The 60,948-nt window shown below is 45.8% G+C and overlaps 1 protein-coding gene across 1 annotated transcript; it reads right to left on the minus strand.

The window, feature by feature from the left end:
- Positions 1–24,198: 24,198 nt before the first annotated feature.
- SLC6A12 (solute carrier family 6 member 12) lies at positions 24,199–60,349 on the minus strand. The gene is made up of 14 exons (XM_067536268.1): positions 60,202–60,349; positions 56,960–57,094; positions 56,174–56,314; positions 53,946–54,033; positions 51,363–51,495; positions 47,881–48,015; positions 45,289–45,392; positions 44,123–44,247; positions 43,497–43,609; positions 42,411–42,548; positions 41,053–41,155; positions 34,314–34,414; positions 32,808–32,978; positions 24,199–24,360 (listed from the first exon to the last, which is right to left on the minus strand). The coding sequence occupies exons 1-14, from the start codon at positions 60,347–60,349 to the stop codon at positions 24,199–24,201; spliced, it is 1,797 nt and encodes a 598-aa protein (XP_067392369.1).
- Between the last annotated feature and the right edge of the window lie 599 nt (positions 60,350–60,948).

The raw sequence follows: 60,948 nt of genomic DNA on the forward strand, positions 1-60,948 counted from the left end.
GAAACCTACCTCACAGAGCTTCTTACCCAAGGTCCTTACGGATGGCTGCGGCCCTCGGAGCAGCTCAAGGGGACACCTGGCCAGAGAAGTACATACTGAAAAGCCCCAGTGCCGACAGAAGAGCTTTGAGCCCCGCCTGCCCCACACGCCTTCCTCCCTGTGACTCGCCCCGCGCAGCTTCTCATTACCAATATTGACAAGTGGCTAATGAGCTTTGAGCTCACGTCCGATCAAATCAAGGCTCCACATGTCGGGGGGCTCGGGCTCCGCTGGAAAAGCACGTGTTCTTACGGCAGCAGCCTGGAGAGAAAAGGACTCAAGGGCACGGACAACGTGGGAGAGGGGTGGGGAGGGCGAGTGAGCCCGTGCCCAGGGCTCAACGTTATAACAAGCCAGGAGCCGGCAGGTCCTTGAAAAGAAGGGGGTGGGTGAACAGGACGCAAAGGGTTCCACAAAGACACTGGGGCAGGGGCAGTTCTGGCGGGCTGGCTGTACAAGAGGTGTGTGGGGGGGGAAAGGGGTCAATAATGAAGGCACTGTAGATAGTGCTAGTCCTAGGCACTTGCATGCCTGGCGGTTGGAGAGGTGACCTCCGGATGCCAGGGGCCCTCAGAGGATGTGGCGCTCAAGGTGGGTGTAGTTCTCTCAGTCTTGTGGAGGATATGACGCCCAGCACTGAGTGCACAGAAAGGCAGTTCCTTGCTCAGTAACCTTCCCCTGCTCTGGATTGCCACTCCTGTTTTGTGACAGCCATGTAAGCCCCGTGTAGACACATCTCAGGCTTCAAGACATAACCTGATCACTGCGGGGGTTGGGAAGGAGTGTGCGCCTATGTACAACATGACAGATAGCCAACTGTATTGCTGGCTGCGGTTTGGTTTTGTATTGGGGGAAGAGAAGAAGAGAATTGCTTTTCACACAAGTGTTACGTATTGGCGACTGCCAGGGGCAGGATTGCTGGATGTGAAGGACCACTTGTCCAATCTGATAGTGCAAATCCAGTGCTTCTCCCAGTGGCCATAGCCAGAAGGCCTTGTTTTGCCTTTTTCAGGACCCGAGACAATTGGTTTCTACTGGAAAGGCTGAGATGTCTCTGAAAGGAATTGTAAGGCAACTGACCGCAGTGTAAGTGCCTCCTATTAAGGATGGTATTTTTAGAGACACAGAAGCACTCAAGGGAGTTAACATATGGATTCTGCTCAAAAAGTGCCTGTAAAAATAACTCCTTCTTACTTAGCAGATCTGCTCCTTGTATGAATGCAGAGCTGTATGGGCTCAAATTAGTGATAAAAATACACGTAACAGCTCTTGTCCCGCAGTCGACACAGCCAAGAAAGAGTTATCTGAATTCAATTCTTTCTGGTGCATCATCAACAGAATGGTTTGCTTAGTACCAATCAGCTACACCTATGTAAACCGACTGGAGGCAAAGGGGCTGCAGGGGTGTTTGCTGAGGGCATACAGGGCCTTGGAGACACTTTATAACTGCTGATGGTACATGAGAAGGCAAGAACGTGTCTTCACACTAAGATGGCAGGTTGAGTTCGCATGGCTGACAGCAAGGGGGGGGACATACATTTTCCCAGGTGAGCGCAGCACCTCTGATCTGGAGTCACTGAGACACAAACATGGAGCCCAGGATGCCACTGTGTTCTTTTCAGAGCAGAACTGCACTCGAACACCCACCGCGACACAGCTGAGAGGAGAATGTCAGAGGCAATGTGAAACCCCCTTGGCTCCTCCTCCTTTAAAGTCATTGGCCAGGAAAGCTGTGCTGGCCCCTTTCCCCTGAACGATGTTTAATGATAATTTTTGCCCAAAAGGGCCCATCCATATGAATAAGTGTTTTATTAAATCATGTCACAGACGCAATGGGTAACAGGGAAGGGCCGAAGAGACAACAGGACATTCTTGGCCGCTGAGCAAAGGAGACAGATGCCAGTGCCAGAGCTGATATAAGGGGCTGGCCAGGCTGAAGATAGGGACCCCACTGCCTGCCTGTGCGGAGAATGGGAAAAGGGAAGAGCCCACAGATGTGCTGGGAAGGCCCTGCCTCTGCTAGCCAAATGCCAAACCTTCATGTGCAGCATTTGCTGTTCAGTCTGAGGCACTGGGCTGGCCCCCAAGGACATCCTGAGGGAAAGGCACTTGATCCGAGCGGAGGTCGGCACTGGGAGGGTGGACTCAGAGCTGTGCAGCCTGTCAGAGACTCACCGGCCCCACGACTGCACACCTTGTGCTCCTCCCGCTCTCTCACCACACACTCACAAATCAGGAGTTCTCTGGGGCTTCCCGCAGGGATCGGGCAGGTGAGTGTCATGCCTCGGCTCTCCAGGCTGGCCACCCTAAGGACGCCGCCTGGTTCTCTCCCCAGATGCTGATCATCTCCTTTCCCTGTCTGGGAGCAATATTGTGCCTCCTTTCCCAGCTCCTCTCCTACCACCAGAGTCACACGTAAGGCGAGAGGTGGAGCAGGTAGGGGAGCAAGCTGCTTCTGCTGACAGGCTTCTGCTAGTGGTCCCATCCCAGGGTCATTCAGGGGATTTGACTCCATCTCCCAACCAATAGAGCTGCAGAGAAAGCAGAGCATGCAGCAGCTGCTCCTGCTGAAGGGATGAGAAAGGAGCTTGAGAGGAACACCTGTCTTATGATAAAAATCAACCATTTGGGTAACAGGAAGAAACACACCGTGGATGTCCAGGCCACTGGATTCCAGGGCAACAAGGATTCTCCGCAACATGGTACCAAACTGGGTAAACTCTCCATCTTCCAAGCCAAAGGAAAGTGGGATCAAGAAGAGAAGAGGGCACGGGAGGAATGCTCTGTGCCTGGTTACGACTAGGACAGGGCCAATAATGCAGAATGCATTTGGGAACGTGCCTCAGAGTGAGACGTGAGAATTCACTTTGATAGATGGCATTTGGAACCCCTTGATTGGTTGCTCCCCGTAGACACTCATGACAGTGAATTTTCACTCACTGGAGCACTTGCCAAAAGTGTTGCAAACACTCACACAAACATGGATTTGCAACAGACTTGCTCAGCCAGCCACCTGCGAAGCTCTCTGTGCTTTGGAGAGCCATCCAACCAGGGAGCAATGACATACCGCATAACCTGGGTGACCAATCGCAGTGCAGCTAACAAGTTATGAATAATCGACATTTGATGCAGTAATAACAGTAAAATAGTTTGTGAGCAACTTAGTGGTTTGACACTTATTTGCATAAACAATTAGTTAAATAGTTTTAAAAGGCTAAAGAAAAGCATACAAATTTAAGCCTCGTTAGGGATAACTTGTGAACAATAGAAAGGGTCATGTGCATTGGATGAATTGGTTGCTGCTACTGTTGGCATGGCCAGTTCTAGGGCTGGTCTACACTGAAGACTTACATTGACATAGAAACACTTCTCAGGGGTGTGAAAAATCCACCCCCTGAGACCTTGTCTACACTAGAAAATTAGGTCAGCATAACTACTTTATTCAAGGGGTGTGAAAAATCCACACCCATGAGTGACATAGTTAAGCCGACCTAAGTCTCCAAGTAGACAGCGCTAGGTCAACTGAAAAATTCTTCCGTCAACCTAGCTACGGTCTTTCGAGGAGGCGCATTACCTATGCCAATGGAAGAATCCCTCCCGTTGGCATGGGCAGTGTCTACACTGAAGCACTACAGCGGTGCAGCTGCGCTGGTGTAGCGTTTTAAGTGCAGACGTACCCCTAGACAAGACATCCACAAACTTCAGAGGCTCTGGTACTAAGCAACACACACCTGGCAGCACATGTCCGAGATCAAAGATTTCCTGAGATTTTCAGTAGAGCAGAAGGTCTCAGACTGGGAGGCGGGTCTCCCCTGGGGGTGAGGCGCAGAGTGTATTCTGAGGGGGGCATAAGAAGCTTTAGGGGGAAAAAAAAAAACTTACTGTGCACATTTCACCACCGTGGTGAATAACTGGCCAAGCTGATCCCTTCAGACAGATTAGGTCCCTCAGTGGGTGCTGTGCACTGGACTCGAGATGGCGCTGTGCATTTGGACGGATTTCTGGTGAGCTTGCATAGCATTATACAAAGTCGTTGCCATCTGTACTTTAATCCCTTTGCTATGACACGGTGTGCACATTTAATTGCAAGCATCGATCACTAGGGCAGTTTTGCTTTTGCTCTTATTACAATGGATCGTGGGCTCTGTTTCAATCAATGCCTTGCTGCTTTTCATATTTACTGAGAGTTGCATGTTGGTTTTTCTTTCCTGGTATATGGAATTGTATGGCAGGGGAGGGGGTGTAAACTACTCCAGACACAAAGAAGGGGGGTGCGATCAAATAACTTTGAGAAGCCCTGCTTTATAGCCTTGCACAAATACAAAATTTGTATCTGCATCCGATCCCCGATCTGCAAACACTGTCCGCTGATACAAAGCGGATATCTGCAGATTGGTAGGGCTCTCGTTTTCAGCTCAACCCAGAGCCAACCTGGCTACATTTTTGTACCATGATTAGACCAGCTGGCCTTGATTATCAGCTCATCCCAAGCTCTGCTCAGCACAAGAACTGAGGTGGAGGCCCTGGGCGGGTTTATGCCACCTTTGTATTTCTCCTGTTCTAGGAGCCTGCCCAGCCATAAACATGAATTAGAGACGTCTCAGAGTATGCCTACACTACAAGCATTACAGCCGCACAGATGCTGTGGCATACACACTTGCTACAGCAATGGAAGGAGTATTTCCATAGCTTTAGTTCAATGGTTCCCAACCATTTCAAAGTGGCCCACGGCTCCCCTCCTGCTGGCTGTATAGGGAGCCACTGTGTAAGGATCCAGGCGGAGCGTGTTGCCATGGGGCTATAAGACCGGTGCAGGCTCCCTGCTGCAGCCAAGGGGATGGGACCCAGTGCGCCTCTCCCCCTGGCTGTAGCAGGGAGCACGGCAAAGCGCTTCGCCTGGTCCATAGGTGCTGGCGTCCCTGCTGAGCCAGAGGGAGGGGAGCACTGATCTCCCGTCCCCCTGGCTGCAGACGGGAGCCACTGCCTAGGGACCCAGGTGGAGCACACGGGGCTACAGGATGCATGTGGTTTCCCTGCTTCAGCCAGAGGGACGGGAGATCAGTGAGGAGGCAGCCTCCTCCCTGAACTCCTTCCATCTGGCTACAAGGGGGAGAAGGAGGGGTTCCGGCAGAGACTGGTGGCCCTTCGGGGTTGTAAATATGATATCTGTGGCCCTCCAGCCAAAAAAGTTGGGAACCACTGCTGTAGTTAGTCCACCCCCTCGAGAGGCAGTAGCTAGGTCAAGGGAAGAATTCTTCCTTTGACCTAGTGGCTCAGATCACCTTAAGTACATCTCTCAGGGGGGTGAGTTTTCCATACAGCTAGGGCAATGTAAGTTTTAGATGTTAACCAGGCCTCAGATACTTATGCCCCCTTGCATCTGCTCTCCTGTGCTGTGCAGTCCTTGGCAGTCGACAAGGATCTGGGCCTTAGTTCTATTAACACTTACAGCTTATTTTGTCCATAGATCTTAAAGCACTTCACAAAGGCGGGCAAGTATCATTAACAGCATTTTATAGATGAGAACATTTAGGCACAAAGGCAGTCTTTCCCAAAGTCACACAGTAAACTACTGTCAGGCTCTTAATCGCCACTGGACCCTGATACCGTCTTCTCTTTTCAGAGCCTATCAGAGACTGGGTTCCTTCCTATCTCTACCACAGGACAGCTCCTATAATCTTCAACCACGTACTTGGCCTCAGGGATAATACAGCGCATGGTCGAGTTGTGCCTTGCAGTCACTCACAAATTCCCCGTCACACTCCAAGGCCCCACACAGAGCTTCCAAACAAAGCCTGTCAATGAAAATCAGCAGCCAGCAATTTTATCTTCAGTCACCCACTACTCTTAGTACACAATTTATGCTACTTGCCCGTGCAGCTCCTCTGAGCCCTGGGGAACAATTCCCTTGGGAACTTATCTGTGCCAAAGAGTGGGAGTTCTTAATCACCTTCACACCACTGCCAGCAGCACAAACAGAGCAGAGCAAAGTGAGAGAGGTGGAAAGAAAAGACAGGCCAATAACAAAAGAGAGACAGAGAAAAAGAACAGGCGGGCGAGAAGAGTTTCCAACCTGGATCAAGGTTAAATGTGACCTGCAAAAGAAAAAAGAGATCGGGCTGATGCCCTTTGATTGCTCCTTTGTGATGTATAAAGAGAGTCTGCAAGGTTTTTGCTCAATTAAAGTTCTTTCCCTGCTAGTTTTTTATATCAGAAATTCAAGACTTGCCTACGCTATTTATCCTGAAGGACTCTAGGGATGACTGGAGAACCAGTAAGTTAATTACATCACAGACACTGTGCAAGTGAAACTTCATCAGCCAGAAGAAAGTCAAACTGTTTAAAACTCTGTGGTGGTGGTGGGGATGTTTGTTTTTTTAACACCAATTTGACTCATGTGCCTGAGAAGCACTTGGGAGAAGAGACATCTTTGCTAAAGATTCAATAGCTTTCCCCTTCAGGTAAACACTGAGAACATACGCAATCCACAGCCAAGACTCCTCCAGCAGAACTGAAGAAAATTAGACTTGATATTTCTGATATTTCTAGATGGGGGGAGGGAAGAGAAGAAAAAAAAAACTTTAAAAAAAAATCACTGACCTTTTCTATGTATCAAAAAGGGAGAGATTGACCCCTTTCCCGTTCTTTGCACAACCCTGTATTTCTTTTCTTTGAATGAACCCCCCGCCCCTTTCTCCCTTCCCCACATCTTTTGGCATGATACTTCTGGATATAATGTGAGTTCTTCTACCCTTACTCTTTCCTGTTGACAATATGGATGGGAAACTCGGAAAGGAGAAAAACAGACACTAGTATGTGATACGTGATGTAAAAGTAACAACTTGCAGCCTATGGATTCTATTAACTGTTGAGGGAGGAGGAAAACATTGACATCAGCAGGACTGAGACTGTTGCCTTTTGCTAATGGTCGCATAACCTGGCAGAGTTGCCTATGAAGATGACACTAAAGCAAGGGTGTCCCAACCTGTTAATAGGATGTAGTTAGTGACTGAGATGCTACTTGCCCAGTTCACCATAGGGCATCGTCAGATGCTTTGGTTTCATGCTGATCACGGAAGGACCCATGCTGCATTTCAAAAGCTGCGAAGCCAAATAACTGTCACCAGCAAAGTGTGAGATTTTATTATTAGTGCCTGCCCTTCGTGAGCTGCCAAAAAGCTTTGTGACTGTCACTTGGTTAATCCTAAGTAAGCGCTGGCAGCTACAGGCCACCCGAAGGTGAGAGTTCAGCTTCTGCCAGGGAGACTGTTCGTTAATGCAGCAGACACAAGAGCATGTGTGCGTCGGACACAGTGAGGTTTTAGCATCGCCGTGGAGAATACTGCACTTGAACATCCTATGACCTAGAGCACAGGGTGTCTGCACATGTTCAATGTAGCCTGTGTTTCCTGTTTACCTCCTGTATATTTTCTCTCCTCCCGCTCCCACCCTCCATCTGTCTCTAGTGCCTGTCACAGCTATGCATGACCCGGGACAGCGGAGTATTGGGTATCACTAATTGTGCTACCCTGATGGCTGCTATCTTGGCTGAATCACTGGGGATTGAATCGGGTGCCTCCAGAAGTAAAAGCACAAGCTGCTACAGTTTGAGCTAAAGAGCCATGGCCTCCGAATAGAGGCTATAAGAGACTCATATCCTCTGTGGAGGGGCACAGAGGGGGACTTGTAACACGCACACACTGGTGGGTTACATTACTCACAGACTGGAACCAATGTAGTTAAACCAGATTAGTTAATCCAGTACAACCTCCTGGTGTAGACACTCGTCTTCTGGTTTAAAAATGTTTCAGAGCTGAGCTACACTCAGTTTATAGCAATATAATTACATCAGTACAATTTCTAGTCTGGGTGCAGTTAAATCAATATAAAGAGTTCCTATCAGAGTGGCTTGTTGTCATGGTAAATGTATTTAAAGATATGAACATCTGTATATCAATATTAATTTTAACTAACCTTTTAAAAAGAAAAAAAAAAGTCTCCCTCTGAAAACACCCTGGTGTGAGAGGTTTTTGTTCAATAAAGATATCCCTAGAAATACGCAGAATCCCACTGCAGACTACGCTGTTTGTAATGTTTTAGTACAATGGAAGTTGCGATAAGTTCAGTGGGATACAATAGAGTGTGTACCAGCTGAACTGTATCACTTTTAATCCATGCAAAAACTATGTGTAAACCAGCCCTAAACTCAGTTTATCTTAAACCTGATCTTGATCAACCTAAATTAAACTGAAATTAGCCTGGGTTTAAACCAAAAGAAGAGTAACCAACACCCTTCTGCAGCAGTTTAACTATAGCGCTTTAAAATTACACCTTATGTTAAACCATTGTAACTGTCTGGTTAGATAAACCCTTATGCCTAGTCTACACTTAAAAGTTTTGGCATCACTGCTATGTCAGTATGGGGTGTGATTTTTTTTAACCAGTGTAGCTATGCTGGTAAAAGCCCTAGTGAACATGCTGTTATCCTGGTATAAGCACAGTTATATTGGCGTAGCTTACCATACCGGCAAAACCCTCCTAGAGTAGAGAAGGCCTGAGCGTGAGACACGTGAACTGGCTGTTGGAATCTAACCTCACGAGGACTTGGGCGTGGGAAAGAGGATGGGAGCGGGGAATAGAGGGGAAAAAAAGAATAGCAGATTTGGGGAGGAAACACGAGGAGGACAACGGAGATGCAAAGTGGAGAGATTTGAGCTATTACAGGAGGAATTATAAAATAAAATAATAATAAATAATAAGAACAACAACAACCCATCTCAGATGCCATGGTGATGACAGTGGAATCAGAATCTGAAGCAAAAAGAAGAGACAGAGACACAGCAGAAGAGAGAAAAAATGCAACACATCAGAAACAGTGATGCCTGTCAGTTACAGATCCGTCACACTGCCTCCTCCTGAGGGAAGAGTGACAAGGAAGATACAAAGCATTTGATGTAAAGAAGGAAAAAATAGTGGGGCATGACTTTAATTTTTAATTTTTTGAACCCTACATTTTGTTATTGGGTGGGCACTCTCCCACTGGAACACATTTCTGACTATTTTTACACTGAGTGGCTATGGCAAAAAATCTACTTCCCTGGAGAAATTATATCCTTGAAAGAGTGATACTACTACTGCTACTATTAATAATAATAAAATAATACTGCCTTGGAGACGTTGGTGTCTTCAGCTACAGGTTTCTTATGGGTGTGGCCTTCTGTGTGCAAGTTGTGAATGAGCAAGTGAGAAAAGAAGAAAACCAGAGCTACCCCAGAGCCTGGGAAAGGCAAAGACCTGAATCTGCTTTGGAATCTAAGTTGGATAGTGTCATGCAGGTGTAATTTACCAGTTTAGTGCTTGGACACTGCAGTGGTGGGATGGATGGATAGATTGGATAGATAATCTAATCTAGTCTGTGCATGAGAAAGAGAAAAATAAGATGTGTGTGTGAGAGAGAGAGAGATTGAGAGGGAGAGAATGTGTCCTGCCCAGGGTCCTGCCACTGTTTGTTCATGTGACATACTGGCAGGAAATGAGTTCTTGGTTTCAGTAATAGGGTTTCATCCCCGGTGGGGGAGTTGCTGCCGTCAATAGAATCGGACAGTTTGAAATTGCTTTACAGTTGTTCGATAGGCCGTACGTCAGCCCATTGGCAGGATTCTTGCCAGAATGACCTGAAAGTGCTGCTGACACTTCTGCCCAGGGTAAATGCAGCACACACACACACACACACACTCTCTCTCTCTCTCTCCACCAAACAGCGAGGGAGACTTCAGAAAGGTTTTCCAAGGTTATAAACCACCTCTATTTATAACTGTGAACCAGTCTCACATACTAGAAACCCAACAGTGATGTGTTTAGTCAACAGGATTCTGTCAGTACATGTACATCAGACTGGTGCAATTAAAAAATTGAAACTACAAAGGCATAATTCTCTCTCAGGCTATGTGACTCATAGACACACACACACACACACACCAGAGAATGAGAAAACTTACCACAGAGGGGGATAAACATAATTTAAGAGAGAGGCACAAAAATTTACCTGGGGAAAAGCAACAGACAATTCTGTTAGGGCTATGTCTACACTACCACTTTTGTTGATATAACTTATGTTGCTCAGGGGTGTGGAAAAAAACACTCCCTGAGCGACACAAGTTACACCGACAAAAGTGTCGGTGTGGACAATGTTATGTTGGTAGGAGAGCTTCTCCCGCCAAAATAGCTACCACTGCTCATGGAGGTGGTTTCATTATGCCGATGGGAGAGCTCTCTCCTGTCGGCATATAGCGGCTACAGGAGTGAACTTACAGTAATGCAGTTGCATCAGTACAGCTGTGCCGACTAGTGTACACATGGCCTTACAAACAATGCACATTGTTTATAGCACAGCATCCATGGCTAGAAGCTAGATGAATGCAAACTGGAATTAATGTGCACATTTTTAACAGTGAGGGCAATTAACCTTTGGAATGACTTACCCAGAGTCATAGTGGATTCTTCATCGCTGACCATTTTTAAAGCCAGTTTGAATGTGTTTCCAAAAGATATGCTCTCGTTCAAGCACAGGTATTGCACTTGAAGCAGGAATTAATTCAGGGAAGTCCTATGGCCTGTGTTATCCAGGAGATCTAACTTGATCCCGCCTGGCCTTAAAAATCTGTGACTAGAAGCCTCACTAGCAGACAGTGCTGAGGTGCTGTGCTGAATGAGCATCACTTAGCCACACTCCCTTCCTGGCCAGCATTACCCTCTTTTTTTGGCCTGCTCTGGACTTCTATGCCCCTGAATCCCTACTGAAAGGGAAGTTACAGGCAGAATGCCCAGACCCACACCCCTAAAGACTTTGTGCCAGATTTTTAAAGGCATTTAAGCACTGATGATGCTCATAGACACCTAATGGAGTTTTTAAAAGCACCTTAGATGCAGAATGGTGCACTCGGGGGCAGTCATGGTATGAATTAGATTTGCTTCCAGCAAATTCCTAACAGGGACAGTTAAAACAGCTCTCGAGTCCCTCCCATAATCTAGATTCATCCCAAAATGGGAATATTATTTTTCTGGTTTATTTTTTAAAATTTCATTGAGGTGACATTGTTGGGTTTTTTTTTTTTTTTTTCCAAACAAAGAGAAATCTGGAGGGGGAAGAACAGGGCTGGCTGAGAAATCATAGAGGATATTCTCAGGCATCTCTGTTGTTCTGTGTGGGTAGATCTGAGTTCAGTCATTTCACCCTGCCATCAGCACCCCTCTGTCTCAACTCAGTGACCAGCAACAGCTGAATGAGTCAGCAAAAAGGGAAAGGAATCCCTTCCCGTCCCCATGTTGCATAAATACAAATACCAACGTGAATACTGGTCCAAAGCACCTTCCGAATATTCTACCACCCACCTGGCACCCACACAAGGATTTCAGAGCCCCTTACAAAAACGAAACAAGAATCACACTCTCTCTCACACACCCTTACCTTTCCAGCTGTGGACATCACGGCTTCTTGGAACAAATCCAGCCCTCTTGGATGCTAGTGTTTATGAGGAAGGACAATCCTCTACCGCTCAGCTGAGTACCAACCCAAACACCTTCCGTGGTTTCACTTGACGAGCAGCTGTGTCACTTTGGGCTGTGGTTGGGTCACATCTTGCAAGCTGAGCAGGTGCGACTCTCATGAGTGCTCCAAAAGGAAATGGTGCTGGTAGGAGGTCCTGTTCCCTCAGAGACAATACTACACACCTTTGTCCAGCAGAGTGCCTGAAGCACTATCTTTTGAATGAGAGAGCAGAACAGAAAACTTTTTTCAAGAGTGTGGGTATTAAGCCTCAGTGTCCTGGCCTGATTCCAGTTAGAAAATTAGATTCCTTCTCCCGGGATTCGTCTTGCAAGATCAGCAGGAAACAATGTGCCTCCCTTCATTATCTAAACCCGAGTGCCGTGGGGCTCCATGTTAGTGAACAGCTGCTGTGTCCCACCTGAGCGGGGCTGGGGCTCTTTATGTGAAAGGCGACTTACAAATGAATGGCAGCCATTCTTATTGGTAATGAAGAGTGGGATTTATATGGAACATTTAGCAGCCTTGACTTCTGATCCTACACAGGTGCAAACAGCCCCACCTCCAAAAAACTAGCTGCAAGTTCTTTGCAGAATATATTATATTCATTGTCCCCAAGAGGTAGTGAATGTGGCACATGTTCACCGGTTTAAGGGAGACCAAAGAACTTGGAAGATGCTAATACAGGGACTGTTAGGACAGGAGCAACAAAAGTGCATAGAAAAACACACAGATAGAGAGAGACTGAAAAGATTGGAACTACTCAGGCTACACTTGTCTACTCAGTTTACACTTAAAACGCGACAGCAGCACTGCTGTAGCACTTCAGTTTGGACACTTACCACAGCAATGGGAGGGGTTCTTCTGTTGCTGTAATTAATCCACCTCCCTGAGAGGCAGTAGCTAGGTCGACAGAAGTATTCTTCCATGGACCTAACGCTGTCTACACCTGGAGATAGGTCCGCTTAACTACACTGCTCAGGAGTGTGGATTTTTCACACCCTGAGAGGCAGAGCTTTGCTGATGTAACTTTTCAGTGTAGACACAAGACAAACATGAAGGGGTATGATGGCAAATAAATAGGACTGGTCAACACTTAGAATTTATACTGGCATAGCTCTGGTGAGGTGTGTAGAAAAAACACTCACCCTAGCAAAATAGCCAGTGCAAACACCGCTATGCTGACAGAAGAGTACTTCTGTCAGCATAGCTAAGGACATTCAGAGAAGATGGCCTTCTACACTGACAGAACTCCTCCTTCTGTCACATACATGAGGGGCCCATGCTGGCAAAGGTTCTGTAGCATAGACATAGCCAAACACTGAAGCTATAGAGAAGGTAAACTGGGAACTCCTGCTTAACCACTCATAAACAGGAACAAGGGGATATTCAACAGCAAATTAAAACCGATAAAAAGAAAACACTTTACATAATACTGTACAGTACAGTTAAAAAAATAAAGGGTAAGTTTAAAAAAAGATCTGACAAGGTAAGGAAACTGTTTCTGTGCTTGTTTCATTTAAATTAAGATAGTTAAAAGCAGCATTTTTCTTCTACATTTCAAAGCTGTATTAAGTTAATGTTCAGTTGTAACCTTTTGAAAGAACAACCATAACGTTTTGTTCAGAGTTACGAACGTTTCACGGTTACGACCCTCCCCTCCCAAGGTGTTCAAAACTCTGAGGTTCTACTGTACATACAGCTAAAAATAAAGTCCATAGGTCAATTTCATAGTAGAGATGTTGAGTTGCAAAAGTTCCTTTCAGGTTAAATTCATAGGTTATAATCCAATCAGCAGTTCATGTGCAGAGTCTGTATAATTTCTTCCATGCGAAACAGCAGAGTAAACCAGACTGGAGCTGGGATCTTAGTCTTGTGACTCAGACCTCTCCTGTCAAGGCTTAAGCAGATATAAGATAACAGAATCAGGGCCTTAGAACCCTGTTATAGGCCTCTGGCCCATTATCGATAACCTCTTGACAGCAGGTATTTCCTTCAGTGGATGATAGGTAATTACTTGTGGCTTTGAAATAACACCTCCTATTTCCTATGCACACCAGTAACTAGCTGCACTAGCATAAGACATTTACCCATTTACAGATAGTTCAAAGAAAAACAAAAGACAGCAATATTACTACATTCAAGTTTCATCTAAATGTTAATATCGCCTTTTGATTACTGAACTAACAGAATATAGTGACAGACAGGAACTATTCAATTACATCGATAACCACTAACAAGATGATTGGTAAATGCATACATGCATGGCCATTATTTACATCCAATATCCTAATACAAGGCTAAACTTCAAAGCTCTGATCTATACAACAAGGCGTTGATAGCTATTTACAAGGAATGGCTCTAATTACCACTTGTATCTTCTTTTGATATGTTTCTAAAGCTTGGGTTTGGGTCATGCAGCCTGCTAGTGGCTTAACTCTTCTGGGCTCAATGTCACATCTGCAATGGTTGATGGGAAATCATTCAGGAGTTTGAAACTCCACAGTGGGAGCTGTTGGCATGCAAGCATGTAGATGGCACTAACCCACCTTGCCACAGAACCATCATCAAAAAAGCCACGTAAAAAGGCTGTTTTTCTATGGTTATGCAAGTGTTGGTGTATCACAGGGGAGACACTTCAATATCCACGTGAGCTGGTCAGGGAAGGTGCTTGATGCTCACATCATTAACAACACAAGGCTATTCAGAAAGTTGCTGGCAGGAATATTCCCAACAGCAATATTGACATGCCAACAGTGATTCTGGGGGAACCAGCCAAACCCCTTGCTCCCCTGCCTCATGAAGTCATACTTTGGTCCCCTCAACAGCACCGAGGGAAGATTCAACTACCAGCTCAGCATGTGCAGAATGACAGCTGGATGTGCTTTCGGTAGATTGAAGGGACACTGCCAGTGTTTAGTTACCAGGTTGGATCTTAGTGAGAAAAATAGCCCCATGGTTATAGCTGCCTGGTGTGTCCTACATAATAGCTGTAAGGAAAAGGGGGAAAAGCTGCTGCCAGTGGGAAGCTGGCGCTGCTGTCTGCTGACTTTGAACAGCCAGGCGCAAGGGCCATTACAAAAGCCCAACATGGAGTTATGCAGCTGAGGAAGGCTTTGAAAGAACACTTTAATGATCATTCACAATAGTTTTCTCTCTTGGAGTGTTCTCTGGGTCTGGAGCTAAGGGTGCTGTTAGGAACCATGTGGTGCTTGCTGTACTTTTATAAATATGGTTGGGTATTTACTGAACCTATGAATTATATGGTGTTTGCTGGACATTTACAAGTACTGTGTGCTTGTTTACAAGTACTCTTTGCTTCCTCAGAGGAAACTTTCACAGCACCTTCAAAAGGCTAGCCTTGGAATTAAATCCATAAAACTTTGCTAGACCCTTAAAACCATGAACTCAACAGGGACACCGGTTTTATGGCTCATTACAACAATTTGTAACAGGCCCCGCTGCCTGCTACCCCTTAATTGCCCACTTCAAACTCCTTACGCATAACAATCTAACCTTCAATTGCCTACTTCTTTTGAAGTGGCCTCCTACAACTTGCATTACCCCTTTTGCTTAACAATCTGGTCCAACTTGTATTCATCAGCTCAGGCATTCTTAATTTCCTTCCCCAGACCTGAAGAGCACTTCTTGATAGTTTGAATGCTTGTACTTTCCATCAACAGAAGGTGGTCCAATAAAAGCTATTACCTCACCTACCTTGTGTCACCAATATCTGTGTCTTGTTAACTTGTGGATGGGCCAGGCGCCATCCTTAAGTTTAAAGATTGAAAGGGAAAATGCATGTACAGACTTACCCGAATTCTCTTCCCCATCATCAGAGTCATTCATGTTTCTCTGGCAGGGTTGTTTAGGCTGTGATGGAGTCTTGAACAGGTCCTGGCTCACAGCCTGGAGTCCCCCGCTACATCACTTCACTCCTCCTCCTCCCTTTTCACAGCCCGGGTCTCTACCTCGGGCTCTTCCAAGGTATCCACAATGGCCTATGGGTTTCTGGTGGGGGCTCTGTCAATTATGGCATGCAGTTCATTAAAAAACCAGCAGATCTGCAGGGCACCACCAGATCTATTGTTAGCCTCCCTGGCCTTTTGGTATTCCTGGTGAAGTTCCTTTGTTTACACATGGCACCGTTGCTGATCCCTGTCATACCCTTTCATCCCCTGTGCAATCTGCTTGTAGATATCCATGGTTCTATGGCTGGTCCATAGCAGTGCTCGCACAGCCTCTTCTCCCTACAGGTCCAGGAGATCCAATATCTCTTATCTACTCCAGGCAGGATCATGTCTAGTGGGTGGAGCCAGCGTGATTGCCTGGGCCATTGCACACAACCAGGATGATCTGCTAGGTTTGTTCACTGAGGTGGGCAATCAGGAAAAAAGCATTTCAAAAAACACACAGGGGACTTTAAAGGGCTGGGGGGCAGTGGAGTTTAACACTGTGACAGGATGATCATTGTCACAGTGGGGCATTGTGGGGAGTTGCTGGAGGACTGTTAGGGGTGACACAGGTCAGACAGTGTCTACACAAGCACTGCATTGACCTCCACAGGTCAACCAGGGCTCCATGCTGTTATGGGAGGTGGTTTCACTGCATCACCATCATGGGACACTTACATCGACCAGAGACAAATTTGAGTATAGACATAAGTACAGATAGCAACTGACATCGACCCACCTAACTTTGTAACATAGACCAGGGCTGGGACACAGAAAGGAGAGGTAGCCTCAGAAGAGACCAGTGAGAGGGTAACTAGCACCTTCAAGAAAGCATAAGTGAGTTTGAATTTTTGGACGTTTCATCGTGAGAGCTAAAACCTTGTGTCTCCTACTAACCAAACGTGAGATTGCGATCATGACCAGTCTACTCCATAGCCCACTGAGCCACTGCAGCCAGTGGCGCTGAGTTTAGTGAGAGTTGTGGCACACTGCCATCTCACATACTGTAATACACCTTCTCTGTAGCATCTGGTGCTGGCCACTGCCTGCGACTGGCTACTGGGGTAGATGGACCATTGTTCCAATCCAGCTGGCAATTCCTATGTTCTTAAAAGTTGGTAGTCTCCCCCCACTGCCTCCATTGGATGTAACCCAGTGTCGTGGGGCTGCTATGTCCCAGCGTGGGCATCGGGTCACATACGTGGGGGAGGAGGGGAAAAGGTCGTGGGTCTCTGCCTACTCCGTCCAGTCCTCTTCTGGATCGGCAGCAGGGCAGCCCAAGTTGGCAAGGTGGCCCTGTAATCAGAGTCATGTGGCCGAACAGCCGAAGTCAGTAACGCAGCCTCCTCGTCGGGCAGCGTGGCCTAAAGGTTAGAGTCCATAGGGTGACCTCCTCCTTAGGGCAGCATTCCTAATGGCTAGAATCAACAACACGGGACCCTGGTGGGGCAGCATGGCTGAATGGGCAGCATCAGGGACGCGACCCCTTCGCCGGGGCAACATGGCCTAATGGCCAGAGTCAATAACATGGCCCCCTTGTCGGGGCAGCGTGGCTGAATGGGCCGAGTCAGTAACGCAACCCCTTCGTTGGGGCTGCGAGGCCTAACGGCCAGAGTCAATAACTCGCCACCTTTGTCGGAGCAGCGTGGCCTGATGGCCAGAGTCACTGGAGCAGCCCCCTGTGTCGGGGCAGCGCGGCCTAACAGCCCATTGGGGTAGTGGGGCGCCGCCTGTGGGGGTGCGGCACCCAGGGTAGGGAGGCTCAGGCCTGCCTTGCTCTGAGCCCCAGCCCAGGACCCTGTCGGTGTCCAGGTTGTTGGTCACCGCATCAGTGGGGCTCCACCCAAAACATGTTGACGGTGACTCTGTTACTCCCCCTCTTACACTCCTCAGGTCCCCTGGGCTACATCCTACCCTGTCATCGCCGGCGGCATTCCATAATCCTCCATGGTCTGTGGGGTCCCCCGTCCATTTGGCCCCCGAAGGCTCAGTCCCTCTTCGGGGCTTGCCTGGCAGCCTGGGCTCTGGTTGGGGCTTGTTGATGTCTGGCTCTGCCCTTGGTGTCAGCAGCAGTTGCTTGGAGAGACCCAGTGGAGTACTTACTCCCTGGTCAGGCATCTGCCCCAACTGAGCTGGGTGACTGGCTTTTATACCCCCCTTCCCGGCTGAGCATGCCCAGCAAAGGTGGGGGGCGTGGCATCTTCGGCCTGCAATGAGTCCTAAGCCCTTGCTATCCCAGTGAAGGGCTGATACGCCCCGTTACACCCAGCCTTATAGTGGAAACTGTGTTGTTTTGAAGACCCGCTGGGGTGGAAAGTAGAGTGACTGCATTTCACAGCACGCTTACAGTATGTCACGAGGGAGGTGACACCGGACAGCCCCTGGCTGGCTACACATGGAAACTGCATCCATTTTCTCTGTGGGAATTCCTTTCCTTTCTGCATGACTCTCCATGCTGAGGCTTGACAAACTAGAACAGACAACTCCAAAAATAAATGTCCTCCTTTGCCGAAAAAGGGTAAGGGATACAGAATGATGCTGGTGCTCCAAAGCAACTGAGGATTTAGGATATATTGGGTTATGTTTTTTAAAGAAGTGTTGCGAGAATTGGTTCCGCTGCCTCCTTCGCTGGGTAAATTCTGCTTCCTTGACACCTGCCACTATGGCAAATGAAACATAAAATAACAGCAAAATTCAGTAGGAAACCAGTAACAGAAGGTAGAAAAAGGTCACACCTCCTTCCAGCACCCAGGACTATGATCTTCAGGTTTCTTCATAGGCTGAGGACATCTCAGTGCTCTGTACTGAGGAGAGAAGTCTCATCTATAGGTTGTGTGTGCAAAGTGACTAATAAAAACCAAACTTAGAACTCAACCAATCAGGCATTTCACCAACTAGAGACTGACCTTAACCCCGCAGATTGTCACTCAGGGGTTTCAGTAACTACAGATATTGAGCCCAGGCCTCCTGGCTATATCCCGGTGCCTGACCAGCTAGGGACTGAACCCAGCTCCACACACATCTCCATCAAGTTCTATCAAGCAGGGCATCCAGCTGGGTCACTGACCAGGAGCTCCATTTGCTGGAGATTAAACCCTCCCACTCACCTCCCTGTTTGTGCAGAAAAGAACAGTTTCACTCAGTATTATGAAACATCTTTATTTTTAAGAGTATTGTTCAGTACAAAGTCTTACAAACTAGACACAAACCTATGAAAAACAAGTGAAGATACTGCACATGGGGGGCTTATTCTGGGCATACAAGTGCTGTAACCAGCTTTTAAGGAGGGATTTGCTGCCAACAAGCCCGCCCACCCGTGAAATGAATGCCCTTTCCCCAGCACTTCTGGAGTAACTCGATGGAAGTGAGGAGTAGTCAACCTCCTGGGCCGGGGGGAGGCGGGAGAGGGCGATCCCCACCAAGGAGTCTGCTTTGTCACTGGGTTCTTCTCTCCCCGTGCTCCCCTCTGACAGTAGAGCACATCATGCTGATGGGCCCAGAATGCCCTAAATTAAATCAGCAGAGGATGTGTCCAATGTACAGCTCAGTGCCCACCTCTCCCTCGGCTGCACATGCCAATGGAGCTTTGCCTTTTGCTGCAGAATGCCCTGCTAGGTGGGTCCTTAGACTCACAGGCTCCATCTTTACACTAGGAAGAGAGGGGTGTTAACTCAAGCTAGCTAACAAGTGATGACGATCGAACACAAGGTAAGAACCTTGTGAAGGTAAAGCAGTTTGCATTTTTCACATGAGTCAGCAGGTCTAGGTAAAGACGATAGTGGAGCCTAGTTTTTAAAATTTATCCTGCCAGCTCCTGGGAATACTCAGACTGCTTTGTCTGCACTAAGATTTTACCTGGAATTAGTTAATGCAAGTTAAGAACACACCTTTTTCTCATGGTGAAGACAAGATCCCAGATGTAACCTCATAAGAGCACTTAACAGATGAGTGCTCAAAGATGTTGGCTGGGGGAAGCTTTTCCAGTCCTATAAAAGTCCATCTCCTTTTCTGATTGAGTAACCCCTATCTACTAATGCAGGGGCAGAGCGGGGGCAAAGGGGGTTAACCTCCTTCCAGCACCTTTGCAAAGCAGATCTGGTCAAAAACTAAACAAAACATCTACAACACTTTTTAAAATGTCACAAACATTTTAGTTTAGAAGTTGAGTCTGTTGTTTGTGGGGTTTGTTTTTTAGAAGAACTGATTTTGTTTGTTTCTTGAAAATGTTGGTCAAATTTTTTTAAGCAAATATTTGGAGCTTTTTGCTTTTCACTTTTTCTCTTTAAATTCCCCTTTTCCCCTCTTTTCCTCCCGCTTTTCCCATTTTGCTATTGAAAAGGGGGAGAGAAGGGAAAAAGAGAGAGAAAAAAAGGGGGGGGGGGGTAAAAAAGGAACCAGCGGGGAAAAGGAAAAACTGAAAACTTTTTGGTTTTAATAAAAATAAATAAATTTTATTTAACCACAAAAGAGATCATTTTCATTATTTACATTTCTGGGGGGGAAAATAGCCTTTCTTGCCAAAAGCATTTTCTATCTGAAAAATTTTGACTAGCTCTACTATTATCTTTTATCTAGCTACAAGAAGCAGCAAAGAGCAACAAACCTATATCTTTCTCTGGCACCTTCTGCGCACTTCTTGCTCAGTCCTTAATGACTAGTGAAACTAACTGATCTCTCTCCTTTCCATAATATACTTCTAATGTATTTGCAGGCAGCTGTTATAGTGTATAGAAATAATTTCTTATCCCTTTAAATAGTTTGTGAGCCCTCCAGTGGTATTCACTATATTCTGTGTCGAGGAAGCTGTCTGAAACCAGTCAGCGCAACAGTGTGTACTTAGCTAGACCTGACATATTTGTGTATATTTAGTAAACACAGTTATCTGGGACCCAACTATGCCCATGTGGTTTCCTCATATTGTTTCATTCTGTAAAAAGCAAAAGACACAATATTTGTAGTGTCTCTTCTCAGTCTTTTCCCCAGACTCTTCTCTTAACTTTCCCCCATACATCTGTCCTTCCAAACTGTCTAGCATTCTATTGATCTCCTTCAAACTCATTCAAAAATTTCTGGGGGAAATCCTGACCCTGCTGAAGTCAATGGGAGTTTGGCCATTGATTTCAATGGGGCCTGGATGTCACCCTCTGACTTTTTAAAACAGAGCTGTCCCATCGTGAAGATGGTGCACCAAGACCTGCCTACTGGTGAGTAGAGGAGAATCATTTCCTCATGGGTAATATTTCTTTTAATACAACCCCACACTTATGCCAACAAGATTCAGATCAGAATCTGGCCCTTGGTTTCTGTGGAAAGATTGTCATTTATCAAGTGTTTACACTTACCATAGCATCTGAGCACCTCATAAGCATAAATTAATTTAATCCTCAGAACACACTGGGGAAGCTGTAAGTATTATTATCCCTAATATTTTACAAAATGAAGCACAGAGATTTTAAGTGACTTGCCCACGGACACAGAAAGAATCTGTGTCACAGCCTGGAAGTGAACTCCAATAGCCATTGTCACCCCAGTGCCTTAACTACAAGACCAACCTTCCTCTTCTGCCACTTGAATTATTGGAGAGAGAGTAAAATACAAGCTTCCCTCTCTAAAGCAGTACCACACTCTTTCGAGCAAGGATGCGACAAAAACAGCTGAAGCCTAAAACTTGGAATTAAAAAAGAAAAATTGGCTTAGGCATAATCCGTCTTGAGAACTAGCACTTGCACTCATCTTTGGCGGGGGAGCGGGGTGGGGTGGTAGTGGAAATAGCAATAGAACAGTTACAAGCAATTGAAAAGTCCACTTCTAAGCATGCTCATTGGGCATCTGCTCAAATTTTAGCAGTCTGATAAAGCTCTGCTGCCTCTGACATTACACATTTGCACAGTTGTCTAGGCTGGATGCAGTTGTTGTGCTGGCTGTTGCTAGGGTGGTCTGTATGAGGAACATTGTCTGAGGCAACGTTTGTCTTATTGAAGCACATACGACAACTCTCCTAGTAAAAGCCAAATCAGCATTAATATAAGGGAAGGAGAAAATAATCATCACGGGAAACAACTCGTTGAGCTCCTAATTTTAAGGCCTTTCCTCAACTTTTGCTGCATTCTGCACATTTTAAAAGTCTCTTTTTTTAAAAAACCAAAATGTTACATTGCAAAAGTACAGCCGTCACGATGAACCAGATGTGAGGCTGGTCTGCTAGCCATCCGGACGTGTCCAAAATGGTCTCCAAATAAGTGTCCATAGATCCCAACCGCTGTGAATGTTGACACTTTATTGGGGCCATTGAAACATTAATTACACCAGAAATCTTTCTTGCTTGCTTTTTTGACGAAAAGGAAACCAAATACAAAAACTTATGTTCATTCAGCAATAAGGCTGCACAGTTAAATTCACGAGACGTGCAAAAGACCAGGGCCCAACAGCAATATACATGCTACTGCTGTGGGCACAAGAGGCATGGATTTTCCGCTCACATTCATCAGTGGTAGTGTTTTACGCCCACTCAGAACAGGTGTCAATGACTACACAGGGTATGTCTACACTGTAGTGGGGAGTGAGCCTTGCAGCCTGAGTAGACAGACCTCACGCTGGGGGGACTCAAGACAGAGCACTCAAAATAGCAGTGTGGATGTTGCTGCACAAGCAGCGGCTATGGGCGGCAGGTATAAAAGGCTTGGGGAAGCTAAGCCTCCCCAGACAGCTGACAGTGCCGGAAGCTCCTGCTCAGCCTTCTCTGCCCCTGAGGCCCCACCCTCCCTCCACCTCTTCCCGCTCCTGCTTGGCCTCCTCCTCCCCACCCCCACTCCACAGAAGCAAGTGACTGGGGAGGGGAGGGAGGAAGGGAAGGAAGCATAGTGGGGGCAGGAAGAAGCAGAGCGAGAGTGGGGGGGGGATCTGAGAGGAGTGAGCAGTGCGGGGCCTAAGGTGGGGGTGGAGCATGGGCGGAGCCTCAGGGGAGAAGGCAGGGTTGGGCGGGGCTTCAGGGTGGAGCCAGCATCCCCCAAAAATTCAAGAGACACGCGCCTCTTATGGCGGAGGCTCAGGCTAGTCACCCAACCTTGGACAGGAAAGAAACAGGATCCAAGCATGGCTGCAGTGCAGCAACATCCACACTGCTATTTTTAGCACTCCAGCTTGAGCCGCCCTTGCACGAGGTCTCTCCCCTTGGGCTGGGAGGCTCACCCCCGGCTGCAGTGTAGACATGCCCACAGAGCGCAGTATAATGGAGAACCAGTCCCAATGTTTGTAGGGTTTGCTCTTCTTCTTGATATGGTTCGGTGTGTACTTTAGTTTAATAGGCTGCTATTATGTCACACAACCTATACCAATACACGTGCCATGGAACTGAGGCAATGTGGCTGAAGGACCCTTAGCCTTGGCTTTTCCTGTGATTTTAACTGTGCAACCTTGATGTACATCGATGTAGTTTTTGGCATTTCATTTTATAGCTGCTACATTTGAATTCACAGTCTCCATAGGCAAATGTCATGTGAAACTGTATCTAATGCCTTATTCAAGTTGAAATACCTCCAATCCATTGCATTCCCTTTGGGCTTTATCCTGTCAGAGGAAGAAATTAAGATACTTTGGCATTACCTTTTTCTGATGAACTTATCTTGCCTATTCATTGCCTTTTGAGTTGTCATCTTTTTGCTTGGAGGTGCTCAGGTGTTGAGCCTGACTGTATTTTGTGCAGGCATTTACAGCGGCACAACGTGGTGTAAAATGCTGCCGTTCTGATGTGGTATCACTTTGCCTGGGTGTAAATGACTCCACAATGTGCAGTGTAGCAGGGAACCAGGCCCACTGACGGCTTTATTAATTCTTCTAGCAAACTGCAGGCAATGCAATTAAACTTTCTCCTGTGTAATTCCCGGAACCCCTTTTGGCCCCTCTGTGCTATGTTCACTCTCAACCAGTATTCTGGGATCTCACCTGCACTCTGTGAGTTCCCCAAAAGAATCGCCAGCGTTCTGCTAGCCTTACTGTCTTTAGGATGAAGTTCACTGGCCCATGATGATTTGAATTAGCGCAAGTTACCCAGGTATCCTTCATCTGTATGTTAGGTATCCTGTCACTCATCCTCTGAGTGACAACTGAAGCCTAGTAGCTACTCAGCCCTGCAATCTCGTTAGTTGTGATTGGCTCTCTTTCCCTGGTATGTCGGTGACCTACCCATGCACTTTACATAAAAAGCGCAAGGCTGACAAAGGACTTATAAACCATTTAACTTGTTCCTTTCACTCACACCCCCTCATTTTTGCCTTTGCCTTTCTGATTTTACTTCTGCACTTCTCTACTCATTACGATTTCTTTTTTCCATTATTTTAGATTTTATTTTATATCTACTGTTCCTTTTTTCCGTGTCAGGGCTCTAAAGCGCCTCTGGTGAAGCCACACAGGTGCAGAAGAGGAGAGCTGTCCCAGGGGTGTCAAAAGAACTGCTGTCCCAAGTCTGTATAATAAACTGCAGGATAAACTTGGGGCGGGAAATGGATGTCCCAGAGTCACTAACTCAACACATAAGATGCAGCTGTGTAAGGTATTCAGGGGAGAAATGAAGAGTGCATTGTCCCAGATATGAAGAGAAGCCACCTGAAGTATGAGAGGAGGAATCCCTCCAGAATGCAAAGGAGAAATCCTTTCCTGTATGCTTTACAAGTGGGTTTCCTTCTCTGTGGTAATGAGCACTTCCTTGGCTGTTGGAGATGAGATCCTGTATTCCGGGTTGGGACTCTCCCATGGTTCAGACACGCTATCCCAGTGCTTCTTTGGCTGAGGCAAGTCCTCTGCTGGGGAAATGAGTTGCTTGAGCCTCTGCAGAGAGACAGGCAGACAGAGGCAGTCTCTGTTAATTAAACTGGTAAACAAACTGACACCCGATAGCAATCCACAGTAATTGCTGTGGGCAAAGGCATTTTAGAGAGCTAATCCTCTCCACTTTCCATTCCTCTCCTCTGTCTTCGCACATACACACACTCTCACTCTTCACTTTTCTGATCTTTAGCCAGTTCTCACCCATGATTATTGAACCTCCAGCCTTACAATGTTGTTATTTGTTTACATTTTGGGGCACATTGATCACAAGATACACTAGAGATGCATTTACGAGAGGAGGGGCGGGCCTTTTGTTTAAGGCACAGGAGTGGGAAGCAGTATACATGAGTTCTATTCATGGTTCTGTCTGACATCTCCAATGGCCTCAGACAAGCCCCTTATGGCCTAAGGGTATGTCCACACTGATGGCGCAAAGTCGCCGCCGCCAGATCGATCTTCCTGGATCAATTGACCGGTCAGTGAAGACCCACTCCATCGATCAGGAAGTCGACCTAGTTAAGCCACCTTCTCAAGTGGTGTAGCGCTGCGTTGACGGGAACTGCGTCGGCGCAGTGCAGTGAAGACACCGCGCAGAACAGAAGTATAACAGTCAACGGGAGTTACGCAAGCTACTCTGCGAAGCTTGCGTAACTCCCGTCGATTGCCACCGAATTTCCAGGTAAGTGTAGACCAGGCCTAATTTTTCTCTGGTGCGGCGTAGTCATGCCTTCCGCTGACTCCAATGAGATTTGTGACTCCTCTTAAATCATCTGATTCTGAAGGCTGATAATAAAGAAATGCTGATCAGTCACAAATCCAGTTCAAATCAATAGAAAATTAGCATCTTCAACTCTTTGTACAAGTGTTATCTACTGTAAAATAAGCAGTTACTAATACTGCTCTCTTTACAGGGGTCCTGGAAGGATCATTAATTAGAGGTTGTAACATGCTCTCAGATAATTGGATGGAAGATGCTAACATAATATTGTTATCCCACTGCATACACCTACCCATAGAGCCTCTCTGTAGAGGGATTTGCTTTTAAGTTATTGATCTCTGTCTCTCCATGTTTCTAGCGTTCTCACTCTCTATACCCTCCTGAGACCTGGGACTACCGCAAAGATGTGTTTCTCAGTGGTTTCCACAGACTCATTGAGCATCATAAGTAACATTTCTCCAGCAGACATTGATATTCATAGCTACATGCTTCTTTCTACTCAGGCTGTCTGGCTCATCTGATCACAGGCTTACAGACCGTATCACAAACAAGGCCGAGCAATTAACTCATTTATATAACTAATTTTGATGCTCTCTCTGTTTGTGAATTGCCTGCCAACAGATTGTGATTTTCTCTAATTTATTCAAAAATATTCATCAGATAATTTCTGGAATAGTTCTTGGATTGTAGCTCGTTTGTGATTCCATGTTTGGAATCTGAGCTGTTTTTACTGGATACATAAGGTAACAATCTTTGTGTTTCCTTCTTGGCCCAGTGGAACTCTAGGAGTCACATTGCTGGTGTGAATCGTCACAATTACCAATTAGAAATTTGCTCTCCATGAATATGCTGCAATATTCACTAGAAATACGCTGTTCCTTGAAGTATTCCTGCCAGTAAATTCATTTATTATAATATTCACAGAGAATGAATGAAAGAGGCTCACAAACCCGGTCAGAGAAACTCAGTCAAAAGCGGAACAAATATTCAGAGAGGGTTTTGTTTGGGGGTGGGAGGAGGAAAGCGGGAGGAAGAGGTTGGCAGGGTATGTCAACTTTAGTCACAGATCCCTTCCTGCATTTCCAAACTATGTCCTTGGAAGCTTCTTTATAAAGAGGCAGTTTAATTGTCCATGGAAGTTGTGTCTGCCATTATATAAAGTGTGAAGTAAACAAAAAATCCCTCATCTGTTCTTGGCGAAATCCATCACGCGAGCACACAGTTAATTAGCACTAATACATCATAATAAAATACTTGGCACCTAGAGGAACTTTTCGGCTGTAGATCTCAAAATGCTTTACAAAGATGGGTAAGTATCTCCATTTTACAGATGGGGAAGTTATAGCACAAAGGCCCCATCTACCTTTAACACCCATATAGACAGTTTAACACCTTTCAGGTGTGTAAGCTGGTTGTGCTGTAGACTAGGCAGCTGAAGTCTTGTCTGCACACAAAAGCTGTACCACTTTAATTATACCACTCTCGTTAATGCAGTAATAACTCCTCCAGTGTGGGGACAATTATAGTTTCCTCAGGGACTGTACCTTGATGTGGTGCAAACACTTGTGTGCTCCACAAGCTGAGAGTTATGCTGGCAGGTGTAGAACTCCTGGTAGGATCACTCAGTACAGAAAGGACAAAGGGTAGGAGCCAAACTAAAGGCAGTCCACTGGTCCTCGCAAAAATGCTGTCTGTTACTGAAACAACCCAGAGACAAGATGAATCTGGCTCAGATTTGTAAATAAAAATATCAACTGGGGAGAAACACGATGCGCTGGACGTAAGACAAGATAGTATTGATCAACCAGCAAATCCAGCTGATATTCTTATGCTGGCGGACCAAAGCTGAAAGGAATTTTTTAATCTGAAATGGGGTATCTTCACAGCTAAAGCTAAGACAAGAATTGGGTGCTGGACTGACAAGTGATCAGAGAAATGAAAGTCTTTGGCCTAAGCATACTTGGATTGAGTGAGATGAGATGGATTGGACCCATTTAATTATCCTTGGAAGGCATGACTGAAGAGAGGATAATAAACATGGGGAAGTCATAGGCTTAGCAACAAAGCTACTACAGCACTGAAGGAATGGGTACCTGCACATTCAAGAATACTGACCACTCGCTTTCTGATAAATCAAGCAGAAGTCACACTTGTTCAGTGTTATGCGCCTAACAAATGATTGCGACGAATAAGTCAAAGGTTGTCTCTGTGAAATATTGAAGCGCGTCCTTGGCAAGATCAATGAATATGTTATTGTTATCTCTGTGGGAGATCTAAATGCACAGGTTGGTGATGATAATACTGGATATGAACACATTATGGGCAGAGAGAGCATATCGGAACAGACTGACAATGGAAAATGTTTTTTGAATTCTGTGTCCTATGCAATCTGTGCATTTTCACACAAGGAAAAACAAACGGACATGGAGATGAAATGATAGCTTCACCAAGAAATAGCTTGATCACGTTGCCATTAGTAGATACTAGAGAAGATCACTATTGGACATTGGGCTGTATATGTATATGTAGATAGTGTCCGAAGTGACCACCATCTTCTTATTGTGATAATCAAAATAAAACTCGAGGAAGTAGCACCACCCAAGGCAGAGGGTATATATGATACCAGAAAGTTAGTAGATCCAACAGTGAAGGCACATGTCAAGCTGCAACTTAGCAATAGATTTGAAGAGTTGAAGACACAGATGGATGACATAGAAAAACAATGGTAGTTTTTCAAAGAAGCAAGGTAGGACTACCATGGGGGATGAGAAAATCTGAGAAAGAAAAATAGCTCCAACCAAATACATGGAAGCTTGTTGAAGAAAGGAAATAATTAAAGAAGAGAATTCAACAAGGATGAGCCAGCAGTAAAAGAACTATTCTGCAACAAGAATATGTGGACAGAAACAAGGAAGTTAAAAGATTAGCCAGAATAGATAAGAGAGAATGGATGGGAAATAAAGAAAGAGACTGAGGAGGCACAAAAGAGGGAGATTCTAGAAAGCTTTTTCTAGTATCTAAACAACTGACATCACAACTCTCTAACCTTCGTAGCATTGTGAAGCCTCAAGATGGTACGATTTCAACCACAGAGGAAGGACGGAGCCTGTTGGATGGAACATTTCCAGGTTGTGCTTAACCAGCCAGAACCATTAACATATGCTGAGAAATGTGAAGAAATAGTGGTCTTATCTATCTCACTAGAAGTAATTGCCTCTGAGGAAAGAACTAAGGCTATAAACCAGCTGAAGAGTGTTAAAGCACCAGGCTATGATAAAACAGATGCTGAAACATTAAAAGCTGGGAAGGAAGTGATGGTGAATTTTGTGTGCAGGCTGTACAGAATGGTCTGGGAAAAAGATATCCGTCAAAGTTTGGAGAAGAGGTGTTATCTGCAAAATCCTTAAAAAAGTAGAACAGCTTATTTGTGATATCTAGAGGGGTAACACTCCTCTCTGTACCTGGAAAAGCATTTTGTGTGATCAATATGAATAGGATAAAACTATTATTGATAAAATACTCGGGGAAGAACAGGCTGGATTTCAATCTGGTAGGTCATGTTCAGAACAGATTTTCACCTTGGCAAGACTCATTTTGAAAGGCTTACAATTCCAGAAGAAGATGGTTTTTAACCCCCTTGATTTTTCAAAAGCATTTGATAGAGTGCACAGAGAAGCCCTCTGGAAGATCTTGAGACACTCTGGAATTCCAGCAAAGATTGTTAATTTGATAAAAGCGTTGTATGGTGAGGCTGCATCAGGACAAAGAGTAGAATACCAAATGGTTTAAGATTGTTTCTGGCATAAGACAAAGTTGCATGTTTTCCCCACTTCTCTTCTGTATTGTCACAGACTTTGTGATGATACGACTGATGCCTATGGACAAGAATTCAGGTATTGTTTGGGCAAGAAATAGGCTGCAAGACTTAGATTTTGCAGATGATACCGTCATACTGGATACCAACTTGGATCTTTATGAACATAAAAGCAGAAGCAGGTGAAGTGGGACTTCATATCAGTACACACAAGACCAAAACATAGGAGACAGAACAGAATGTGTGATTGATGGAGAAGAATATGAAAGAGTTGATGACTTAAGCTATTCTTGGAAGTACATTATTTACTAATGACCATCTCACTAAAGAAGTGAAGGCAAGAATCGGCAAAGACAATGGATCACTTTCCCATTTGTCAAGCATCTGGAAGAGTAAGAAGATACATCTACACACTGAAATGAGATTGTACAATTCTATTCTGCTTCCAAATGCTTCAGAAACATGGTAGATGGTGGAACTACACAAGAGGAAGCTGAAAGCATTCCACCAGCATTGTTCAAAAAGAATCTTGGGAATTCATTGCAGAGATCATGTAACCAATGTGGAAGTGCTGCACCACATGGCTCAGCAGACTGCGGACTCAGTGATTCATTGATTCCAAGGCCAGAAGGGGCCAGTGTGGTCATCAAGTCTGATCTCCTGTATAACACAGGCCATAAAACTGCCTAGAACTTATTTAGAAAAATATTCAATATTGATTTAAAAAATAATCGGTGATGGAGAATCCACCATGACCCTTGTGATCACACAGAGATGGCTACAGTCATTTGACCAAACCATCAGGCTACCCCATGACAGAAGCACAAGCACTTTTCCTCCTGGGGGGAAAAGAAGGTATAGAGGACAATGAATGACTTATTGCAGGACGACTGAAAATGATGTTGCCATCGTGGAGACTACATATGATTGAGTTAAACATCTTGCTCTGATAGACAGAAGTGGGGAAAATGGGATGCCTTTTGTGCCACTAGGCACAGGAGATTCTAAAGCTAAAAGCTAAGCACAATTATACTAGTATAAAAGTTCTTATACCAGTCTAGCTGATTGCTGTCTGAGAAGGGGATTAAGGTATACCCAATAAAAGGCACCTTTATACCAATATAATTGCATCCACATTAGGGGTTGTATCAGTATAGCTACTGCAGTTAAAAACCAACTACCCTAACTGAAATAGCTATATGATACAAAATCTGGTGTAGACCAAGCCCAGATGTTAAGGGCCTTTCCAACTGCGGCAAGCTAGGCCAGGTGAAAAAAGCACCCTTTCCCCCATGCAGAGAGGCCAGTGAAGTCAGGTCATTTGCCTAAGAGAACAAAAGTAGTCAGGTCTCCTGATTCCCAGTGCTGTTTCCAATCCAGGAGGCTGCGTTTTTTGACTCTCTTCTCTGCCCTCCTGTCCTCCCCATTTGCTCAAGGCTCTTCTCCCCTCTCTCCTCCGAATGGGGCTTTACCTTGTAACTCATTAGGCACCTGAGGTGGGCACTAATCAGCACTAGCACACAGCCTGTCACTTCTAATTAAATTAGAGTAAATAAGAGCCTCATGGGCACAGATTCACCTTCCCTGAGGTGACAGGGCTGGGAAGGACATTGTGAGCCCAGTTTATTCTCTGATGCGATAGCACTGCAGGGTTCTCCTCTCCATTCATTCAAATCTCACTACATGAAATGCTCCCCCAGCTAAGGGAGAACCTTCCATCCTCCTCATTCTTTTCTGTTTCCATCAGCCTGAGCTGTCATTCAAACCGGGACAAACAGTGGGAGACGCTGTGCTTCCCAAGACCAACACAAGGAAATAACCCAGCGCATATGGACCTTGCTCATAGGCGTGTGTATGGGCACACCCTAATGCAGGGCTCGACAATCCCCTTTGTGATTCGCCCCGTGGTTCCATTCTGGGTGAGGATAGAGCTGCTGCCTAAAGCGAGTGGGTCGCGAGATATCCTCTGGCGGGTAATTCAAATGCAGCGGAATTGACACCCCTTGCTGTTGAGCCATGTTGTGTGGCTCCTAGATTTTTGGGCTGGCTCCTAGCTCAAAAACAAATTTGTTGAGCCCTGTTAAATGTTCGCCTTTAAAAAAAAAATTAAAAATAAAATTCCTTGGGTGCACACCCTAATGAAATGTGCTGCGCACGCCTATGCCCTTGCTCCTACTGCGTGGAATGGGGATGGGGCCATTTCCATGGCCCCATTGCTGCCCACACACCCCTGCCTGCCTTGCCCTTCCCTACAGAGCCTGCCTGACATGCCTGCAGTGCCTGCCTCCCTCTAAGGGCTTTGCATTAACAGCTTTGTGTAGACTGGGAGCAAGTGAGATGTCTACCCGTACTGACCCTGTAGAGATTGCTTTGGCCAAGGCAGGGTTATGTAATGTGTCTTGCGAAGGGATACCTGGGGCAGCCCCAGTCAGGGGAGACACTGGTAAGGAGTAAGGGGGAGACCAGAGGTAAAGAGCCAGTGTGGAGGTGCAATGGCCTCTGAACCTGGACGTGCACTTGGCACAACTCAGGAGGGAGTGGAAGGCAAAAGGCATCTCTATGCCTCCTTTACTTCTCCTGGTTCTGGGGCCTGCTGAGCCCCAGTGGAATTTAAGCCCAGAAGCCTCCAGCCTCTGGAGGATTGACAGGGTTTAGAGTTGCCCCAGTCAACCTCCCTTTCCCATGGACACTCTGCATCAGGGAGCGGACAGGGTAGAGGTAAGCTATGATAGCTCTGTGCCATGCTGGGAGAATCCTGAGAGATGTCCTCCTCTGAGCACCACCCTCTGAGTCCTACCATAGGAGGTGGGAGGCAATCCAGACCAATGTTTTGTGTATCGCCTATTGATCATGGACCCATAACTCCTTATTCGGGCAAAACATCCACTTGGAGTTTTACCTGAGTAAGGATTTCAGGATTTGGGCTCCTATAAACTGGCAGCTACCAAACGAAAGTTCCTTTGGCTCAAGAAGCCAGATCACATGACCTTCAGCTTCAAACCATCTCGCTGCTTCTCCATTTGTTCCAGCATCCAGTTCAAAACTTTCCTCTTTCTTTTTAAAAATCCTCCATAGACTTCTTCCAGCCAAGTGCACAATCCCAGTCTCCCTCTGCACCCCATCTCAATCCCTCCACGCATCTACACTGGCCTCTTTTCTGTCCTTACACAGTCTCATATGATAATGGTATGACAGCCTTCTCTGACACAGCTCCTTTTATTTTTATCATGTTGCAACACTCAGCTAGAGAATCAAAAGGCTGGAAGGAGACGGGATGCAGCGGAAAGAATTGACAGATACATTCACATGCCTAGAGAGGAGAGGTAGAGGATAGGAGACATTTCTATTTGGTCACCAGATTGATTCACTATATTTTTTTTGAAGCACAAACAGATGGGGCCCAGATTTTCCATTTCCTTGCACCTCATGTCATCATTTTACTCTGGTGCAAATTGCTCCCATCCTGATTTATACCCAATTTTACACAAGGTGCAAGGCCTCAGAGCCTCCTCTATTCCTATCCCTTTCAAAAATATTACATGCTGACTTGTTTGAATGACATTCATGATAGTGAAAGCTGCTGAACTGACAGCTCTACAGATCAAGGACAGCATGGGCAGCATTAGGTCTATCTTCATCCCTGCTGTCCCACTCATGTGTCTCAAATGTGATCCACAGGGACCAACTCTGGGAGCAAGAGGGTAATTTTGTCCCCACACCTCTATTCATCCATGGCCTCTCTTCAACAAGAGGTTCAATTAGGACCAGTCACAGAGATGGTTTCATACTAGCACTGGATTGAGACCATCTATTCATTTCACATATGCCAATGGGAAGCACTCACATAGTCTTCAATCACTGCTGATCTGGGCTGGATTTTAATCTGTGACCTAGAAGTTTTAGGCCTTCTCTTACCTGCTTTAGTGATCCCGGTGTTTTCAGCAAGATGACAATGGCGTAGATTGGAATACAGATCATGGAAGAGAGAGCCATCAACCAGCCCAAAGCGTAGCCCCAGGGAGGGTACACATAGGAGTTGTTGTATTTGAGGGGGGAGTACTTGATCAATGAAAACAGGAAGGTCGCCTGAGGAATGGAGAACATAAAAGTCAGAATGGCAGGTGGGCACTTGGTGAGTCAGAAACAAGTGGTGAGAGACGCTTCATGACAAGGGAAGTATAAGCAGTATAAGATTTGTGATGTCATAACCTAGTTATTTCCTTGTTCCTAAGTCTTTGGGAGTTGGAAATGCTGCGATGGGTACGTACACTGCTGTTACTTACCAGACTTAATTCAGTTTTGAAACATTTTTTGGTTTTGCAATTTTCCCTCCCCACATGCTGTTTTCCATTCACCAAGCCCTCCCTTCCCCTGTGAGATGTGAGCCTCAGTGCTCTTCCACCTCCTTTCCAGCACCTTTCCAGCCCCTTACCCCCCTCCACCTATATCCTCCTCCCCTCCGATATGGATGCTCTGTGTAAACCTTCACTAAATTCTCTCTCTCTCTCCAAGGTATGTAGAGGAGGAGGGTCCATATCTGTATGCTCTCTGTAGCCAGGGGCTGCAGCTTGGACACCTTCTCTGCTGACTCCTAGCTTAGCCATGTCTCTGACAGGACTAACTTTTGAGCTCTGAGACCAGCCCTGCGGCACCCAAGGTCCCCTCGGAAAATACTATTTGAGAGCTGATCTCCCAGCCCACACCCCGCCCTTTAGGGCACTCAAACCATTGAGCTCCCAGCAACTCATGCATGACCAAGCAGCAGCTCTGAAAACTCCCTGGTCATTTTCAACTCCCGTCGGAGCCCGCAGGTGGCGGTTCCAAAAGTTATTTGTGCCTATCCAAGCTGTTGAAGATTTTGGCCATAGAGCCTGACCTGATCCCACTGAGGTCAATGGCAAATAAATCCCATGCGTGATGTTCACGGGAGCAGGATTAGGCCCATAATTTCTGTTGAAATCAATGGGAACAGAACATGAGAAAAAATAGTTAATACCTTTCCTTAATTATAAACTATTTTCTCCAAACTTGGTGGGTTTATTTTCAAGGAGATTTGAGTTTATGGAAAGCAAGGGGGCAGTAACAAGATGCTTTTGAACTAGAGGAAGTCATAGAAATGTAGAGAGAAGTGAACGTTTCAGGACAAGGTAATTCTTTAATGGGCTGAAATTCAAAAATGATTTGATCAGATATATTTTCAGATACATTATCCTTTGCCTTCAGAATAAATGTGCCAATGTTCAGGCTAAATGAAATTTTCACACCAAAGACAGTGGAAATTGATTCCAACTTCAACTACAGAGAAGCTACTGCTCCCTTCATAGCAATTCTGTAAAACAACAGCATCCCCTAACAAATTCTCTTCTTCACTCATATTCCAGGATCCCTGTAATAACATGCCTCACCGTAGTGTGTACCTACCAGGCAAACACCGGGGGTGACAACTTGCCAGCACATCTTAATCAGAGGCCACGGCCGATAACCAATCATGTCCTCGATGTTGTCATAGAAACGATCCGCACCTTGACCACCATAGGAAGGGACAGAGAAAGCGAGAGGTAAGGGGGTGAGAATTATGGTTGTGTGTCTCACTTAGGCACCCATTCTTAACAATTTGTGCCTAAAAGCTCTCTAACCTAGCTGAACCTCCCCATCCCCCCTCAGAATAAGCCTGAGGATATACCCAAGCTTCGTAATGTGTTCAGAAGGTCAACAAGAGACCGTTCTGTTAGATTAAGTGTGTGGATATGGGCGGATGGGCCCTCTGAAGAACATCCTGCCCTAGAAAGCAGCAAGACGCAGCTGGCTTCAGCTTAAGTGTCCTAGCTGATATCTAAGGCTGGTCAAATATTTTCCATCAAAATGTTTTTGAAGGAAAATGGGGATTTGGACAAAACAAAATTTTCCATGACGTGTCCACTTTCCACAGAATATTTTGACCGTTTTTTGTTTAAAATCTGAAAATTTGGAATTCAAAACGTTTTGCTGAAATCCAAAAAAATTCAATTTGCAAATGTTGACATGATGCCCAATGGAAGTTGAAGTTGGATGGCTCATGCCCTCATTCTCTCTATGGCTGGGTTCCCCAGCTGGATTACAACTTTTGTGATGGACGAGACCCATGCAATTCCCATGATGCACTGCAGTGGCTCAGCAAAAACGGGGAGACTATGGTGTATTGAGGGAGATACAGTCTGGCCAGGGAGCCCAGACCATAAAGGAGAATGTGGACACGAGGCACCAGAAAACTCCCATGAAGCACTGAAGCAGCATTTCTGAATTTGGCCATAAATATTCAGTGTGGTGGGGCTTTTTTTTCCTCCTGAAAAGTTGAAATTTTCCATGGGGCGAGGAGCAATTTTTTGACCAACTCTACTGATATCGCTTGCCAGGCTCAAACAAGACCATGGAATAGTCTCTGTGACATTGCACAAGCTTTCCCCAGGAACACATTGTGACATTAAATACAGCATGGGCAAATTCATCCCTGGTGTAAATCTGCTAAAGTCAGTGGAGTATCAGGAATTTCATCATGGATTTTTTGATAGGATCAAGTGGAAGAAAAATCCTGGGAGACTGCGGATAGAGCTCTTTTTCAAAAGCAAATATACCAAACAATAGCAAGGGGAACACAGAAGACACCTCTGCATATTCTACTCATTATATTTAGTAGTATATTAATGTCTCCTTTTCCAAATGTATTCTGGCATCAGCACCATTTTCTGTCATTCCAGTGCATCCATCGCAAGCAGTGGATGATGTAGTGGATGACGACACAGTGGGACCTGACAAGAATGGATTCGCAGCATTGTTGAACAGGAGGTTTGCATGTTCTACTTTTCACAAGCAGACGACAAAGTAATCAGGCTTAAGAAGTCATCGGTTCAGCCAGTCACCATTGCTTTCTAGCTACGAAGAAGATGGAGGCAGCATGTGTTGCCCTTTCTCCCCAGTACAAATTTGGAAGGATTATATCCATTACTGGAGCGTATGCCCTAATGCTCTCTCCAGAGAGATCTTCACTGAAAAGAACAGAGGTGCCTGCTTTTATCCGGTGCCTCCTAAGAGTTGCCATAGTGGAGCAAAATAATGGGCCACCAATGCTAATATCACATCTGCAAGTGACCAGTGTTGGATGTTTTCAAAGAAATACAAAAACCCATTGAAGTTGCTTACGGAACCCGGCTGGCGGTCTGTTTATGCCATGACGCATCAGGATGCGGAGCCCTTATTTTTTAATCTACCCTATAAGAACTGCAGATACTGTTCAAGTTCAAATGTGTCTAATCCAGTTTTCTCTAGAATACCCAGCAATGGTTATCTTCGTAGGTTAATTATTCAGTGCATTAGAAAAAAAAGAATGTCCTTCAATCCATTTTCAATTTGTTGCTCTCAGTCTCCCCTTGTTCTTGTATTATGAGAAAAGATAAAAAGATGCAATCGATTGGTCTATTCATATGGTAACTACCATCCTTAGTTTGATTGCCCTTCAACCGCACAATCCATTTATATGATAGCATAATCATCATCGTTTGCAGTCCTACAGAATCTTTCATTTGAGGATCTCAAAGCACTTTACAGAAGTAGATATTATTGTCCTTATTCTACTAAGGAGGAAGCTGAGACACAGAGAGGCCAAGTAACTTGTCCAAGATCCACACAGGTAGGCAATAGGAAAGCCCAGAATGGAAACCCGCAGCCTAAATCCTAAACAGGTGCAAACTGGCATAACTCCAATTGAGGATCTGACCCAAGTTCTTCAGACTCTCAGTTCTCTGAGCAATCCACTGAACAACAGTACTGTCTGTTTTATTCTCTCTCTTTTCTTAATGCAGCCTTAATCACATCTTCAGCTACCGTGGTACATTGATCAGACATCTTCACTGAGCTCACCACAGTGAAGCCTAGATCTATTTTCTGAGAGGATGAAACTAACTCAGAATCCATCAGTGCATATGTGTATTTTAAATTATTTCTCCCAACATGCTTTACTTTTCACTTGTCTACACTGGATTTCATCTGCCATGGTGTTGGCTCATTTCAAAAGTAGCTCAAAAAGTCATTTCAGTTAAGGACGGGATAAAGGGGGGGAAAAGTAGAAGTGTGAGCTATTGGGCCTTGGGACTCTGCAGATTAAATTATAAGCAATCTGCACAGTAGGCAGGGACGTAGCTCTGTAATGCCACATGCAAATGTAGAACAAGAGTAGATCATTAATGGATGGGAAAGCTGTTAAAGTGGATGCTTGACTCAGATGACCAGTCCCTGTTATTCCAAAGCAGAAGGAAGTTCTGAGAAGAAGACTCCAGGATGGACAAGAAGTCACTGGGGAAGCTGAACAACAACACAAAGAGTAAGAGGCTTTTCTGTTTGAAAAGATCAGGTTGACACTTACAACATGCCATGGAACAGAAACATGGCTTCTCAGCAAGACGATGAAGAATGAAACAGAGGTGTGGAGCGGTGTGTGGTGCATGTGTGAGTGGGAAGAAATCAAGGGACAGATCACTGACCATGAAGATGCTATAGTCATGGACAAGAGTGAGCTGTCATGAGCAGCGGTGGGAGAACTGGAAACCAACACAAGGCAGAGGTCAAGAGAGCTCATTGGAGATGAACAAAGGGAAAGAAACTGGCAGTCTTCAATGCAACCCTTACATGGCAATATTTAGACCAGGAGAAAGTCCCCAGTACTTAAAAGGGAGACCTTCACCTTGCCTTCAATAGAGGGAGACTGATGAGAAGGCATGAAAGAGCATGAGTTTGCAAAGCACAACCCGAGAGAAGCTAAGACAGGACAATCTGACAAAGATGCAGCGGAGCCCTCTAAGCAACCCATCCATTGGATGGCAGGGAAAGCACAAGTACCTGTCCAGCAGGCTGAAGCTGCAGAAGGGAAAGGAAAGCAGAAGAGTAAGTTGTGCGGGCATGAGAGGAGCAGTCAAGGAGCATCAGCCAGGGAGTATGTTATGAAAGAGAGCAGGAGATGGCAAAGAGGAGTTACCCAGGAACCCAAGCTGAAGATGGGAGGAGGACAAAAAATGTTGAATTCATTATGATGTGTTAATTACATTACTGTAGCACCCAGTCAGGGTCAGGGCCCCACTCAGCTGGGTGTCACACAAACACACAGGAAGAGACAGAGTCCCCTGCCCTGCAAGTTTACAATCGTAATGACAGCAGAACTCCTGAAATACAGCACCCAGTGAGGTGGGAAGAACTCTCACGCCTCTTGATGGGCTCAATGCAGCTGAGAGTGGGCAACAGAGCTGCTCCCTTTAGTCCCCCAGTTCTAGACTGCACAAGCACCGGGGCTGTCCCTGGCATGAATTAGAGAAGCCCGGTGGATTTTCTACTATACACTGACTCCTAATGGTCCCAAACGGGTGTTATGACAGCCAGGGGTCACTGGGGCTATGCTCCCTTCCCCGGCCACATCTCCTGCACAGACTACAGGGAGAGGGGATGGCATAAGAGCCACTACAGGAACTGCCCTCTCCTGAGGCTCTCCTATGCAGGTGGAATCCCCCAGTGGCTGGCTACGCTGGCGCCGAAGGAGGCATGTAAAGTATCCCCAATGCAGCCACAATAGAGAAACAACGGCCTCTCTCTCTCTCCATATTCAGTCTGACAGAGCTGCCTCAACGGCCCGTTGGAAGGTTCTCTCCACAACCATAGGAGCTAGAAACTTCTTCCCCTTCCCACCCACCTCTCTGGAAGAGCGACTTAATTCCTGCAGAAACTGATTATGGGCTTATCTTCATTGCAAAGTTTAACTCAAGATATAACTCGAGGGTTGCCGCTAACTTGAGTCCCATCCACAGACAAAAACCCTTAACTCCACTGAGCTTTTAACTCAAGTGGGCTGGCCCGTCAGGGGGTACAGGCTAAAATTCAAGTGAGCCCAATTCATCAAGTGTTAGTATGACCACTCTGTAGTGGGAATACAGGCTAACTCCATTCCAGTGCCACTAGTTCTCAGCTGCCTTCCCACAATTCCTCCCATGTGCAGGACAGGACGAGAGGACAGACAAGTTCCCCTACAGTTCACTGGGAAAGAATTCAGCCTGGCTCAGCTTGCTGAAGTGCTAAGAATGATGGGATAGGTCCCCAGATGTCTTGGCACTACACACAAGCGAGTGCAGTGCCAGGATGGTTTCAGAAATTCAAGTGTTATATCATAACTTGGCCACTCTCACTGAGGCTAAGCTAACTCGAGAGGAGTACTCAGCACCTCTTAGAATCATATCTGACTAGGAGCACAGGATTTATCACACTAGATCAAAGCACCGGATCATTAAGTCCAGCATCTGATGGCCAGTGATAATGCTCCAGAAAAAGGGATAACCCATGCAGTCAGCCAGAGGAATAATTCTAGATGAGAGCAGTGGGGGAGATTCCTTGTTCTTTGTAAAACATTATATGCAGTAATGAGACCAGAGCTGTAATAGCTGGACACACATTACAGAAATTAGTGAAAGATTTTCATAAAGGGAGCTACTCTCTTCCCTCCCACTTACACTGCCAGGGCTGCATGGATCAATGCAGTGAGATCGATTAAGCAGACAGTGGAGACCTGCTCAATCGATCCCAGAAGTGCTCTCTGGTCAGCGCCATAAATTCATCCCCTCGAAAAAAGTAAGGCTGCGTTGACCAGAGGGTGTCTCCCATCAATGCAGTGCAGTGGAGACGCCACAGTACAGCAACATAAGCAAGTCGACGGGAGATACACAAGCTACAGTATGTAGCTTGTGTACCTCCTGTCGACGGCCACCAGCAGTGTAGATCAAGCCTAAGGGAATTACATCTTGCCCTACCTTCAATGGACATGGAGAACAATTGATCCCCGTCCTCTTTATAACATATTTGAAGACTTATCAGGTCCCCCATCACTCTTTTTTTCTCAAGGCTAAACATGCCCAGTTTTTTAAACATTTCCTCCCAGGCCTTGTCAGGACATGTTGTGATTCTAATGTCTTTACTCTAATTTGTACTTGCTGACTTCATTTTGGAGAGTGTTGAAATGGAGTCAGTAGGAAAAAATGGGGGAGCTAGTGGAAAAGATGACTAGCGCCAGTTGATGGGTTTTCCCCTGCCTATGGGTTAGTGCTCCAGCACTGATTCCCTTGCTTACGCTGCAAAGTATTACAGCAGTGGTGCTAACACATATACACCTTCCAAGCTTCCCCATTGCCAGCAATTATGATGCCACCCACTGCTAGGTACCTTCCTGCTGCCTGTCAACCAGGCGTCATTACAAGGATTTGAGATTGCCTGTGCAGAGCTTTATTCCGGTAAAAGGACCAGGCTTCATCAAACCCACTGGTGGCATTTGCCAAAGGGGAAGAACAAGGTTTTTGGATTCTTTTCCCAGCTGTGAAAGCCCAGCATAGAATAAGCAGATACATTTTCTCCTTTCTGTATTTGAAGTCTCACGCCACCATAACACATTGCAGGGAGCATTTTCCAAACAACAACAGTGTACACACAGGGATTAACTGTTCCAGAAGAGAGCTCACATACACTCCCCTGGCTGCATCAGCGTTGGGATTGAAACCATGAGGACTGTTTCAGATAACCAGGGCAGGAATGAGGTGAAGTGTTGCCCTAGGTAGCATTCAGGGTGGCAATGACTCCATGCTCTCATTTTTGCATTTGTATGACTGTCTCTCTCACACACACATGCACGCACACAGGGAGCAGGCAGTAGAAACTTGTGCTTTTGGGATCCAGCCCTGTGCCTATTGAAGTCATTGGCAGTTTTGCTATTGATTTCACTGGGAGTCAGATCAGACCTTTAATTTCATTTTGAAAAAACCACACCCCTGAGAGACAAGTTTTGCCAGCATAAGTGCTTGTTTAGACAGCATTATGTCAGTGGGAGACGCTCTCCCTCCGACGTAGCTACCGCTACTGTTTAGGTGGTTTTATTGTGTTGGTGGGAGAGCTCTCTCCTGTTGACAAAATGTGGCTATACAAGTACCAATACAACTGTGCTGCTGTAAGTTTTAAGAGTGGACTAGCCTAGTGCCTGGGGACTGAGGAATCCCATGGGTGAACAGATTAAATCAGAAGCATGAAGCTCTCCTGCTTTACCCTGGGGCTGACATGGCTACTCCCATCCCTCCCACAGCAGCCTGGGTCTTTGTTGTCCACTTACCATACACCCAGCCAACACAGATGACTTCAAAAATGGCCAGGAACAGCAGGCACGTGCCACTGGCAGCATAATAATCAAACAGCTGGAAGATGTACATTCCACCCTGTGACAGAAAGAGAAAGGGGAGACATGGAGGACTCAGCAAAAGGGAATGTGCAAGAGAAAATGACTCCGATGAATACAGAAACAGGTTGAGGGACAGGGGAACTGCACACAGACCAAAGGGGTATAGGAGAAAGGATTTCTCTCTAGGGCTGCCTGAACTAGGAGATTAACTATGCTAGGTACCATCATGCCCTAAAATGATTATCAGGCATGGTGCCATGATGATGTTTCATAATCATTTCATAGCATGATTTCAGTGTCCACAGAGAAGAGGGTGTTTTAAACACTGCCATAGACCATTCTCCCTGGCAAGTTTCTAGCCCGGTTTCTGAATGTGGCCTGGGGCTATGCTGAACTCTGTGTGCAAGCCATAAAGTTTAGATCCAGATATGAACTCCCCTGAAGTTCAGGATGTTTAGATGCCAGGTTTCTTGTTCAGGTCCATCTCTACATGTTACAAGGGTCCAAGCACAGTTCTGAGCCCTTGACTCTGTTGTGCAATGACAGTACAATGGCCTGAGCCTTTGTTCTACTCTCAGGAGAGCTATTTGTACAATCTGACTCACTCTCGGATTCTCACAGCTTTTCTTGACTAAAAATAGTCCTTCCAATGAAAGAAAAGTGCAACAGGTACATTCTAAAATTATTCAGCCTCTTGAATGGCTGCTGAAACAGAAGAAAAGCTCTCCTATTAATCCCACCAAACTCTGGGCCAACTTTTAGATTATCCTTCAGTGACGGACGGTGTGTAAAAGCCTCAGGGAAGTTAGACAGATCCTGAAGTCTGTCTCCAGAGTGAGGGGCACAGCTATCAGGGACTTCTTTCCTCTAACTTGGTCTAGGACCTGCTATCAACAGCCTTCCTGCCCCCAATCCTGTGTTCCACAGAGGACAGCCAGTCAACCGTGCCTTCCCTTGGAAGACCTCCACTATGACAAAGACTGGCAGCATTCATCTCATGTGTAGCTCATCTTTTTTTTTTACCTGAGAGCCATCAGGACTGGAGTTTGGATATAAAGTAACTTTCAGATGGACCTTTCCTGGTGCTAGATTATCTCTGAGACATATGACAGAGGAGGGCTCATCTATACAGTACTACAACATCTCAACTGGCCCTATATAAGAAAAAAGAATGACTGGTTATGATATGCACCAGCTAATAAACTAAACTAAAGAGAGAGAATGACAGTGTGAAATACAAACTGCTCCAAACAGTCAGTATCCTTTCCCCTACCATGTACTTTCCTTCTTACCTCAGTGACTAGCACCAGGCCAAGCAGGTAGCATATGACTGCAATCCCCAGGATCAGCAGCTCCCGGTGCCCTTTCTTCTGGAGCACTTCTGGGTACATGTCGACAATGGCCGTCACCAGGCTCTCAACACAGACGAACTGCAGAAAAATGCATGTCAAGAAACCACGGACCGAATGCCTCCCCTTCCCCACCCATCCTCTTTCCCACTTTCATTCTTCCACTCAGTCAGTCTCTCTCCTCTTTTTCATACATGAATCGCTTGCAAACAGGGAAGCGTAGCTGCATCTACAACCGCTGAGAACCAAATGAAGTGGAGTTACCACCGTGCAACAGCAGGAACGTAGCACTCAGGAGGGGCAGCTGGAGCCACATCTGGAACTGAGTGAGATTAGCACAAGCCTTGCACCGGGGGGTAGAGAGGATGTTGAGGTACAACAGAAATGGTACACGGAACAGGGAGACAACTGGGGAATTGCACCTCACCAGAAGGGGTGATCAAGAAACAAATCACGTGGCACAAAGAACCAGTGTGGTAGAACAGAAGTTACTACCAGGAAGCAGCTACTCTGGAGCCAGGAGACAACGAGGGTACTGCAGGTCACAAGGCACACGTGGAATCAAGAACTCTCACAGTACAATAGGAGATGCCATCCACCTACAGTTACAGCTGGGGACCATCACGATACAAAGGGAGCCCTAGTAAACTGAGAGGAGATTGACACAAACTGTGGGGCAAAGTGCCTGGCTCATGAGGGATGATTGCTAGCCCCTAATGGCAGGCATGGTGGGAAGGACAAAGAAACGCAGCTGATGATTGTCACGGGATTGTCAAGAGACGTATGCCAGAAGGTACAGGTGCTGTAGGTCACTGTTTAGGAATAACACCTAACACCAGCTGACTGCTGAGATGAACTGGCAAGCTCTAAGTACTATCATTTGGAAGCAATGTGGATGTGTGACGTGTTTCAGGTGGCTGTGTGGCACATAACCATTTCCCACCCATGAGTGATAACCTACACAAGGCTCTCAAACATGTGACAGACACCTGGGAGTTAGAGGGGGAAGAGAAGGGTTTTTCACTATACCTGGCTGTCCAGTCCCAGGAAGATCAACATCAGGAAGAAGAGGCAGGACCAGAGCTGAGACACAGGCATCATCGTTACAGCCTTTGGATACGCGATAAATGCTAGGCCAGGACCTGCCGATCAGATAGCCGAGTCAGAAAGGGATTTCCCCACCACCACCACCCAGCAACATAAGAACCAGTTTAATGTCCTGTTTAAAAAAACTCAGCCTGCTAAGACCTCACTCACTTCCCCAAAATGTACCATGCAACGATCACTGACACACAGGATAATGACTGCTGCTGACATGAGCAGAGCAGCTGGTTTTGGACAGACGAATCAGGGATTTCAAAACAACCGGGAATGCAGCTCTGGTTCTCAACAGTGGAACTAGGAACATCAGCACAGCAGAGAATGACACAGTGGTTCTGGACAACATAGACCAAAGCCTCTGGGTCCACAGAACAGGCAGAGCTTGTTCTGGGCAGCGGGACTGGGCTCGCTGGCAATTACAGAGGATGTAGGATTGATTCGAGGTACAGCACTGGTAACCTCATGGACTGGCTTCAGATTTAAAGGTGTCAATTCCTAAATAGTCCATGCTTTAAGTTTTGCTTTTGGCCCCGCCACAGTTAGAAAGCACCTACCGGACTCAGCCACTTCTGAAATGGGCACGCCCTGTTCTTGCGCCATGAAGCCCAGCACAGAGAAGATAGCAAAGCCAGCCACAAAGCTGGTGATGCTATTCAGGAAACATAGCATGAAGCAGTCCCTGTTGGGGCAGAACCAAAGGGAAACATAGAGATGGCATTGTTTTCTTCTGCAGAATTTACCACTTTTGGCGATTGCTTTTGTGCTCAGCTTCCTGAATGGGACAGGAATCCCTGCACTGGGTTACACTAACACTAGCTTTAGATTCTTCCAGAGGCCAGGAGCTCAAAACAGAACTCAGCACCCTACGGCTTTGACCCATGGCACTACAAAAGCTATATGATTACAGTTGGCAGAAAAAAGGACAGAGGGCCACAGTCATGCAGGATGTCCTGGTGAAGTCAATAGGGACTTGGCACAAGAGGCAACAGGAATCATCATGTGAGGGTAGAGCAATGGAACAAATACTGAGAGAAAAAGAATCCCTAAATAACAAGGGAGCTGATTCAAAGCCCCCTGAAACCAAAAGAGAGGCTCCCGTTGACTTCAGTGGACTGGGGATCAGGCCCGAGAGGGAAAGGGAACTAGAAGCAATACGTATGGGATGAAAAAGAACCAGTCACACCAGACAACCCTGTTGCTCTTTCTGATAGAATTAAAACACACAGAGGGTAAATGGAACGTAACTTGATTTTATTGAGGCATTTGATACTGTGGGCCAGCTTCTCCCCTTCTTTAGGCCACTGTGAATCTGGCGTAATTCCCCTGAAATCAGGCCCAGGGAACTGAACTGAATTTGGCCACATGCATCAATATCATGTAACATTTTACAGTGCCCATATCAGTTCAGCAATGGCACCCTCAGGAGCATCGTGCCCCCTTTCACCAAGGTTCAACACTGATCCAGAGGGAAGAGCGCCACCTACAGAGTCACCAGAGCCATTTCTTGTAGCACCCGGGTTTTCCTGGGTAGTCTCCTATCCAGTCTCTCAGCCCTGCTCAGCTTGTAAGAGCTGGCAAGAGCAGAAGACGAAATGGCATCACAGCCCCACACTTGATTTTGAGGCAGTGCAGGCCATAGCACCAGCTACATGCTGCTTGGCTGCCTACTTGGCTCTTCAGCTGGGTGTGAGAGGGGGAGGGACGCACAGGCTGCTCCTACCTGTAGCAGTTGTTATTGTACTTGTTGTAGCTGCCCAAAGCCGTCAGGCACCCCTGGCAGATAGCGTAAGAGAAGAAGATCTGCGTGCCCGCGTCCATCCACACCTGGAACAGAAAAGGACAGCGATTTCCAGGTACGGCAAAGGAAAGAAATGGTTACGTCCTGTCAGGGCACACATGCTTTGCGGCTGCATCCTGCCAGGCTTGGAGAAAGGAAGAATCCGTGCACAGTGCAACATGTCTCTGGGAAAACCAGGGTGATTGTCCAAGGCTGAGGGACTGGAGTGAAGATTGGGAAGATTTTCCTTCCAGACTCCAATGGCTTCTCTCAAATAGCCAAGGAGGAAAGGATTTGAGTGGGGAAAGGAGAGTGATTTTTCAGCCCCAGGGTCTTTGTTGCACAGGCTCCCTATCAGGGGGGAATATTCCAAGAGGGTTGTCATCATCCGTACCGTCATTCAGGGGGCTAGAACAATCCCAAACGCCATTCCTTTTTTCTAAGCTAAAGTGCCCGTAGAACGAAGAGGATGTGTGGTGCTGTGCTATGGTAGAAAGGCTGTATCAGCACAAGTTGGGGATCGCCTCACTGCGTGGGAGTGACAGAGCCACGAGTGTCTTACAGAGTCATCTCAAACAAGTGCCAATAAAACCTTTATATGACACCACACCACCTGGCATTCCCTACACGTGCGGGTGGAGGAAGATCCCGACAACAGGAGCAACCAGGAGATGCTGTGTTCATAGTATCTCATCACCACCAGGGTTTCATTAACTCAGTTTCTCCTGGCACCCGCCCAAAGCAGCTGAGAGTCTGTTGTTTATTTGTGCCCTCAGCCTCTGGCTCCTCCTCCACGTCCCTCTACTGAGAGCTCTTTCTCACACACAGTGCGATGCTAGTATACAGAGCCGTAAAAGACAGGCTGCAGCACTCAGCATCTTCCATAAGCCAGAGAAGGACCTCAGTAAAAAGTTAACAGCCAGGAGGGAAAAACCTGTCCAGTATCCTTGCTCTCCCCTCAACAGTGGCCAGCTGGTTTCCAAGTGGCTGCAAACAGGCAGGTCTTCAAATACACCCAGCCAAGCTCTGCCGTTTAAATTAACTGAGAATCCTGATGGATCCAGACCTACACATACACAGAGCAAACCCATACACGTTCATCCCATTACAATCAAGGTCCCACCTTTTCCACAGCAAGTGGGACCCAAATTCTTCAGCCAGGTATCTGGCTCCTGCAGCCCTCCCATGCGGCAGACCAGAAGTTCCATATCAACTTCCTTTCGATTAGCAAATGGAGGTTTTAAACAAATTAACTATGAATATGAATAAAACACTCAGTCCCTGTGTTATTTATTTTGATTTTAAAAATTCGGTTTATTTTAAGCTGTCTCAATGTTTTCAGCATGCCACAGATTTTTGTATGGACAACGCATCACTGCATCTGAAAGTCATTAGGAAACTGGAGGTTTTAGCAGCTGGGGAGGGAGCAGTTGGGCCTTTTGCCATCTGGGACGCAGTTTGAGACTGAGAAAAGCACATTAGTTGGATGCTTCTGCTAAAATAATCAGCAGTGAAATAATCATCATTTAAATACTCACCTTTAGGTCTCAGAATTAACATCCCATTGCGATGCATGGGCAGTTCACACGTCTCTGAACTATTGTTTCAGGCGGTCTGCAAACTCAGGGAACTAACACTAAATGCAAGTTACACACGTTCAAGGTTCTTCCCTCCCAAAGTGATAGGTGCTAGAAATGTAATATTTTTAAATTAAAGCAGACATTCTGGAACACAATTCTGCAAGAAGGTGCAGATTTCCCAGCAAATGCCAGAGATGCAGAATATCAGAGTAAAAACTGACTGTTCATAGTGTCTATAGTTACCTACACACCTACTGCAGTTTCTCTTATCCTAGGAAGCTGGCCTCCCTGAGGAAGCTCCAGCCTCTTGACACCCATAGGTTTAAAATACATTGACAAAAAGGCTATGTTTGTGCTGGGCTGAGATTCCTCCATCAGTCTTTTTAAAGAGGCCTCAATATTTTGTCAAGAGAAGCTCAATCCAGGCCAGAGAAAATGGAGAGTTTTTTTCCCCCTTTTGTTAATCATAATTTCATTTAAGACTCAACAAAACCATCTGTCACACACTAAATATTTAATAGATGCTTCTGCATTTGCCAAGCCCCTAAATGGAAATGACCTAAGACACCCATATGTTTAAAATACACTGATAAAAAGGCTATGTTTGTGCTGGGCTGAGATTCCCCCGTCAGCCCTTTTAAAGAGGCCTCAATATTTTGTCAGTCTCAAGGGCTTGTCTACACATACAGTGCTGCAGCAGCACACTGCACTGATGAAGCTGCACCGCGCTGTATGCCAGTGGGACAGAGCTCTCCCGTTGGCATTATAAAACCACCTCCGCGAGAGGCAGTAGCTGTCCACACCGGCGCGTATGTCGGTGTAACTCATGTCACTCGGGGGGGTGGCTTATTCCCACCCCTGAGCAACATAGGTTATGCTGACATAAATTGTAGTGTAGACATAGCCTTTGTTGGAGTCTCTCCACACCTCATGGTATCAAGCTGTAGTCACTCACCTGTGGGTCTGCAAGCCTGGAAATGTCTGGCTTCAGATAGAACATGATCCCCTCAAAAGCACCAGGCAGGGTGGCCCCTCGAATCAGCAAGACAAAAAGCATTAGGTAGGGAAATGTAGCAGTGAAGTAAACAACCTGAAAGCAGAGAGAAAGATTAAAAGGGGACATTGTCACCCTATAAATTATTCATCCAAAACAAATCCCCTAACTCTATTAACAATACTTGAGTCTTTAAATCCCCAAAGCCTCTGCTTTCACTGAATTCTAATTAAAGGTCATGAAAACATTTCTATTCACAGTCAAGATTTTCAAGCATGAGCAGTGAATTTGAGGGGAACAAAGGGGCAACCTGAGACACCTTACAGGGGCCTGAGTTTCAAAGAGTGACTGCTCTGCACACTAAAAAAAATCAGGCCCCTTGAAGGCATCTCATCTTGATTCTACAGGCCCCCAAAATCTTGATGCATTTTTGAAAATCTTGACCATGGTTTTTGTAAAATGCTCCTCTTCTCTCTTTTGTGTGGGAAGTGAAATGGACTGATTTAGGTAATTGTTGGAGCAGAATGAATCATTCATCATTAACTAACTATTTTAGCCCCTTTTTCTGCTGGTGGAATTTAATATCAGTGAGCAAGCTGCAATTTCCCTAAATGTATTCATTATTCAGATTCACTCAAATAATATCCTTTTGAATTTTTGGGTGCACTATGAATTCATAGCACATATTCTAACATCAAGCTGTATTATTTAGCTGTGATTGGTCAAATAAGCCAAGGGTCACTGTTTCTATTCAATGAGCATACAAGTACTGCTGGTACTGAAATTTGTCACTGAAATTCACTTTTTGCAAACATTTATGCTAGTAAACCAGATCATTCGAAGTTTGAGGAAAGTAAACACAAAAGAAGCACAAATGTGGCCAAAGTGAATTGGTTTTAAAAAATATTCAGCCTTTTCATATGAATTATTCTCCCAGTTCTAGTAACCATTAAGCTACTGGTACTGTGCCTTTAAATATTGTTTATTAAAAATGAACTTTCAGTCAAGAGCTGACTTCCTGTTAACTAAAAAGCTCTGCATATTACTTTTTACTCCACTGCAAATATTAAACCAAAGAATGTATATTTTAAGAGATTCTGTGAACTGTCTGCTTGTTCATAATATCCCAAAGCACAACTTTTTATGAGGGTAACAAACAGAGAGGAACAGTTAAATTATTTGACAGTATTTTGTGAGATTCATATGTTTTAAAGTCAGAAGGGACCATTATGATCATCTGACCTCATGCGTAACACAAGCTACAGAATTTCACACAGTCATTTCTGCTTTAAGCCCATAACTTCTGACTGAGCTAGAACATTTATCGTAGAAAAACATTTAGTCTTGATTTAAAGATTATGAGTGATGGAAAATCCACCACATTCCTAGGTAAAATTGCTCCAATGGTTAATTTCTCTCACTGTTAAACATTTGCACCTTATTTCTAGTCTGAATTGGTCTAGCTTCAGTTGCCAACCATGAGACCTTGTTATGACTTTGCTAGATTAAGGAACCCTCTACCACCAGAAACATTCTGCCCATGTAAGTACTTATGACTGATCAAGTCACCTTTCAACATTCTCTTTGTTAAGCTAAATAGATTGAACTTCTTTAGTATCTTACTGTAAGTAGCTATGGCTGGGAATTTTTTGACCAAAATATTTTTGCCCGTCAAGAAATGTGGATTTGTCTAAACCAAAACTTTTCATGGGAAAGGGTCAATTTCAACTCAAATATATATATATAAAGATTCAAAATGGCAAACATGACAAATTCCGGCTCTGCAGTTCAAAACGACTTTGGATTTAGAAAACTAAACTAATTGAAGTTAAAAAAAAAAATGTTGAAAACTTGTAATAGAAATGAAACATTTCAAAATTACTAAAAGTAAACATTTCAATTGACCCGAACTGAATCATTTTTTGGATTTTCTGTTTATGAAAAATGTTAATATTTTGATATTTTTGTCCTGATTCTGGATGGGAATTTTTTTTTTTAATCTTAAAAATTTCATAGGACAGGGAAACCATTTTCTGCCCAGCTTTAACTGTAAGGCAGATTTTCCAGGTCTCAGATCATTGTAACTCTTCTGAATCCTTTCCAATTTTTCAACATTGTTTTAAAGAATCTTTTTAAACCCACATGTTTATACTTCAGCATTTGATTGTTTTTTTAAGAGCAAAGGATGAGAGGAGAGTGGGAAGGAGACATAGATTTTAACTGAATCCTCTTTGTCTCCACACATATGCAAAGAGCAAGACAGAGCAACTCAGTAAATTTCCATTAAAGGCAAACAGTCTTGCAGGTTCCACTCATTCCCGCCTGAGAGCTGAGCCAAGGAGCATAGTGGTAAAAAGTTTATAAATATTGGGGAGGAAGACAGCCCCGTGGCCTCAGCAGCTCATTGACGCAGGACTAAAGAGATGTGTCTGTTGTGAAGGATGAATCTCAATACCTGCACTAAGAAAGGGTGAGGGAGATGAGAGCTCATGTACGGAGAGAGAGCAGATAGTGGGAAATGCCTTTGGAAGAAGGGTACTGAAGAAACTGGCCACTCATCCGTCAGTGATTGTCACACTTCCTCTGGAAATGTGCAAGGACCTGCCCTGAGTAGTTGGTAGTACTATAGTGACTTTCATATACACAGTGACTTACACTGAGTAGTGTAATCCAACCTCACCACTGCTCAGGGGGTTATACTCCAGCCCTGCACCATTAAAGCCCTGGTGGCTTCTCTAAACTGGCTCCCATGTGAAACATGTTATGCTCATCCAATCCAGGAATGGAAACAATATAACTTCATGTGATTTATGCAATCCCAGCCAGCCAGTCCAGCTCAAATGTGCAATATTGAGTGTGGAATGCTCACAGAATCACCCTGTTTATGAGCAATTCATTGAGTTAAAGAAAAAAAGACCAAAACCACCCAAACTGAGCAATTACAAATAATGAGGAAGTGGGAGGTAACCACAATGGATCTCCTAAATAGATTATTTCCAGTGGGTTATTCACTCAGCGCTGGTGTTTAATTATTATTGGTGATTGGAGATTTGCCAGTAAAAAATGTTGCTAGACCACATGGGGTTTGTGTATCGGCAACTGGATGATTGCATGTTACTGCTGCTGACGCAGCATCTTTTACAAGGTTTCCCCATTACAGTGAGCAACGCTGGCTTAGGACTTCCACATTTCTTCTAAGCTCTGTCCCTTGTCTCCCATCTCTGTTTGATCAGCTTTCTTTGCTCTTCTCTTTAGGGCCAAGTTCAGACCCAATGCAGTTGCACCCATCCATACCAGCCTGAGTTTGGCCCTATGTCCTGTGTGTTCCCTACCTCCTTTCTTCATCTCTCTCTGTATTATGGAGAAGGCAAAGAAGTTGGAGAGGAGCTACCAGGGCAGCTAGGAGGAGATTTAGGAACTAAGGGGACAGAGTTTGCTCTTACTTTGCCTGTGGACTTGACTCCTTTCCAGATGCAGAAGTAGCAGACGACCCAGGCGAGCAGAAGGCAGAGAGCCAGCTCCCAGCGCACGGTACCCAGATTGTTAATACCGTCTGTGAGTCCCAGGACTCTCCTTCTGCCAGAGCCAGTGGAGAGAGAAAGATTAACATCCCAAACTTGACTCTTCCAGCAGCCCCTAGGCCAGAATTCTCATACGCATCACATAGCATGGCTGCCCCGTCTCCCCCATCCCTCCCGCTTCCAGTCACCCTAGCTCTGACAGCTCTACTGTACCCTGGGTCACTGTAATGCTGCAGGACTCTCTGAGATCCCTACCGGCCTAGCCCCTGCCGTTCCACCTTGCCCTTTTGTCGGCCTGGGCTCTACAATCTCTCAAAGCCCTCGACCACATCAACAACTCCACTGCAGCCTCCGATCATTCTGGCCTTTACAGCACTCCCAGTCACACACCACGGCCATCCCCTTGGCTTCCTCACAGTCCACACTCAGTCAGAAGCCATCCCTGCAGCCCCAGTATCATCACTGGCTCCCAGTTACCCTGCTGGCAACTTTGTTTCCTCCAACCACCCCATATTCTATGGCTCCCTCCAGAAACACAACACAATTACCCTTGTGGTGACGGCCCTCATTCAACCTGATCCCTACAGGTTCCCCTCAACACCCAGTCTCCCTAAGGTTACGTCTACACTGTGAGCTGGAGGTGTGATTCCCTGTTCACAGAGACATATTTGCACTCACTCTCATCTGAGTTAGCGTGCTGATAATAGCAGTGTGGCCGTGGTAGCTTGTGTTAGCAGCCCCCAGTACATACCGATGGAGTTCAGGTGGGTTTGTACGCAGGGCAGCTAGCACACTGCTGCCTCTGCCTGTGCCACCATGGCTACACTACTATTGTTTGCATGCTACCTCAGATGAAAGCCAGCACCAGTATGTCTATGAGAGCTGGGATCACACCCCTCATTCATAGTATAGACACAGCCTAACAGGGACCACGTGAAAGCTGACCTGGTCTGGACAGTTCCCCTGCAGCCTCTACTACTCTAATACCTATGACAACTCTATGTCCCCCCCATAGGGTGAGCAGATGTCCTGATTTTATAGGGACAGTCCTGATATTCAGGGCTTTGTCTTATATAGGTGCCTATTACTCCCCACCCTGTCCCGATTTTTCACACTTGCTGTGTGGTCACCCTACCCCCCAAGCAAAAAAAACCCCCAAACTCTGATGGTTCCCTTGGAACTGGCAATGTTGTACTGATGAGTTTTTTGTAATTACTGACGGAAGGACCCAGGGACCAAGAGAAAGAGTCAGGAGTCCAGCCCTGAAGTCCCAGCTCTTCCCCTGACTCATCTTGTGGCGTTCTACAAGTCACTTCACCAAGGGGGAAACTGAGGCACAGAGGATGCTTTGCAAAGGAGACGAGTGTCCATTGTCCCACTCAGCCTGTCAGGGTATGTCTACACAGCAAAGAAAAACCCGCAGCTGGCCCGTGCCAGCCGAGTAAGGCCGAAGTCTGGGACCCTCCCACTTTGCAGGGTGCTAGAGCCCAGGCTCCAGCCCGAGCCCGGTAGTCTACACAGCAATGAAACAGCCCCGCAGCTTGAGCCTGAGTCGGCTGTCACAGGCCAGCCACAAGCGTCCAGCTGCTGTTCAGGCATACCCAGATCGGCTGAGTGGGGCAATGGATACTCATCACCTTTGCAAAGCACTTTGAAAGTTATAGATGAAAACGTGCTATTGTGACTGAGCCCCTGAGTCCCACTTGCTTCCTGGGACTTCCCTTGACTGAGCAGGGGCCAGGCTGTGAATGTGAGTCCTTAGAATTACAGTTCTCATATTGGTCACACCCCCTGTGGGCCAGTGCCAGATGATTCCCTGCAGTGCATTCCACAGCATTTCCCCTTTCGGTGTCTCTCGGGTGAGATGCCGGTTTGCCCTCCGGGTGTTTTCACGTAAAGAATCGCAGAAAAAGTTGTTTTCCTCTAACACTGAACAAGGAACTCCATTAGAATAAGGGGAAAGCTACTTTGTCTCTTCCTGCTTCATCATAGAACATCTTTGCAGAATCTCTTCCAACCCCCTCTACCTGACCTCCTGCGCTAGACAGATCCTCACACTTGGTGTGCGGACATGCATGCCCTCTGGGTGTCTGTCAGGGTGGCCCTGCCAACATGTATTCAGGCTCTGTGTCTGCAGAACCTGCAGGTGCTGAGTGCATCCGCCATGTCAGGAGTGCGGCCATGTGTGTGTACATGCACGTGCTCTCAGGAAGTGTCAGTGTCTGATCTCTGGGGGAGTGTGGTGCCTGGAGCAAGACAGAGTGTGTATAGGGGAGCCCTGTGCGTGGGCCCACATACCCTATGGATGTCTGTTGCACGGGCCCCGTCAGTACGCAAGTTTGCTGTAAGTGTGCTCACGTGCCCCATGATGTGCGATGTGCCATAGGTCTGGGTTCTGAGATGTGGCCAGTGCACATCTTTTTTGGCTTTATGGCGACTCCATTTGGAGTATTCACATTGCTGTGACCTTTTGAGGAAAGAGGCGTCTGAAATCGGGGTACCTACTCCCAGAACTCGATAACTGGGGAGGTGGTGTTCTCAGGCATTGTCCAGTTCTGCAAGTCAGAGTTATTCAGAAAGTCCACGCACTGATCTACAGAGAAGAAAACAAGTTGGTGAGCTAGGAGAATTATCATGCTTCTCAGCCTTTCAGCTCCCTCCCACTCATCCCTGCTCACGCCAGCTGCCCTCTAAAACTTCACTCTCTCTCCCCACCCAGAATCCCAGCTGGGGGAGGGGGAGGAGAGAAGTGGCAGCTCCTTACTGAATAGGAAGCACATGGCTGTAGAATGCAGGGTATTATGGGACAGCAACTATGGTTACCCAGACTGCCAAACCTCATACATGCACGTATGCTCCCTCCACACTGCCTCAGAACATGATTTATGTGGGACATTTCTAAAATTCAGGGGAAGCAGCGGAGCGCAGAAATAGCACCTCGTAATATATTCAGCAAACGATAAGGCAAACCACAGAAAAACAGAGGCACAGTCCCTCTCTGGGAAGTTCTCTCTTGACATTCAGTAACTCAGAGAGGAATTTCCCTGGCTTTCCTCACAAATAAAGCTCTGCTTGTGGAGCTGCGAGAATCAGATTCCTCCTTTGGGAAGGGCAGTGACTCCTGTCAGGGGTATGGCAAGGAAAGGGCTATGAGTGGACTGAACATGGAGAAGGGAAATTTCATAGATTCCATGACCAGAAGGGACCATTGAGATCATCTAGTCTGACCTTCCGTATAAAGCAGGCCATAGAACGTCCCCAAAATAATCACTAGAGCACATCTTTTAGAAAAACATCCAGCCTTGATTTAAGACATGTTTGGCATAAGTGAAACAGAGAAGGAATCACGCTCATGTCAAAGCTCTTTCCAGTTTTCTAGCACTCTGTTGGGAACAGAGCTGGCTTAACAAAGTAACAAAGGCTGGGGAGCCATTTGACTGGTCAGTGTTCTCCCTTGTTCCAGGGCCCATGGACACTGGATAAAACTGAGACCAGGTCTACACTGCAGATTTTTGCTGGCATAGTTATGTCGGTCAGCGACGGGAAGAGGTGTGATCCTTGACTGACATCGGCGTGCCAGCATAAGCACCTAGTTTATTCCAGCTGTTACATTCATGGCACACACACAGAGAAGTTAGATAAAAACAAATACTCTTGCTGGAAGGTTGCAACGTAACACTGCTTTATTACTTACATTCAGAACAATAACACACAAGAACCCAAAAACCAAAAAAGAGAAAACAAGCAGCTCCCTAAGGCAGAGAGACACAATTCACCCCACCTCGGTTTAAGTTAAACTTGGCTCTTTCCAGACTGACTGCTGCTCCCAAATGCTTCACTACAGAGCCCCCGCACCGCACCCCCAGTCTTAAAGTGATAAATTACAATTCCAATACAGTCCGCACTTTTGCCAAGGGGTTAGAGCGGGACTTGGAATAAGTTATACTGGAAAAAGCATGATTTTGCCAGGATAAACTGCAACCACCCTAGAAGTGCTTTGCCAGTATAGTATACTGGCATAGCTATACTGACAGTGCACTCCTAGCGTAGACCTGGCCCGAGTAAGCCAAGACTGACTGAACAGTTGACTGCCCATGTGACAGAGGCTGGCCCAGAAGCTTGAGTGTGTGAGGGGCAGTGAGTGGGTTGTGCTGTACCCTGTTACACTAGATAAGGGCAGCGCCCACTCCAGTGAAAAGCTCCTTCCATGACTTGGAGTGGGATGAGGACTCCAGACTAAAGCTGGTCTGAAAATGGGCTTTTCTTCCCCTGAAAAAATATTGAATTTCCAGTAAAAAATTGAAAACCAAAACATTTTGATTCAGAAATGCTGCCACGGTGCCTCATGCTCCCGTTATGAGCAGAGTTCTCTGGTCAGATTACCTAACCTATGATGCACTATGGTCTCTCTTCATGGTGGCAGGAGGCTGTTGCGTCCTGGCCATGGTGCATCATGGGAGAAGTAGTCTACTTGTGCAGCCCAGCCCATAGAGGAGAACGGGCACACAAGGAAACCATACAACACCCATGAGGCCCACAGCAGGATATCTGAATCAAAATATTTTAGTTTTCAGCTGAATATTTCATTGAAAATTCAAAATTTTCCATGTAAAGCAAACACTTATTGCAAAAAATGTTCAATCAAAAACTCAATTTTCGGTCAAAAAGTCATTTTGATGGAAAGTTTTCAAACCCAGATCCTCTTTCCAGGAGCAGACAAACTGAAGTTGTACCTGAATTCCAAGGATTATTACAGGTGGCCCAGGGTAACACAGCAGCAAAGGAGCTGAAGAGGTAGAAGATAGCCCAAGACAGGATGACGATGTAGTAGATATTCAGATAGGATTCGATGACTTGTGAGGCGTATCCAATTCCTCAGAGGGAAAGTGACAGAGGTTAGGAAATGGCCCCAGGCTAGCCCTAAATATATCAGACTGTAGCTAAAAATAGTGACATAGCCCATCCCACTAGAGATGGGAGCATGGCAAATTAATGAGTAGTTTGGTTCACCAGAGAATCCTGTAAGACTCAGGTTGGGGATTGGAGATCCAGGTGTGTTTCATCGTGGCAGAGAAATCAGAAATAAAAGGGTTTTCACTGCTAACTGCATCGCATGCCCAAAGAATGGTGTCAGAGCAAAAGCACAGGGTCAGGAGACAGCTTCCAATCCTGGTTCTGCCAATATCAGCAATTAAGCAAATGCCAATATGAGCAAATCACTTAATCTTTTTGTGCCTCGGTCTTCCCAGGTGTAAAATGGGGATCATAAAACTTTAGGATAGTTGTGAGGCCAATTCTCTGAGGTTTTAAAGTAGGGCTGTCTAGAAAACAAGAATTACATTTTACAAAAAAAGTCAAGGTTTTATCATTTGTTTTTGTTCCACCTCAGAACAAAAACTCCACCTTTTGAAATTGTTCACACCAAAAACCCATGAGACCCACCACCGCACCTTTCTTCCTCTCTCTGGTTTTGACCAGAAATTCCATCTTGGACCTGAGAAACCCATTCATTGACTCACCTTCGAAGATAGGGCAGATCTTCCTCCAGGCAGTGATCCCTCCCTGGCTGGTGTACTGTCCCAGTGCTGTCTCCAGGAAGAACACTGGGATCCCACAGGTGAAGAGGAAGATGAGATAGGGGATGAAGAAGGCACCTATGGAAAGAGTATGGGTGGCAAATGTGGGAATCTTTACTACTCAACATTATCATAACCACTCATTTCCAGTATATGAACCAGTGAGATGTACCAGCAAGGCTCAGCTAAACACCTTAAATTCTTATCTGAACTAAATGGACCTGTTGGGTCTGCAAAATTGTGCAGATATTACAAAAGAACAGCCTCTCGACTTTCTTCTTCTTGTCCTGGAAACACCACAAGCACCACCTTCCTCATGCTATTTCAGACTTCTGCGTCCTGGCCTGGCCTGAACCTGGAAGTGCAGAACGGCAAGAAGACAAAAAAAGGACACAGAAAATAAAAGTTGACTATGCTTTTCAACCCTCAAAACAGGTCGGAGCAAAGATTTGGGAATGTAAGAGGAAATCTTACTGTCTCCAAATTGGGGCTACGGCTACACTGACGGTGGCAAAGTTGGATCGACTGAAGTTGGATCGAGTGAAGACCCGCTCAGTCAATCCAGAAATCGACGTACTAAGACCACCTTCACATGTAGCATAGCGCTGCATCCGCAGTGCAGTGAAGATGGCGCGCAGAACAGAAGCAGAGAAGTCGACGGGAGTTACGCAAGTTTCTTGCATAGCTTGCGTAACTCCCGTCGATTGCCACCAAATCTCAGAGGTAAGTGTAGACAGGGACTCGGTCTTCCTTAACCAACAGTATCAGGATAGCTCTCTCCTCTCCAGTTGATTCTAAACTGTTGCCAAGATCTTGGTTTAGTCTCCAGCCTTTTCTTCTCCCATCTCATAATTTGCCTTTCCAAAAAGAGCATCTGGGCTTCACCCTTCATAACCCACCCACCACTGTCTAAATGGCAGACGCAGGGCAGGCAAACACCATTTTCCTCCTCGAGGCCTCATCAGACACACTGAACAATTGAGAGGTGAATATTCCCATCCTTTGCCCCAATCCTCTGATAAAAACACAGATGTTTGGAACAAAGATTTCGGCTCCTCCTCTCAGAAGAACCAGATTTGCCTTCTAGATCTGTTTTTCCCTTGCCATCAACAATCATTCAGACTGATGTTCCTTCCCATGAGAGATAATTAACAATGGTTTAAATGAAGAACATTTCCCCTTGTTCTTATGCCAATAACATTAAAATAAAGAGCAACATCAAAATGTTCCCTAAACTTAGATGTACTATAGCTGCAGGGGACCTAGGGGGGGCCAGCAGAAGGGAGGTCTTTTCACATTCAGACAGGGTCAGCCCAAGTGCATGAGATAGGAAACATGGATCCTGTATATATTTAGCTAAAAGCAGCTGCTCCTTTCACTGCCACATAAAAAACCTTTCAATCAGAGTTCTCGTGAGACCACAGTATTATCCAGTACTTGATTCAATGAATCCTTAAAGAGTTCCCCTTCCCGATTTTTGATTCAGATTGTCCTAGTGGCTGATCAATTTAATCAATAATAATAATGTATAAGAGTGCCACCTCATGTTTATAAAACTTCTTTCCTTTCCAAAGTTCCCAAAGTGCTAGCCAGGATATCAGGGCTAAGATCTATTTTAAAAAAAAGTGACATGGAAGCTTTCAAGACTGTACAAGTGGCCAGACCCCCTTAACCCTGAGCTCAGCTAATGGTTCAGTCCTGATTCAACGGGAAGGGTGCTGTCTACTAAAACATGAAAACCACTTTCTGTAGCACCCTGAATTTTCTGTGTTAGTCGCCCACCCATGTTTTGCCCAGCGCCTAGCTGTGTTTAGTTTGAGAGATCTAACAAGATCACAGCCTGATATGTTACAGCTACATTAGAAATAATCATTGAGGCAAATAAATTAGTAATTTTTTAATGCAACAGAAATGTTACATTAGTTAGGATAGAGACTGCAAGGATTGTCAATCCTGATACTCCTGTTTCACCTGAAAGAAGAGACTCAAATGCAATGCAATGAAATTTGTGACATGGCCTTTACTGAATGGGAACTCAAAGGAGGCACTACGTATGACTATAAACATTACCTCAAGACCTGACTATGGAATGGGAACATAAGGTATGTTCTTATTACCTTACAGGACTATATTCTTTTAGTTTTCCTTAATGAACCAAAGTCCAACCATTTTTATAAAGAAACTGGTAAAGTTCAATTATCCCCCCTCTGTTGTTTCATCTTATGGTCACAAGAAAATTTCATTTTTAACCATGTAAATGGTCTTCTACTGCAGTTTTATAAGGAATGAAACAAGTCATGCAAGCAGCAGCGAAGGGGGATGGACTCTTTCTGTGGGAATGTTTCCCCTGGCCAGGGGTTGGCTACTTATAGATCTGTTGCTGGGAAAGCGGTAGAGGTGTGCTTTTCTTTCTCATTCTCTCAGGCACATCTTTCTGAAGTTCCTCAAATTCATGACAAGTGCCGTGGTTCTTCGGCTTTGAGAATGTGGTGGCCTTACTTAGTTTTAGAATGTATTTTGGAAAACACACCTCTGTTTTTCTTGTCAGGGATTACCAGAAATAGCAAAGTACTGTGAGAAAAGCTACAATGATAGTCCAGTCAGGTCTAGAGGGTGTGTTTTGTGGGGATGGGAGTATCAGCTGAGTCACAGAACATACAGGATAGGGGAGCAGTTGTCCACATGCCCTTGAGCAGGATCGCTGAAGGAGATAACAGCAATGAAGCATTTTCCCTTGCCAGAAGACCAGCTATGATCAGAAACAGCTGGGAGATAGCAGGGAGGAGGGAGGGCCTCAGGGACTGTTGGATGGGGGAACTGACAGGCTGGGTTCCCTGGCTGTGGGAGCCCTCAAAAGGTTCTGATAATTCAGCTGTGTTTTAGATAAACATCTGAGTTTTTGGCTGCCTCTACAAACTCCAAACCTAGAGGTTTGCCTGATATTAAAATGGGCACCCTTCTGAAAGCTGGATTGCTCCTCTCCATCTGACAGAGCTTCTCTGAGCGCCCATCTGTGAAGTGAGATTTGTCTCCCACTGCTCAGATTGCCCTCTCTGTGTGACTGCCTCACTGGAGGGTGTCTCTATATATGGTGTGTGTGAATATATGAATGGATGAAGGTGCCTGCTCTGGTGCTCATATTCCTGGGCCAACACCTCACACAACCTGCACCTTTATGGACTTACCACCTCCATTTTTGTAACAGAGATAAGGGAATCTCCAGACGTTGCCCAGGCCGATGATCTCTCCAGCCACAGACAGCATAAACTCCATTTTATTGCTCCACTGGCCTCTTTCCTCCATTTTTGGCTTCTCCTCTTCAAGTACCGCCATGCCCCCATTGGGCTCAGCCGCCATAGCTGCCCAGCGGGGCAGGGGAAGCTGAGAGAAAAACAGAGCATAGACTGTAAGAAGCTGCTACAGGTGGAAAGAGCTGAGAAGGGACTCTACAGTTGTTTTGACAGTAGCCTCAGCTCAGGGCAGTTCCCAGAGAATTCCAGGGAACCTCCATCTGAAAACCGTCTGCAACATGCCAGGGGCTGGTTCTTAAAAGATGGAAGCCAATTGATTGGTCAGCTGAAACGGAGTCCTGGCCCCACCTTCATCTCCACCTCTTTCTGACTAGACCCACCTCCTTCTCATCCTCTTATTCCCAGTATCCTCCCTGTCACTGATGACAAAACCTTTCTAAAGTCTGGATATAATTGCATGACCAGTAATTCCAGGAAAGGGAAAGACAATCAAAGCTAATACTGCAGGGAGATACGCTCATCAAAACATCTGTGGAAGGTCAGGAAGAATTCCTCCACCATGTGCAATATTGTACAACTGACCGGGTGAACTATGGGGTGGTTGCCTTCCTCTGAAGTAACATATCTGATACTGGCCACTGTCACAGGCAGGATAGTGAATTTGATGGGTCGATAGTCTAA

Source organism: Emydura macquarii, unplaced genomic scaffold, assembly GCF_026122565.2.
Source record: "Emydura macquarii macquarii isolate MOO-44397 ecotype Brisbane River unplaced genomic scaffold, CSIRO-AGI_Emac_v2 contig_3530, whole genome shotgun sequence".
Taxonomy (NCBI): domain Eukaryota; kingdom Metazoa; phylum Chordata; order Testudines; family Chelidae; genus Emydura; species Emydura macquarii.

Coding starts and splice junctions, on each gene's coding strand:
- SLC6A12 (XM_067536268.1), bottom strand. CDS start 60,349: ATGGCGGTACTTGAAGAGGAGAAGCCAAAAATGGAGGAAAGAGGCCAG. Junction 48,016..51,362: donor GAGTCAAGTCCACAGGCAAA/GTAAGAGCAAAC, acceptor CTCTGCTTTCAG/GTTGTTTACTTCACTGCTAC. Junction 34,415..41,052: donor CTGTGTTGGCTGGGTGTATG/GTAAGTGGACAA, acceptor ATGGTGGTCAAG/GTGCGGATCGTTTCTATGAC.